The 66,442-nt window shown below is 49.8% G+C and overlaps 1 protein-coding gene across 4 annotated transcripts; it reads left to right on the top strand.

Moving 5' to 3' along the window:
- The first annotated feature begins 13,773 nt into the window (after window positions 1-13,773).
- On the top strand, window positions 13,774-43,682 carry plat (plasminogen activator, tissue). 4 transcript variants are annotated; one of them, XM_063056761.1, is made up of 14 exons: window positions 13,774-13,837; window positions 24,672-24,765; window positions 26,443-26,497; window positions 29,217-29,348; window positions 30,402-30,512; window positions 30,603-30,777; window positions 31,746-31,837; window positions 32,912-33,086; window positions 34,372-34,466; window positions 36,850-37,048; window positions 38,166-38,302; window positions 39,062-39,202; window positions 40,133-40,284; window positions 41,728-43,681. In XM_063056761.1, the coding sequence occupies exons 2-14, from the start codon at window positions 24,706-24,708 to the stop codon at window positions 41,923-41,925; spliced, it is 1,722 nt and encodes a 573-aa protein (XP_062912831.1). In that variant the 5' UTR covers window positions 13,774-13,837; window positions 24,672-24,705; the 3' UTR covers window positions 41,926-43,681. The 4 variants fall into 4 exon arrangements, with proteins under 4 accessions (XP_062912831.1, XP_062912832.1, XP_062912829.1 ...); XM_063056762.1 differs by lacking the exon at window positions 13,774-13,837 and adding an exon at window positions 14,746-14,761; XM_063056759.1 differs by lacking the exon at window positions 13,774-13,837 and adding an exon at window positions 14,826-15,727 and having other exon boundaries at window positions 41,728-43,682.
- The last annotated feature ends 22,760 nt before the right edge of the window (window positions 43,683-66,442 follow it).

The raw sequence follows: 66,442 nt of genomic DNA, 5'->3' as shown, positions 1-66,442 counted from the left end.
TGGATTCTGGTTAACTGGTCCATAGATGAGTACAGCTCAGGAACAGGCCATTCGGCTAATAAGCAAATCGAAAGCTCCCAAACTCCGATACCTCCTACCTACACCATGTCCTTACATCAATGTACCTAACCAAATATCTCTTAAAAGTCTCTAATATACTTGTCTGTACCACCATACCAGACAGCATACTCCAGGCGTCCATGACTCTGAGTAAAAAAACTTACCCTTCATATCTCCCCTGAACCTACCCTCTCTGACCTTCAATGCATGTCCATTGGTATTAGACATTTCAGCCCTGGGACACAGATGCTTCCCGTCGACTCTGTCAATGTCTCTCATATTCTTGTAAACCTCCCCTCAGCCTTCAGCACTCAGGAGAAAACAACCCAGATTTTTCCAACCTCTTATGATAGCACATGCCCTCAAATCCAGGCAGCATCCTGGTGAACCTCTTCTGAACCCTCTCCAAAGTCTCGACATCCTTCCTACGTTGGGGTGACCAGAACTGTATGCAATACTCTGGATGTAGCCTAACCAAAGTTTTATAAAGTTGCAAAGAAACCACCTGATTTTTGAACTCAAGCCCTCGACTAATAAAAAGAAGCATTCCATAAGCCTTCTTAACCGACCTGTGTAGCCAGTTTCATGGAGCTATGAACTTGGACCCCAAGATCTCTCTGCACAGCAACACTGATAAGGATCTTGCCCTTAGCAGCATTCTGTCTCCTTGCATTTGCCCTGCCGAAGTGCAACACTTCACATTTATCTGGATTAAACACTGTCTGCCATTTCCCTGCCCATATCTGCAACTGATCTATATCGCGCTGTATTCTTTGCCAGTCTTCTACACAATCCACAACTCCACCAGTCTTAGTATCATCTGCAAACTTACTAACCCACCCATCTACATTTTCATCGAGGTCATTTATGTACAATACAAACAGCAGAGGTCCCAGCACAGATTCCTGTGGAATGCCACTAATTATAGACCTCCGGCTCGAACAAATCCCTTCAACCACTACACTCTGTCTTATATGCTCAAACCAGTTCTCAATCCGAACAGCCAATTCAATGCGGACCCCATGCGTCTCAATCTTCCCGATCAGCCGCCTACGAGGGACTTTGTCAAATGCCTTTCTAAAAATCCATGTAGATAACATCTATTGCCCCACCCTTATCAATCTCTTTCATCACCTTGTCAAAAAACTCAATCAAGTTGATACAGCACAACCTGCCCCACACAAAGCCACACTGACTCTCTCTAATTAGGCCAAGGATTCCAAATGCTCATCTATCCTATCCCTAAAACACTTCTCCAGCGATTTCCCTACAACTGACGTGAGACCCACTGGTCTATGGTTCCCAGGATTTTCCCTTGTTCCCCTCTTAAATAGAGGTGCAACATTAGCCACTCACCAGTCCTTCGGGACCTCACCTGTAGCTAGAGAGGACAGAACCATACTGGTCAAGGTCCCAGCAATCTTGTCTCTCGACTCCTTCAATAATCCGGGTAAATCTCATTGGGCTCCGGGGACTTATCCACCTTAATCTCCTTAGGAACCCAACATTTCCTCCTCAGGTATTAGACATTTCAACCCTGTGAAACAGATACTCTCTGTCCACTCTATCTATGTTTCTCATAATCTTGTAAACCTCTATCAGATCTCCCCTCAACCTCCGACGCTTCAGAGAAAACAACCCAGGTTTATCCAGCCTCCCATGATAGCACACGTCCTCTACACCAGGCGGCATCCTGGTGAACCTCTTCTGCACCCTCTCCAAAGCCTCGACATTCTTCCAATAGTGGGGTGACTGGAACTGTACACAATACTCCAGATGTGGCCGAACCAGAGTTTCATAAAGTTGCATCATAACCTCTTGACTTTTGAACTCAATGTCCCAACTAATAAAAGCAAGCATTCATAAGCCATCTTATCGACCTGTGTAACCACTTTCAAGGAACGATGAACTTGGACCCCAAGATCTCTCTGCTCAACAACATTGATAAGGACCTTGCCCTAGTACTGTCTCCTTGTATTTACTCTCCAGGGTGCAACGCCTCACATTTATCTGGGTTAAACTCTGTCTGCCATTTCTCTGCCCATATCTGCAGCTGGTCTATATCGCAGAGTATGAGTTTCCAAATGCTCATATATCCTACCCCTAAGAATTTTCTACAGCAATTTCCCTGCAACTGACTGAGACCCACCTGTCTATGGTCCCCAGAATTTTCTCTTCTTCCCTTCTTAAATAGAGATACAATGTTAGTCGTTCGGCAAGCCTCTGGGACCTCACCTGTGGCTAGAGAGAACAGAAACGCACTGGTCAAGGGCCCAGCAATCACGTCTCTTGACTCCTTCAGTAACCTGGGCTAAATCTCAACAGGCCCTGAGGACGTATCCACCTTAATACTCCTTAGGAACCCAACACTTCCTCCTCCTTGACCTCTAAATGCCCCAACATATTTATACACTCAGCACTGATCTCCTGGTCCTCCATATCCTTTTCCTTGGTAAATACTGAAGCAAAGTACTCATTAAGTACGTCACTCACATTCTCATATCCAAGCAAATTTTCCCCCCTTTACCCTTGAGTCCCATCCTCTCCCTAGTTACCCTCTTGCTCTTGATGTATGTATGGAATGTCTTGGCATTCACATAGAACATAGAAATCTGCAGCACATTACAGGCCCTTCAGCCCACAATGTTGTGCCAACCATGTAACCTACTCTAGAAACTGCCTAGAATTTCCCTACCGCATGGCCCTCTATTTTTCTAAGCTCCATGTACCTATCTAAGAGCCTCTTAAAAGACCCTATTGTATCCACCTCCACCACCGTCACGGGCAGTGCATTCCACGCACACACCACTCTCTGTGTGAAAAGCTCACCCCTGACATTCTCTCAATAACTATTTCCAAGCACCTTAAAACTACGCCCCCTCGTGTTAGTGATTTCAGCCCTGGGAAAAAGCCTTTGGCTACCCACACGATCAATGCCCCTCATCATCTTATACACCTCTATCAGGTCACCTCTCATCCTCCGTCGCTCCAAGGAGAAAAGGCCAAGTTCACTCAACCTATTCTCATAAGGTACACCGTCCAATCCAGGCAACATCCTTGTAAATCTCCTCTGCACTCTCTCTGTAGTATCCACATCCTTCCTGTAGTGAGGTGACCAGAACTGAGCACAGTACTCCAAATGAGGTCTAGCCAAGGTCTAACCCCACCTACTTGATCCTACTTGCCAAGGACCTTTCATGGACCCTCCTGGCTTTCCTAATTCCCTTCTTTAGTTCTTTACTTTGTTCCTTTACGGTCCTCATGTGCTTCGTTTGATCCTAACTTCTGAGCCTTTACATACTTTTCCCTTTTCTTCTTCACTAAATGCATCATCTCTCTGAACATCCAAGGTTCTCTTATCTTTCCATCCCTGCCCTTCCTTCCAATAGGAACATATCATTCCTGTGGTCTGTGCAATTCATCTTTAAACACCCTCCACATGTCTGATGTGGGCTTGCCAGAGAAAGGGTGGTCCCAATTAACGCATCTTAGTTCCTGCCTAGTGCTCTCATAATTTGCCCTACTCCAATTTAAAACTCTCCCACAAGGACAATACCTATCATCTATAGCTATCCTGAAACCATCTGTTAATTGGGGCAGCTATTTATTTGGGACAACTCTTCAAGAACAAAAACAAAATTGAGAAAATAGCTGGGGTTCCCCTTATTATTTCAGGTACTAAATAGGAGGAGGAGGAGGAGAAGATGGCGGTGTGACGCAGCTTCCGCGGCCTCTCCAGTGAATGATAACTGCAATCTGTCAAGTAGGGTGCCATGCACAATCCTGATTTGATGAAGACAGACGTGAGAGAACGAAGGAACATCTGGAGAAACTTCTGAAATGCCTTTTTCGCTGCCGCTGTTACTGTGTGATCCTGAATCTCCGGAGGGGAAGGCCCCGAGTCCTCGGCTTTGCTTGTTGCTCGGCGGCCGGGATGGAGTCGAAGCGCTCGGCAGAGGCTGGTGCTCGGTGCTTGGTGTCGAAGGGCTGCTCGGACTTCAAAGTTTTCAGACGGACTCAGTGTCAGCTGTGGTCGGGTGCTTCCAATGCATCGACCGTTGTCGGTGCCTGGAGGTTTATGGCAGAGAGAGTTTCTCCCTTCTGCCGCCTGCTATCAGGGACTATCGGGAGTCGATCGGAAATTTTAGACTTTTTTTTACCATTCCCATGGTCTGCCGTTTATCAAATTATGGTATTGTTTTGCACTGCTGTAAATATATGTTATAATTACGTGTCTTGTCAGTGTTAGTCTTTGGTTTGTCCTTCTTTTTTTGTGTTATCACTCTGGAGGAACATTGTATCATTTTTTAATGCATGCATTTCTAAATGACAATAAATGAGGACAGAGTGTCCTTATAATCGAATCTAATCTAATACTATGCCATCTAATTGGGGTTGGAGACTGTTGCCGATCAATTTCGAACTAGCATCAGTTATGTGTGCTTGTGTTCAAAAAGCAGCGGTTTTTATTAGTGACAGTTGGTGAGAAGTAAGCAGTAAGACTATTCGGAACTGTTTTGATCACTGCAGTTTCAAGCATTCAGGCTTGGAGATGCCAGATATGGCCCAGAGTGGAAATTAAGCAATTTCGCTTCTTTAACAAGTTGGGAACTAGGAAGGTATCGACAATCATTAGACTACAATCATCTTGAATGCTGCAACAAAAATGAAGGTTTGGTGGATGCAAATGTATAAAGCTTTGTATGAAGTCAATCCATTATCTGCACCAGGTGTCTGCACTGACTTTGTTTATTCACAGCCAATCAAAAGAACATGGCAAATCAATTCCTCCATCGATAACGATTCGGAACTAATACTACACAGTTTTATTGGACTGTAGTAGTTTTGATAGTGTTCTAATTTGTTCTGTATTAAATACATAAGTTGTTACCCAGTTAAATTGTAGTCTGTCTTTTTTAACTATTTTAGCTATTTCCATGAAATTTCAGCTAATTGGGGCAGCCGCTTAAATGGACCAAAATGTATTGGTCCTGATGTGTCCCAATGAATTGGAATCCCCTATATTTGTTTTTTTTTGCATTTTCACAGTATATCTTTATTTGCATATTGCCTGTGTATAGTTTTTCATTGATTCTATCGTATTTCTTGGTTTTTATGTGAATGCGCACAAGAAAATGGATCCCAGGGTTGTACTTGGTAACACATATGAACTTTGATAATGAACTTACTTTGAGCTTTGAAGACCTTCCATCCAGGAGAACAGCTGGTTTTGTACCCTCGCATTGAGTGTGTGATTTTAGGCACCTCCTCCCTAATGCTAGCAAGGCTTGTCCTGGGTGATGACGGTCCGTAGTGATGGATGCCGCCTTTCTAAGCCATTGCTTCTTGAAGTTGTCCAGGATACTATGGAGCTAGTGCCCATGATGGAGATGACTAGGTTTACAAGTCTCTGTAGCTTATTTTGACCCTGTGCTGTAGCACACCCCCCACCCACTATACCAGATGGTGATGCAGCTAGTTAGAATGCTCTCCATGGTACATCTGTAGAAGTTTGTGCGTGTCTTTGGTGACATACCAAATCTCCTCAGACTCCTAATGAAATATAGCCACCGTCATGCCTTCTTAGTAGTTGGATTGATATGTTGGGCCCAGGATAGATCTCTTCACCAGTCTCCCATCAGACAGAAGATACAAAAACCTGAAAGCACATACCACCAGCTTCAGGGACAACTTCTGTTCTACTCTTATAAAACTATTGAATGGTTCCCTAGTTAGATAAGTAGGACTCTTGACCTCACAATCTACCTTGCCATGGCCTTGTACCTTACTGCGTACCTGCACTGCACTTTCTCTGTAGCTGTTAAATTTGTTCTGAATTCTGTTACTATTTCCACTCGTACTACCTCGATCCACTGATGTGATGAAATTACTTTTACGGATGGCATGCAAAACAAAGTTTTTCACTGTACCTCAGTACATTTAAACTTCAAAGTTCAAAGTAAATTTATTATCAAAGTACATATAGAGTGAGTCACCATAGGCTACCCCGAGATTTATTTTCTTGCAGGCCTTCACAGTAGAACAAAGAAATACAATAGAATCAATGAAAAACTACACACAAAGACTGACAAACAATCTATGTAGATAAGAAGACAAAGTGTGCACATACGAAATAATAGTAATTATCATCATCATTATCATCAGCAGCATCATCATCATCATCATCAGCAGCACCAGCATCATCATTATCATCATCATAAATAGTTATTAAAAAGAAACCTGAAATCAGGGGTTGTAGAATCCTTAGAAGTGAGCCCATAGCTTTCAGAGTCAGTTGAGTTTTGAAGTGAGTGAAGTTATCCACGCCAGTGCGGGAGCCTGATGGTTGAGGGGCAATAACTGTGGCTACCTCCTTCCTGGTGGCAGCAACGAGAGTAGAGCACGGCCTGGATGGTGGGGGTCCCTGATATTTGCGTAAGGCATCAATAACCCAATTTATCAGTTGACAGTGTGGCTGGAGTATACTTAGTGTCCCAGAGAGAGTGATTAGCAGCCTCAATTGGAATCAGGGAGCCTCACTTCTAAAAGGAGCTAGAAAGGCTTCAGTAGAGGTTTACAATCAAGGGCAGGGACTTTAAAGATTCAAGGATTCAAAGTACATTTATTATCAAAGAATGAATAAATTATACCAACTTGAGATTTGTTTGCTTACAGACAGTCACAAAACAAGGAACCTGACAGAACCCAATTAAAAATAAGTAAGACCAACCCCCAATTCTCACAGAGAAAGAAAAAAAAACAACTCAATAGAAGCGAGCAACAACAGCGCATTCTGAACCATATTGAGTCATTGGATCCAAATCCCTGGAGCAGCCTGGACTAGGCCCAAAGCCTTGGTATTCAGTTAACCATATTAGCGGGGCAAATCACCACAAACTTAGTGGACACAAAGCACAACAGCCATGACATTAAGGCTGTGAGACTGCCCCCTGCTGCCATGCTTCGTGTCTGCATGGATACACCGGGATTGCCCTTCCTGGGACAGAGAGGATTACGAGAGAGCCTGAGGGAGACATTGTAGACAAGGCAAATTAGTGGAAACAGTCTTCACCCATGACAGCCTGTAATTAGGGGACAAAGAGTTAAAATTTCACAACATACGCCAGTGATACTAAACCTGATTCTGATGGGGATAAAAAATCAGAGTGGAGACAAATGAAATTTTATTCTATTCAGTTATTATTATAGAGATCTAAACACACAGTAAAATCACTTTAACAGTGGCATTCAGATGAAGATCTGGGTAGTGTAGCAGTAACTGTGATCACTGCGATCACCAGTCAGAGATCAATTGCCGTAAAGAGACTAGGAGACCACTTTGCTCCATACGCAACAAGGAGGATTTTGTGGTGGCCAACCATTTTAATTTCATCGCCCATTCCCATTCCAACATGGCCTCCTCTACGACCATGATGAGGCCACTCTCAAGTTGGAGGAACAACACCTCATACTCCATCTGGGTAGCCTCCAACCTGACAGCATGAAAATCCATTTCTCCAACTCCTGGAAATTCCTCCTCCCTCTCCTCTCCGTCTTTTTCCATTCTCCACTCTGGCTCCACTCTTACCTCCTCTTCTCCTCCCCTGTCTCTCATCTCCCTCTGGTGCCCCTCCTCCTTCCCTTTTTTCCACAGTTCACTGTCTTCTGCTTTCAGATTCCTTCTTCTTCAGCCCTTTACCTTTTTCCACCTACCACCTCCCAGTTCTCACTTCATCTCCCCTCCACCATGCATTCACCTGCCCCTATCACCTGGTTTCACCTATCACCTGTCAGCTTGTACTCTGTCCCCCCACCCCCAGCCTTACCTTCTTATTCTGGTTCTGTCCCATTCCAGTCCTGGTGAAGGGTCATGGCCTGAAACATCAACTATTTATTCCTCTCCATAGATGCTGCCTGACCTAACGAGTTCCTCCAGCATTTTGCGTGTGTTGCTCTAGAGATTTACGTTCTCCCCGTGACCACGTAAGTTTCCTCCAGGTGCTCCAGTTTCCTCCCACATGTCAAAAGCTCCAAAACCTGGGCTTCTGCAACTAGATCCTCGATCTCCTCACCGGGAAACCACAATCATCTCCTGCTTGCTGACAACTAACACTGGCGCCCACGATTGAGCGGCTGGGCACAGCGCAAAGGCCACCTTACAATACAAATTTGTTGACAATGCAACTACTGTTGCAGAATTTCGGATGGTGACGAGGAGGACAGGATCGAGATAGACCACCCGGTTGAGCGGTGTCACGGCAACAACCTTGTACTCAACAGCAATAAGACCAAGGAACTGGTGGTGGACTTCAGAAAGTATAAGATGAGGGACCACACACCAGTCCTCATCGGGGCATCAGGAGTGGAAAGGGTGAGCAACTTCAAGTTCCTGGGTGTCAGCATCTCTGAGGACCTATCCTGGACGCAACATATTGATGCAGTTACATCATGATAGTGGCTGCATTTCATTTGGAGTTTGAGGAGATTTGGCATGTCACCAAAGACACTCGCAAATTTCTACAGATGGAAGCACTCTATCTGGCTGCGTCACGATCTGGTATGGGAGAGGGGGGTTATGGTACTGCACAGGATTGAAATAAGCTGCAGAAAGTTGTAAACTCATTCAGCTCCATCATGGGCACGAGCTTCCTCAGCACCACCACTAAGCACATCTTTCCCTCTCCACCCCTCTCCGCTTTCCACAGGGATCGATCCCTCTGCGACTCACTTATCCGCACGTCCATCCCCACGGATCTCCCACCCAGCACTTACCCCTGTAAGCATAAGTGCTACACCTGTCCCTACACCTCCTCTCTTGCCACCATTCAGGGCCCCAAACAGTCCTTCCAGGTGAGGCAACACTTCACTTGCAAACCTGTTGGGGTCATGTATTGCATCCGGTGCTCCCGGTGCGGCCTCCTCTACATCGGTAAAACCTGACGCAGATTGGGGGACCGCTTCGTAAAGCACCTCCGCTCCATCTGCCACAACAGACAAGATCTCCTGGTAGCCACCCACTTCAACTCTGCTTCTCATTCCCATTCAGATATGTCCATACATGGCCTCCTCTACTGCCATGACGAGGCTAAACTCAGGTTGGAGAAGCAACACTTCATATACCATCTAGGTAGTCTCCAGCCTCTTGGTATGAACATAGAATTCTCCAACTTCCAGTAATTGCCTCCCCCTCCCTTCCTCTATCCCTATTTCACATCACCTCCCTCATAGTTCTGCCTCCTTCTACTACGGTGCATTGTTCTCCTGCCAATCACCTCCCTGCTTCCCCTCCCCCACACCTTTGTCTTTCAAATTACTGTTTTTTTTTCAACTACCAGCATTCTTCAAACCCTCCCCAAAGTTCTTCCTTCAGTCCTGACAAAGGGTTTTGGCCCGAAACGTTGACTAATCTTTTCAACTGATGCTGACTGACCTGCTGAGTTCCTCCAGAGCATTGTGGGTGTTCCTTTGACAACAGCATCTGCAGATTATTTTGTGAGCCTCCTCAGCATCCAGGATATCTTCAAGGAGTGATGCCTCCATCATTAAGGACCCCATCACCCAGGGCATGTGCTCTTCTCATTGTTACCATCAGGGAGGTGGTACAGAAACCTGAAGACACACACTCAACGATTCAGGAACAGCTCCTTCCCCTCTGTCGTCAGATTTCGGAATGGGCTTTGAACCCATGAACACTACCTCAATGCTTTCTTATTCCATTTGGCACTGTAGTTTAAGTTATCATTGTTATTGTCCTATACTACGATAAAACTAATCTTTAATTCTTTAAGATAATACAAATAGATCAATGATAAAGATTAAGGGACTTTGAGGGGAGTGGGTGAACAGGAAGCTCTTGCACTGAGCTGGCCCAGGGTCAGCAGGCTGAAGGCTCTCAGAGATAGCACAGCTCTGTGTCTCAGTGAATAGAAGCAGCAATGAAGTGCTGTCCACTCTACCGTGAGAATCTTCAACCAAATGGAGGAGATCAAAAACTGGAAGGTGAAACCACAGGTAGAGGAGGACGGCCAAAGGACGGGCAATGCTGCGAGTTTTGCAGAGGCTGCAGCTCAGCTGTGTGGTAAATAGCAGAGGAATGTATGAGCCTGTGGTATTGAGATAAAATCTGTATGGATGTTGTAATGTGAGCTGTGCGTTAGGTTGATAACATGGGCAGTGGATGGCTGAATCATTGACCTGTCATGGATTTCTCATGTATAGAACAGTTTCTTCCAGTTCCAGGGAGAACTTGGCTCCTGGGACGGTCTGTTTTCAGAATGGAACAGGACTGTCATGGCAATAGTATCAATGTGAATCTTTCCAGTGTTATCTTCAGCGGGGGATGTTCATTGTTTGGACTGGAAACTTCTCTTCCCTCAGCTAATGCACACACAATGCTGGAGGAATTCAGCAGGCCAGGCAGCATCTACGGAGGGGAGTAAACAGTCGATGTTTCAGGCCGAGGCACTTCTTTGGGACTGAAGAAGTCTTGATGAAGGATCTCAGCCCAAAACGTCGACTGTTTATTCCCCTCTATAGTTCTGCCTGAGGAGGACGTCTGTTCAGCGGCCTCGTAAGTGTCACTAAGCTCAAGAGGTTCTGCAGATGCTGGAAATCTTAAGCAACACAAAAAATGCTGGGGGAACTCAGCAGGTCAATCAGCTTCCATGGAGGGGAATAAACAGTCAATGTTTCAGGCCAAGACCCTTCATCGGGATTGAAAAGGAAGGGAGAAGAGTCCAGATTAAGACGGTGGGGGGAGGAGGAGGAATACTAGCTGGCAGGTGATAGGTGAGACTAGGTGAGGGGGAAGGGGGATGAAGTGAGAAGCTGGGAGGAGGTAAAGGGCCAGAGAAGTAGGAATCTGACAGGAGAGGAGAGTGGACCATGAAAGAAAGGGAAGAAGGAGGGGCACCAGAGGGAGGTGATGGGTAGGTGAGCAGAGAAGGGTGAGAGGGGAACCAGTATGGGGGATGGAAAAAGAGAGTGGTGAGATAGGACAAGCCAGAGGTGATGGTAGAGGCAGATACATCAGGGACATTTAAGAGACTCTTAGATAGGCAGATGGACGATAGAAAAACGGAGGGCTATGTGGGAGGGGAAGGTGAGATTGATCTTAGAGGATGTCAAACGATTGGCACAACATCGTGGACCCAAGGGTCTGTATTGTGCTCTACCGCTGGATGTCCTATCATCTCTCACAATCGGTCAGACGCGACTCATTTGCTGCAGCAGCCCACGCAGAGTGCCGGAGGAACTCAGCAGGCCAGGCAGCATCTATGGAAAAGAGTAAACAGTCGATACTTGGGGCCGAAACCCTTCGGAAGTTCCTTCGAAGCTTCGACTGCTTACTCATTTCCGCAGGTGCTGCCTGGCCCGCTGAGTTCCTCCGGCATTTTGTGTGCGCTGCTCGGATTCCCAACGCCTGCAGACTTTCTCCTGCTCATTTGCTGCTGCGCTACAGGTCTCTGAGGCACCTGCAGCTTTCGAGTCCCGCTCCAAATGTCCAAGCTGCCGGCCTGTGCAGGACTGAGGGAGTAACTCATGCCCACGGGCCCTAACTGTTTTGCGAAAGATCCCACAGTCCTTTATTGCGACACCATGTTATTCAGCCGCAGTGGGTCAGTTCTGTCTTTGAGATTTACTCTCACACCTCCTTCACTCTTTCAGTCGTGCATTCGTCAGTTCTGAAGATAATGCGATTGAGATTATAGAGTTAACTTAGCCCATGCCGACCAAGGGACCAAACAGAGCTAATTCAATTTGTGCCATATCCTATTCATGCACCTGAACCAAATGACTTCGAAAAATTGCAATTGTAGCCTCCACCACAGCCTCTGGCAGCTCGTTCCACCCCCCACCCCCCCCCCACCCCGTGTGGAAGCATTTGCCCATCACCTTCCTCTTTAATGCGGCATTGCGTTCCAGCTACGAATGATAGGGTAACCGGGGGGGGGGGGGGAGTTATTTTCGCCAGCTGGGGAACGTGGCACTAGAGGGAGTAGTTTAAAAATTATCATCAGGGGTTAGAAAATTATCAGCGCTGAGAGCAGCTGAAGATGGGAATTAGAAACGGTACAGCCGAGGAAGAGATCCTTTGGCCCGTGGTGTTGTGCGAAATTAATTAAATTACCAATGAAATGCTCAACTAAACTGATCCCTTCTGCCCCAGTCCATATCCTTCTACTTCCTGCCCATTCGTGTGCCTGTCAAAGTTGAAAGTAAAATTTATTATCAATGTATATGTTACCGTATACTAAATCGAGATTCATTTTTGCAGGAATCTACAGGCAAATAAATTCAATAGAATTTACGAACACCGAGAAACAAAAGAAGACAAATTGTGCAGATTTTTTTAAAAAAATACTGAGAACATGATTTCCAAAGAGTCCTTGAAAATAAGTTGTGGGATCAGTTCAGTTTTGTGTTGAGTGAAGCTATCCACATGGGGTTCAGGGGGCTGCTAATGGTTGTAGGGTAATAACTGCTCCTGATCCCGGTCTAAGGTTCCCGAACCTCTTGCCTGATGGTTGTAGTGAGAAGAGAGCATGGCTTGGGTGTTGGGGGTCCGTGATAGTGGATGCTGCTTTTCTGTGGCGGTGGCCCTTGTCGATGTGCCCGATGGTGGCGAGGGCTTTGCCCGTGATGGACTGGGCTGTGTCCACCACTTTCTGTAGACAGTTCCATTCCTGGGCATTGGTGTTTCCATACCAGGCTGTGATGCGACCAGTTAGGGTACTCTCCACTGTGCATCTATAGAACAGCCTCTTGAACACCACTGCTATATCGGCCTCCTCCACCCACCCAATCATGACCAGATGATTATCAACTTTAAAAGTGAACACCTTTTGACAAAGTTTTTGCGCAGTAGAGTTGGACCAGTCAGCCGTGGTCTCAGTAGGTGGCAAAACATTTACCTCTCTCCTGGCGCGAATCCTCCTTCCCCCAACCCCAACCCCACAAACTCAGACCCTATTCATGGGGACCCCCATCCATGTACCTACATGCCAATATTACACTGCCCACCCGCTCCAGAGCCGAGTAACTTCTCCCAGAAGTCCCAACCCCACTGCTTGTCCTTCCTAACCGGTATCCCGAGGCCAGTCTCAGTCCTTCCACCGCTGCAAGCTCCCACTTTCCCATGGTTTGACTCCCGTACTGTGTTCCATGTCAGACTCCCCGTCACGCTGGTGATGTGTGGGTTCCCAGTGTGAGTGTCCCACTTGCAGTGGAACCTCTGCGTGCCAGGGCTCCCAATGCCAATGTCTCCATACAGAGTACATAGGAGTGGTTCATAGTGCCAACATCTCCCAGCAAAAGTATCTCCCCATCCCAGTGCTGGATCTCCCAGTGCTAGCGTCCCCTGGTGCCACTGTCCCTGGAACCAGTGTCTTCCAGTGCCGGGGGTTTCCAATGCCAGTGGCGGGTTCTCCCGGTGCTATTTTCCTGTTCTGGCATCTCTCACAGGTCAGTGTGCCAGGATCTCTCCACCTCCCCCCCCCCCCCACCCCAAACCAGGTTCGGTCCCGCGGTGAGACGGAGGGAAGGGCTGCACGGAGAGAGGAGGTCGTGGAGGGAGGGACAAAGGAGAGGGAGGAGAGAGGAAGAGGGGAGGGTGGGTATCAGTGGGACGGAGGGGTGGAGCTTCCCACCCCCATTCTGAGGGCTGTGACCTCACTGCCGTGCCCGCCTCTCTCTGCTACAAAACTCGGCGCCGACGACCGGGAGCGGCGCAGTTTCGGCGATCGCGGCGACAAGAGGATCAGCGGCGTCTCTTTCAGTGAGTCCAGCGCCTGGCGCTCCGTGTTCGGACCGGACTCCCGGCCCCCAACCCCCTAACCCACTCCCAGGATAGCGCGGTGGCCCGGGACTGCCGATACTCGACTCCAGACTCGCAACTTTCCACGAGGTGTCCCGCCAGTTGGAGGGGCTCCCTCCGTCTCTGCCCTGTTGCCCTTCTCTCTGTCCCTTTACCCTGCGCAAGTCTCTTTGCCGCATTTGCCTTTCGAACGATGCCCAGCGCAGCACCCCCGACTCTCCCCGGCCGCTCTCTGCCTCCCCTCGCCTGTCCGCCCTTTCTCTATGTGTGTGAGAGTATATGTGCGCGAAAATGTGTGTGTGAAAGAGAGAGAGAGTGCGTGTGTGTGAAAGAGAGTGGGTGTGTGAGAGAGAGTATGTGTGAAAAAGAGTGTATGTAAAATAGAGTGTTTGTGAAAGAGAGTGTTTGTATGAAAGCGAGTGGGTGTGTGAAAGAGCGTGCATGTGCGCGAGAGGGTGTGTGTGAGAGAGAGAGTGCGTAAGAGAGAGTGTTTGTGAAAGAGAGTGTTTGTGTGAAAGCGAGTGGGTGTGTGAAAGAGCGTGTATGTGTGCGAGAGGGTGTGTGTGTGAAAGAAAGTGTGCGTTTGTGTGAGAGAGTGAGTACGCATGTGTGTGTTATTGCGAGTGTGTAAAGGAGAGAAGCTGAATTGTTGGAATTAGTGAATCTTTCTAGTAAAGTAGTACCAGAAGCAAAGATGCTGAGAGCGGCCCCGAGACGGGCGTCCCGTGTTCTAACAGAGCCTCCGGGAAAGGATGTGCCTGTCGTAGTTACTGTCGCAACGCATTAACCATGCTAGAGGAACTCCGCAGGTCAGGCGGAATAAACAGTCGACGTATCGGACCGAGACCTTTCATCGGGTCCTGCTGAGTTCGTCCAGCGTTTTGCGTGCGTTGCTCTGGTAGGGTCTCGCGTATCGGTGTTACCGCAGTCTGGCAGCACGGGAAGGGTTGACCCCAATGATCGCTGAACCCGGCTTCGGTGGCAGGAGGTTCGGTGCTGTCGGTGGGTCGGTGTGTGTGGTGGGTGCCACGAGCGGCCACTCGGCGCCGACATCGCCGCGGCTCCGGCCGCTCCTCCATCGCGTGAAGTTGGACATTGGCTGCAAATTTAACGCTGCTGGAAGCACTCAGGCAGCATAGAGTTGCTGGGAGGTGGGAACCAGAGCGCCAGGACAGTTAGAGGACAGGCTGTGGAGACAGATGTTGGGAAGACCTCAGATAAAGTCAGGAACCGAAATGTTGAGCACGGTGCCGCTCGTATCCTGAGCTGAGTATCGCAGGAAAGGCGGATCAGCTCAAGGCATGGATCAACACCTGGAATTGTGATATTGTAGCAGTTGTTGAATTTATTTAAATCTCACATCCATCTCACAACGTGAGAGAGTAAAAAAATCTTTGCGTTATGACTCCGCCGCAATGTACAAGACGTGAATTTCTAAGTCTAATGGCCTGTAGAAAGAAGCTGTCCCGTAGCCTGTTGGTCCAGGCTTTAATGCTGTGGTACCGCTTGCCAGGCGGAAGCAGCTGAAGCGGTTTACGGTTGGGTGACCGGTAACCCCGATGATCTTCCGGGCCTTCTTTACGCACCTGCTGCTGTACATGTCCTCAGCGGAGGGAAGTTCACATGCACAGATGCTCTGGGCTGTCCGTACCACTCTCTGCAGTGCCCAGCGATGAAGGTTGGTGCAGTTCCCGTACCAGGCGGTGATACAGCCAGTCTGGATGCTCCCAGTGGTGATCCTGTAGAAGGTCTTGAGGATTTGGGGGCTCATGCCGAACTTCTTCAGTCGCCTGAGGCGGCAGAATGCTGTCGTGCTTTTTTTTTGACACACAGCCGGTGCGTACAGTCCAGGTGAGATCATCGGTGATGTGTATACTGAGGAACTTGAAACTATGACACTGCTCCCCCCTCTCAACATTAGTGAGACTCGGTTGCAGGAGGGGTTGGGCCGGCAGCTCAATATTCCGTTGTTTTAGATGCGACAGAGCGGGAGGGGTTAAAGGAGGAGGATGGGGTTACTAGCCAGGGAAAATTTCACGGCAGAGCTCCCTCGGGACAGACTGGATAACTCCTCTAGTGGGGCTTCATGTGTGGAACTGAGACATAAGATAGGTATGACCACGTTAATAGGGCTTTGTTACAGACCACCCAACAGTCCGAGGGATTTAGAGGAACAAATTTGTAGAGAGGTCACAGGCTGAAACATAAAGTTGAAAGTAAATTTTATTATCAGAGTATATACCTGTCACCAGAGAGGAGGAGGTGTTTGCCACCCTGACAGGGTGTACCCTCGGACCCTGTGCAGAAATTGCCCGGGCCCTAGCAGAGATATATAAATCATCCTTAGCGACAGGTGAGGTACCAGAGGATTGGAGGATAGTCAATGTTGTTCCACTGTTTAAGAAAGGCTCTAGACAGAAACCAGGAAATTATGGGCCAGTGTGCCTGACATCAGTAGTGCAAAAGTTATTGGAAGGTATTCTAAGAGACCGGATATATAAGTATTTGGGTAGACATGGACTGATTAAAGATAAGACATGGCTTCATGCATGATAACCAATCAAAGAAGTTACCAGGAAGGCTGATGAAGGCAAGGCAGTGAACGTTGTCTACATTGTTTCTAGCAAGGCATTTGTCAAGGTTCCGCATGAAAGGTTGGTCAAGAAGGTTCAGTCGCTCAGCGTTCAGGATGAGGTAGTAAATTGGATTAGACATTGGCTTTGTGGGAGAAGCCAGAGAGTGGTAGTAGACAGTTGCATCTCTGAAGGTCTGTGATGAGTGGAGTGCCGCAGGGATCTGTGCTGGGCCCGTTGTTGTTTGTCATCTATATCAATGACCTGGTTGATAATGTGGTTACGTAGTTCAGCAAATTTGCTGATGACACCAAGACTGGGGGTGTAGAGGATGCTGAGGAAGGCTATCATGGCTTGCAGAGGGATCTGCATCAGCTGGAAAAATGGCAGTTGGAATTTAATGCTCAGTGAACAGTTGGGTTCAGTGGACTGCAGCAGAACAAAGGGATCTGGGAATACAGGTCTGCAATTCATTGAAAGTGGCACCACAGGTAGATAGGGTCATAAAGAAACTTCTGGCACATTGGCCTTCATAAATCAAAGTATTGAGTACAGGAGATGGGATGTTATGTTGAAGTTGCATAGGATGTTGGCGAGGCCTAATTTGGAATATTGTGTTATATTGAATATATGTTGAATATATATATGTTGAATTTGTGAATATTGTTTTGGTCACCTACCTACAGGAAAGATGTAAACAAGGTTGAAAGAGTACAGAGAAAATTCACAAGGATTTTGCTAGGTCTGGAGGACCTGAGCTATAAGGAAAGGTTGAATAGGCTAAGACTTTATTCCTTAGAATGTAGGAGATTGAAAGGAGATTTGATAGAGGTATACAAAATTATGGAGGGTATCAATAGGGTAAATGTAACCAGGTTTTTTCCACTGAGGTTGGGTGGGACTACGACCAGAGGGTTAAGGGAGAAAGGGGGAAAGTTTAAAGGGAACATGAGGAGAAACTTCTTCACTTAGAGGGTTGGGAGAGTGTGGAATGAGGCACCAGCACAAGTAGACCATGCGAGCTCAATTTCAACGTTTAAGAAAAGTTTGGATATGTGCATGCTTAAATGGTTTCAGTATGGACTATATGGGCCAAAGGGCCTGTTTCTGTGTTGTACTTCTCGACGGCTCGATGACTCTATGTACTCTTTAACTGTCGGCACTAGAAGCTGCGGGCTGCCCCGTCGAAAGCGATACATTTCCCTGTACGTTTCGATGGACATGTCAGAAATAAAGGTATTGTCTTTTTAATATTCCATGTGAGTCCACCTCATCAAAAGTCCATTATCAGCCCAACCCTCAGAGAACAAAGACCCAGTGTTTGTTCTGGGGGATGAATAAGGTTAGAAAATGAAGAGTCATAGCAGTACTGCATTTTTCATAGATTTCCTTTGTCACCTTGCCAAAGCCTTCGATCACAGCAGCAAGAAATATACACACAGCTGTTATCTGATCGTGATTCAATTATGATTTATCAGAACATCCTTTACTTTCCAATTCAATAAGTTCTAGAACTTGGTTGACTTGACCTCATGCTCGTGATTTTGTAACTTCTGGTAATTTCTCCTCACCCCCCCCCCACCTTTTGTTTTCCATTCCCCTTTCTTGCTCCCTTCTTACTCCTCCTCTTCGCTTCACCTGCCCATCATCGGCGCGGTTCCCCTCCTCCTTCCCTTTCTGCCGTGGTCCACTCTCCTCCCCTATAAGAGTCTGTTGTCTTTGGCCCTTTACCTTTCCCACTCATCCCCTCCCGGTTTCTCACTTCATCTGCCTCCCCTACCTACCCACCTTCCCCCTCACCTGGTCTCACCTATCACCTGCTAGTTTGTACTCACGTCCCTCTCCCCCACTTTCTTAATCTGGCTTCTTCCCCCTTCCTTTCCTGTCCTAATGAAGGATTTCCACCCAATGCGTCGACTGTCCATTCTTCCCCAACAGAAGCTTCTTGCTAAGAGCTGCCACCCCACTGCTGTCTGCACTGAAATCCTTTTGCCAATTATTTGACCGTGCTGCAAATTTATTAATGTCTCTTATGATTTGTTGCAATGACTGCACCTCCAGATTTATAACGTCTGCAAATTTAGCAAGTGTTTTTGACTCTGTGCCAACCGTTAATGCAAAGTGATAAACAGAAGTGATTTCGGTCCTGGCTCCCGTGGAGCATCACCATCGACCATCTACCGCAGCTCAAGGCTGCTCTTCATTCCTGCTCTCCGTCCCGACTGCAACTGGCAACTCATTCTGTAGTTCTTCTTCCTTTGTCTAGTTCAGGGTATCTTATCAAGACCCTTCGATACATGAAACCTCAGTTATTATTGTTATCTAGGTTCTTCGTTATTTTCAATGTTGTTTGTTAGGCAATATTTCCCCCTTCTGAAATTCCCTCACTAAATCTCTTCAGGATCCTTGTGAAATCACCGTCCTTGTTCCTCTACACTATCTCCTTAGTAGCAAATGTTGTTAAATAATGTAAAGAGTCTGGGGAGTACTTTTGCATTTAAAGGCTCAAAATGAGTCCATACCACAGTTGCCACAGGATTGGTTAACGTTGTCTTTGTGCTTTTTCCCCCAAATCATTGCACAGGGTTAATGTGGTTGTGTGTTTCTGAGGGATGGCCAGAGGCCACCATGCCTTGGGAGATAGGAGATATTAGACTGTATAGTACAGAACAGACTGTCCAACCTACTCTAAGGTCAATCTAACCCCTCCCTCCCACGTATCCTTCCATTTTTCTATCATCCCTGTACCTGACTAAGAGTTTCTTAACTATCGCTAATGTATCTGCCCCTGGAAGGACATTCCATGCACCCAGCACTCTGTTAAAAAAACCTACCTCTCACTTCCCCCTGTAATTTCCTCCATTCGCCTTAAAGTTATGCCCCCTCATAGTAACCATTTCCACCCTGGGGAAAAGTCTCTGGCTGCCCACTCACTCTCTGCCTGCTATCAATTTGTACATTTGCATCAAACTTCCAATTTCTTAATGATCAAAGTCTGCGCATTTCACCCAGTACTACATGTGGGCGTCACGGTAGCGTAATAGTTAGCGCGATACCATTACTGCTTGGGGCGTCAGAGTTTAGTCCCGGCCTGCTCTGTAAGGAACCTCTGTACCACCTCCCCAAGAAAGGCGTGCGTTTTCTCTGGGCAGTCCAAAGGCGTACCGAGTAGGTTAATTGCCCCGTGATTAGGTTGGGATTAAAGCAGAGTTATCGGGTGTTGCTGGGCGGTGCAGCTCGAATGGCCTAAAGGGCCAATTCCTTAGCATATCTCTAAGTACATACGCTTTCTTGCAGGCATTCGCAGTAAAACAGAGAAATGCAAGGGGTTACGAGAAATGCAAGGGGTTACGAGACATTAGTTTTGGAACTGGAGCAGCGGGGGTCTGTGCTCAGTGGCATTACTCCAGTAGATGTTTAGACATCAGTAAACTTCAACCTAACACTGACCTCCCAGGAATATTGTCTGGTTTAGTTGTCACTTGAAGCATATAAATCACCAGATTTATTACATCATGGAAAATTGAAACTCGCTGTGAATTAGAATGTATTGGACCAAAGAGGCAGTGACGGCTTGTCGGTGATTCTTTAGAGCAGGAAATTGAAGGTCACAGTTGTTTAAGTTTGGTCGGGTGTGGAGGATCATTAAGTTTGTAAACGAGAAAGTTCTAAACAATAAGGAGGGCAGTGAAAGATGCCAAAGCACGCAGATGGACAGCTGATGGAATCTAGCAGAGTATTTTAGGAAGAAAATTCCGGAAGGTAAGAATGAGAAACGAATGGTGCAGTTCTGAGCAGAGAGACCTACGTTCAAGAATCAAGATTCCAGTTTATTTATTGTGTGTATGTTGAGATGCGTTGTTCTGCATTAACAACCGTCACAACTGAAGGCGTACTGAGGGCTGCCCACAAGCATTGCCATACATTCTGCCCACAGTGCAGAACACAAGAAGCAACAAAACAAACCCCATTCTTCGCTCCCACCCACGCCCAGAAACAGACCTTTAATCACAGAACAGGCCGCCTTCAGTCTCCAGTCGGCTCGGGCTCAGACTCAGGCTCGGATCTCCCCAGCCGACTCATGGAGAGTCACAGGCTCAACTCCAGCCAATAGGCCTCAACTTCCTGACTCTGATTCAACCAATAGGACTTGATCCTCAACACCAATCCCAGAACATGCCCGCATTGGCATTTGAATATGGTGGGGTGGGTTTGAGAGAAAAGTTGTTCTAAAAACTGCACTGGGGATCCTTGGATTGATTGAGAGAGGAATTGTGTATAAGGCAACACTTGAGGAAGGCTGTTTAAATCTCAGATGAAGCATTGTGTTCACTTAATAATGTTGTCAACTCTTCGAGGATGCACAGACGCGAGACAGGATCCAGGGCAGGTCCTGTGGCAGGGCCTGGAGGGTCTCCACAGGACAGACAAGGATTTGGGAGAGATTTTGAACTAACGAAAGATTTTGATAACAGCAAGCAAAGCGATCCGCTGGATAAACTTGGTGAATCGTGGTTGGGGGGTGGGGTGTTTGCGGGAAGGAATTGTCAAGGCTTTGGGCTGAAAACCTGCATCAGGACTGACAATTCCTGAGCCGCTGACTTCCTCCAACAGACTGTGTATTGCCCCAGAGTCCAGCGTCTGCTGTGTCTCGTTCCTAATCTGGACTATTGTGTCAAGTTCTGGTCACCTACCTACAGGAAAGATATCAATAAATTTGAAAGAGTATAGAGAAAGTTTACAAAGGTGTTGCTGGCATTTGAGGAGCTGAATTACAGGGAAAGGTTGAATAGGTTCAGACTTTATTTCCCACAGTGTAGGAGAATGAGGGGAGATTTGATAGAGGTATACAAAATTATGAGGGGTAAAGATAGGGTAAATGCAGGCAGGCTTTTTCCACTGAGGTTGGGTGGGGTGAGACTAGACTAGGTGAAGGTGAAATGAGAAATGTTTAATGTTTCAGTGTGGTGAGAGTGTGGAAAGAGCTGCCAGCAGAAGTGGTGGTTGCAGGTACAATTACATTTTAGAGAAGTTTGGATAAGTCCATTGTTGGGAGGTGTCTGGAGTCCTATAGTCCAGATGCAGGTAGATTGGACTAGGTGGATTAACGGTTTGGCATAGACTAGAAGGGCCGAAGGGCTTCTGTGCTGCCGAGTTCAATGACTCGATCTGACTGAACTGATTGTTTCCATTCTGGTCCAGGAATTGTGCAAAGTTAGTGCTTTTATTTAACACTTTGTCAGCGAATTGTACAAAGTTAGTGCTTTTATTTAATACCCTGTTGTCTTGTGACACTGCAGACCTGAGCAGGGCCCCGCACTCTCTACTGAGAGTAATGCATGTGGTAGTGAACAAAGATCACTCTCTACTGAGAGTAATGCATGTGGTAGTGAACAAAGATCACTCTCTACTGAGAGTAATGCATGTGGTATTGAACAAAGATCTCTTGAGCTCAGATCCTTCATCCAGATATCAGAAAGTCCTGATAAAGAGACTTGGCCTGAAACATCGTCAACTACTCATTCCCCCTCCATAGATGCTGCCTGACCTGCTGAGTTCCTCCAGCATTTTGTGTGTGCTTCTCTTTTCTTTCCCAGTTCTGCTGAAAGGACCAGAAATGTTAACTCTTTCCCTCCACAGATGCTGCCTGACCTGAGTATGCCTCATATTTTTCTTTGAGATTATTACTTGCAGGGGTGCAGTGCTAGCTGGAGCACGTCCGACACCTCTTTAAGAAAAAAGCCAAAATAAACAACCTAATTAATTAGGTGCCGCCCAGGGTGATTAGAGTATCTCAGAAGCTGCTGATCTCCTGGGATTGTTACACACAACAGACTCTGGAGTTTACAAAGAATGGTGCCAAAAACAAAAAACACCCAGCGAATGGATTTAACAAGATGTTTTCGTTCACAGAACAGCCACTCGCTGGATTTTTTTTTTTGTTTTTGGCACCATTCTTAGTAAACTCCAGAGTCTGTTGTGCATAAAAATCCCAGGAGATCAGCAGTTTCTGAGATACTCAAATCACCCTGAGTGGCACCTAATTAATTAGCTTGTTTATTTCATAATTTTTCTTAAAGAGGTGCCAGACGCGCTCCAGCTAGCACTGCACCCCTGATTACTCATCGCCAGCCACCTTCCCCCCTCACCTGGTCTCACCCATCCCCTGCCAGCTAGCACCCCTCCCTCACCCCCACCATCTTATTCTGGCCCCTGCCCCTTCCTTTCTGGTCCTGATGAAGGGTCTTGGTCCAAAATGCTGACCGTTTAGTCCTCTCCATTGATGACGCCTGACCTGCTGAGTTCCTCCAGCATTTTCAGGTTTCAGGACGATTTTATCATCTGTATATCAAAACATACAGTGAAATGTGTTGTTTGCTTTGACCACCAGCAAACCCGAGCAGCTCAAATTTTGTGTGAGTTACTCTCAATGGTATTGTTACCTGTAGTCCGTGTTTTACAGTACCCAGCAGACAGTGTTGCTCCCTGTAGTCTGTGTTTTACGGTACCCTGCAGATTGTGTTGCTCCCTATAGTCTGTGTTTTACGGTACCCTGCAGATTGTGTTGCTCCCTGTAGTCTGTGTTTTACGATACCCTGCAGACTGTGTTGCTCCCTGTAGTCTGTGTTTTACGGTACCCTGCAGATTGTGTTGCTCCCTGTAGTCTGTGTTTTACGGTACCCTGCAGATTGTGTTGCTCCCTGTAGTCTGTGTTTTACGGTACCCTGCAGATTGTGTTGCTCCCTGTAGTCTGTGTTTTACGGTACCCTGCAGATTGTGTTGCTCCCTGTAGTCTGTGTTTTACGGTATCCAGCAAAAAAAAATACAATTAAAGTTCCGTGACCAAGGAGGCTGACAATAATCAGAGGAAATGTCAGAATTAGGACTCAGCTTCCCTCCCCTCTGGAGATCTCCAGCAGATGGAAAATATTGGCGAGAGCCACGCAATCCCTGTAGGGAGGGGTGACTGTGAGCTGCCTGATCAGAGCCAGGGTCCTGTCTTCCCACTGCAGCATTTTGGAGCCAAGCACAGCTGCCCGCAGTGAGTTCTCTCCCTGCTTCTGTGTCGTTAGCCACGCTTGGACTCCTCGTGTTTCTCACGACTGGAACAATGCCGTGCTGACCTTTCAACCTACTCCAAGGTGGACCTAACCCCCCATTTCACTATCACCCAGGAGCCTATCTAAGGGTCCCTTAAATGTCGCTAATGTATCTGCCTCTACCACCAGCCCTGGCAGTGTGCTCCATGTCTTATCTTCGATCTCACACATGCTCAGGGCGGATGCAGTTCAGAGGAAAATCTCTCAGTTATGTTCATTCTTCAGAGCCAGCACAGTTGTTGAATTCTGGCAACTGGTAAAATGCCATGTATTTATTATTTCAATGGGCATTCTGTTCTTGTACCCTTTGTATTTATTTTAAACTTGTTGAATCGGTCGTGGCTAACAGATATACATTCAGTAGCCGCTTTATTATGTTCCCAGTCGTCTGCTGCTGTAGCCCATCCACTTCCAGGTTTGGCATTTTGTCCGTCCAGCGATGCTCTTCCGCCCACCTCGGTCGCACACTAGAGGAGATGTTGAGGCAAGGAATGGGGGTCATGTTCTGTGGAGAAACTGGGCTACAGTCTCCTTAGGGAGAAGGTCATGGGGAGGGGGCCAGGGAGAGCAGAAGTCGGAGGCTGGTATTGAGACTTGGTGGGGCAAATGCAGACAGCTTCTCTCCAGTAAGCGCAGGGAGGCTCGGCTGATGACCTGGGTCCAAGATGACCAGCAGAGAGTTGAGCAATTTTGAGAAAGAATGGTTGAAACAGATAGTCGTGGAAATTGGCCTAAAATGGAATGGGAAAGCTGACGCAGCTGTGGGAAGGAAGATGGGAAGCTTGGGTAGTCCAAGCAACGGACATGATGGGCCAATCTGAGATCTGGCCTGTATAACGTCCTGAAGTTGAAATCCCAGGGTTTTACAGTAAACCATCCATCACACTGGGCTCTACATCTGCAAGTCACCAATCTCACTGAAGACAGCTTCATCACTGTTGTACTAGCTCTTTGATAGGACCAGCCCAAACCTTTCATTCCTCCACTGCGTGAAACTTCCTTCGGTTTTTATCCGCAAGACTCAATGATCTGCTTGCTGGTGTCAGGGCGGTAGGTCAGAGAATCGGTAACCGAGGGCGACTGCTGCCAGCTTTAACGATGTCTTTGTTAATGTCCTTGTAGGAATACAGCCAGAGGATCAGGACAAAGGAAGAACATGCTGTTGAAAATCTCCACCCTCATCGCCCTGCTACTTGGCCTAGCGCTGGCCTCAGAGGTAAGGGCTTCAAAATCCACTTCCCCTCCTCCTTTTACTCACAATCCTCCCTCCTTCTCATTCTCATTCCACATCAGCCTCTCCCTGCTAAACTCCCTCTCCAACTCGCCCCCCTCAACCTCTGCCCCCCATTCTGGCCTCAGAGGTAAGGGCTTCAAACTCCACTCCCCCTCCTCCTTTCACTCACAATCCTCCCTCCTTCTCCCCGCCCACAAATGCATTCTCATTCCATATCAGCCTCTCCCCGCTAAACTCCCTCTCCAACTCGCCCCACTTGACCTCTGCCCCATGCTCCCCACTTGACATCAGCCCCCATTCTCCCCACTTGACCTCTGCTCCCCGATCTCCCCACTTGACCTCTTCTCCCCATTCTCCCCACTCGACCTCAGCCCCCATTTTTCCCCCCTTGATGAAAAAGGGAAGGAGAAGTTTGTGCAAGTGAGGAATGAACATCCTGCACAACATGGTGGGCCAAAGGACCCGTCCTTGTGACGGTCTGTTCTATGTTCCAATTGTCCAAGCCCAGCCTTCCGTGGATGACAGGAGGCAGAGATGGGCTGAGAAATGGCAGACGGAGTTCCACCTGGAAAAGTGTGAAGGGATTCCTTTGGAAGCTGGAACTTGAAGGCAGATGCAGGGTTAATGGCAGGATTCTGAGCAGTGTGGAGGAACAGAGTGGTCACGTCCATGCATACCTCAGAGTTGCTGCGCAAGTGGATAGGATGGTTCAGAAGGTGTATGGTGTGTGGCCTTCATTAGTCGGGAGACTGAGTTCAAGAGCCATCAGGTAATGCTGCACTTGGAGCATTGTGTTCATTTCAGGTCACCTCATCAAAGGGAGAATGGAAGCTTTAGAGAGGGTGCAGAGGAGATTTACTAGGGTGCTGCCTGGATTAGAGAGCATGTCTCATGAGGAAAAGTTGAGCGAGCTAGGGGTGAAGGAGGATGAGAGGCAAATTGATAGAGGTGTGTAAGGTTAGAAGAGATATAGGTCAAGTGGACAGCGAGCATCTTTTTCCTAGGGTAACAATGGCCAATACCAGAAGGCAGGCTTTTCAGGTGAGTGCAGGACAGATTAGTGGGAATGTCAGAGGTTGGTTCTTTATCAGAGAATGGTGGGTGTCTGGAACGCTCTGCCAGGGGTGGTGGTAGAGGCAGATACATTAGGGACATTTTAGAGGCTCTAATATGGACACATGGATGATAGAAATATAGAGGGTTATGTAGGAGGGAAGGCTCAGCAGGTTAAAAGGTCAGCACGATACCGCGGCCAAAAGGCCTGTAGTGTGCTGTAATGTTGTAAGTTCTGTTTGGATAACCCTGCTGAAGGGCGAGAACAAACACGATGGGCTGAAGGGCCATCCTTGTTGCCACGTGATTTAGTGACCTTCAATAGCTAGTTTGCAGGCCTGGCATTGGAGTCTCACCATCAAACTGGGAGCCACTGACCCCACCTCTCCTTCTCGCTCCTCTGCTACACAAATTGTCTGACCCAGGAGCTGGGAACATTGCCCTCCCTGAGAGAGTGAACCAACTCACTGGCAATCCCCCTTAGACAGTTGGGCACCGATGCCTGGCAATGCTCGAAACTTGCTGGGGAGAGGGGAAACGCGTGGGGGGGGGTAGAAATCTTTGATGATCCCCCAGTTCTCACCCCCTGGGTCTCTTCTCTTCCAGCATCAGCTCTCGCGGGTCAGGAGAGGCACAAGGAGACTTAACATCATTTCTCGAAGTAAGTTCACCCCCCAGCTGAGGTTCCAGTGATTGTGTGTGTGCGTGCGTGTGGGTAGTGGAGGAGGTGTAGAGGGAGTAGAGACACAGGCAAAAGAAAACTGTTCAAAATATGACAACTGTGATGGGTACAAATAGGTGAAATCAGCAAAGTGGAAGGTGTGTGGGACTGGGTGTTTTTCTGGGTAGAGGGGAGGTCTGTGTGTGTGTATGAGTGGGTGTTTTTTGAGTAGAGGGTCAGTCTGTGTGTGTGTGTGTATGAGTGGGTGTTTTCTTTGGGTCGAGGGGCGGTTAGTGGGGAATGGGAACGTTTGTCTGTTTCTGTCACTGTTCTGTGCTCCGTGTCCCACTGTGGAATCACAGCTGAAGTCCCCAGGCAACAGAACGTCCTGTCCACACACACATACAGTACACTCACACACATACAGTGCACTCACACACATACAGTGCACTCACACACAAACAGTACACTCACACACATACAGTGCACTCACACACATACAGTACACTCACACACATACAGTGCACTCACACACATACAGTACACTCACACACAAACAGTACACTCACACACATACAGTGCACTCACACACATACAGTGCACTCACACACATACAGTACACTCACACACATACAGTGCACTCACACACATACAGTACACTCACACACAAATACAGACATTCACACACACAAATACAGACACTCACGCACACGTGCATACACACACACACACACACACGCACACGTATCCCTTGTTACCGGGTGCTGTCTCTGGCCATTTGTTTGTTCGTACTTCTTGTCACGTTGGCATAGGAAGATCCCAACAATCCTGCTGTCCAATCAGACGGCTGTTGCCGGTGAGGTGCACCATCAGGGTGCGACTTCCAATGGCAGGGGCTGTTCGAGCGAAGCCTGGGAGCACCAGCTCCAGCGAGGAGTGGAAGGTCAGGAGCAGGGTGTTGGCCGGTGACAACAGGGAGGAATGTTGGTCGGGACCCTAACCCTGACCCTGGGAGATCTCACTGCTGCAGGTTCAAATTCCGAGTTACTTATCACACGTGCATCGAAACACACAGTGCCACATGTCGTCTGCATTGACCACCAACACACCCGACGACGTGCTCGGGGCAGCCCGCGTGTGACAGCATACTTCAGCAGAACAACACAAGAGTAAAACAAGCTTCTTTAACACTCACTCTCTCTCTCTCTCTCTGTCTCTCACACTCACAGACATATGCACACACAGACACACTCACTCAGACTGACAACACACACACACACACACACACACACACACACTCTCTCCCTGCTCTGTTCCCAAAACTGTCCCTACAAAACTATAAGAACCCATTAAATCTGAGCTATGACCTTGACGGATGTGGGAGCACAGCTCCACCTTGACTGGGTCATCCTTTTAAAGTCAGCGGCAGCCGGAATGAGCTCAGTTCCCCCGATGTCGGCCCCTCTGGAAGGGGAACTCCGCCCAGGTTACAAAGCAGCCCCAGTCCCGGTGGACTGAGGGGAGCAGCTCTGGAGCAAGTTTGAGGTGGAGCAGCTGTGACCCAGGGGAACGGCTAGAGGGGCCAAATGGCCCACTGAGGCTTTTCTATCTGATCTGATTGATTTATAATTATTGTCACAGGGTAGCGAGCTGCAGCCTTACACAACATGCATACAGAGCTCAGTGCGGTACATGGCTTAGCGGCTAATGTAACGTGTAACAGCGGCCAGGGTTCGATTCCCACCGCTGTCCGCGAGGCGTTTGTACGTTCTCCCCGTGACCGCGTGGGTTTCCTCCGGGTGCCCTGGTTCCCTCCCCCATTCCAAGGACGTACGGCTAGGGTTAGTGAGTCCTGGCCTAACAGTGTCGGTGGCACTTCGTGCCATCCTGGCCGATTTGACTTGACGCAGATACGACAAATTTCGCTGCACGTTTTGATGTGCATGTGACAAACGAAGCTTTACGATCACCAGGCAGTGCAGTGGGCCAGAACGAGGCGAAACAATGACAATGCAGAATAAAGTGTGACAGCCACTGAGAAGGTTGTGTGCGGGTCAGCGATAAAGTGCAGGGTCTTAACGAGGTAGACGGTGAGGCCCAGGGTCCGTTTTATCGTCCGAGAGGTCTGTTCAAGAGTGATAACAGCAGGGCAGAAGCTGACGATGAGCCTGGTGGTACGTGCTCTCAGGCTTCTGCTGGGAGAGGGGAGAGGGGAGAGTGTCCAGAGTGGGTGGGGGCTGGCTGCTTCAATGGTGCAGTGAGAAGTGTCAGGCCAAGTCCTCGGAGGGGAGGCTGGTTTCTGCGACGCGTTCCCCCGCAAAGTGCCGAGGTGCAGTTTATCACGTTCCCGCAGCAAGCCGGGAGGGTTATATTCCAGTGATCCTGCCCAGTGCTACCTACAGGTTCATTTCAGGCAAAGGAAATCAGACATCTGTCGGTACGACGGACAGCCTGTGCTCCAGATGTGGGTCGCTGGGGTTAGGCTGGATAACAGTTCAGTACAGACTAAACGGGCCAAAGGGCCTCTTTACGTGCTGTAATCCTCTATGATTGTATAAAGCAGTTCAGAGCTTTGCACAAGAAAATGAGAACTCTCTGGCTGTTCTGTTGGTTGTGTCTTTGCCCCCATTGTCTGCCCCCCATGGGAGGGGTCGGCCAGATGACCCTGAGCCTGCCTGGCCAGATGTGGTACTGACTCCAGCTGTCCTGATCGTTCCAGGTAGCTGTCTGGACCACACCAACCTGCACGTGTACCTGGAGGACGAGACGTGGCTTCAGCTGGACGGAAGATGGGCGAAGTACTGCCGATGCAGCCGGTCAGAAATACGGTGTCACAGTGTCCCGGTACAAGGTAGGTGCGGCAGCTTTACGGTACCAGCAGCTGGAAAACCCGGGTTTGATTGGTGGTTGGCGCATAGTGGGGGGAATTAAGGGTTATGGGGAAAAGGCAGGTAGGTGGAGACTAGTACATGGTCAGATCGGCCGTGATCTTATTGAATGGCAGAGCAGGCTCGACGGGCCAGATGGCCGACTCCTGCTCCTGTTTCTCATGTTCTTATGACAAATAAAGCTAGTCTTTAAGTTGTTAGAATTGCTGCCGGCATGAGCAAGGCAGAAGGCGGTAACTGTCCACACAGGGTGGTCCCTGCTCCCTGGGCCAGGACCACTCAGCCAGCATCGGTTCAGCTGCATCCTCACTGCCGAACGCCGCGACAGACGTTGTTCGGCTGCAGCAGGACCGAACCGTGCATGGAAGTTATTACAAGTTTACAAAATAAATGAGTAGTGCAAAGGAATATTGAGGTAGTGTTGACGAGTTCATGGACTGTGAGAAATCTAAAGGGAGAGCGAAGGAAGAAATCTCGGACAAAAAGTGCCGACTGCTTATTTCCCTCCAAAGATGCCTGCCGAGTTCCTCCAGTGCTAATTGTATACGGCTGATTTATATTCCCTCTCAGCCCTATTCTCATGCCTTCTCTGTGTAACCCCTGAAGCCTTTACTAACTAAGAACTTGTCAACCTCCACTTTAAATATACCCAATGACTCGGCCTCCGCAGTCACCTGTGCCAATGAATTCCACAGATATCCCACCCTCTGGCTAAAGAAGTTGCTTCTTGGGATGTCCTTCTATTCTGAGGCTGTGCCCTCTGGTCCCAGATTGCCCCGCTATAGGAGACAACCTCTCTACATCCACTCTATCCATGCCCTTCAATATCAATGAGACCCTCCCTCGTTCTTCTAAACTCCAGCGGGTACAGACCCAGAGCCATCAGACGCTCCTGACCCATTTTGGCCTTGGCAGCCATCTGCGGCAGTGAACTCCAAAGATTCCCGGCCCTGCGGCTGGCGAGTTTCCGGTCTAGTCGAGGTGCCTAACTCTGCCTTGTGTTCCCATTTTGACAGATTGTCCCAAGAACATGTGCTACAATGGTGGGAAGTGTCAACAGGCCTTGTACTCAGCACACCAAGTCTGCAAGTGCCAAAGTGGGTACAAGGGACCACTGTGTGAAATCGGTAAGTCCCACCGCTGTTCTTTTGCACACTCAGCTCGGTCCCCGCGCCTTCTCCGTCTGGCCCTCACTCTCCTCTCCCTCTGCGTCACAGACACCAAGGAGCGCTGTTACAGGGGCCGCGGCACCAGCTACCGTGGGACGTGGAGCAGAACCGTCTCCGGGAAGCAGTGCCTCAACTGGAACATGAGGGCCGTGGCCTTATCGCACTACAATGGCCATGCCACCAACGCCCAGCAGTGGGGTCTGGGGAACCACAATTTCTGCAGGTACGCACCCTCCCAGCTCACCGACTGGAGCCGCTGTTCACCGACCTCCCTTCAGAATCAGAACCCGGACTGCTACATATACAGCACAGTGTAGTACAGGCTATTCAGCCCACAGTGTTGTGCTGACCCTTTATCCTAATACCAATCTAACCCTATCATCCTACCTCATCATCATGTGAGTCTCTTAAATGTCCCTAATGTACCTGCCTCTACCACCACCTCTGGCAGGGTGTTCCTTGTGCAAAACCACTCTCTGCATAAAAAAAATCTTACCTCTGATATCCAGGGGTGCAGTGCTAGCCGGAGCACATCCGGCACATCTTTAAGAGAAAAGCCGAAATAAACAAGCTAGTTAATTAGGTGCCACCCAGGGTGATTAGAATATCTCAGAAACTGATGATCTCCTGGGATTTTTAGGCACAACAGACTCTGGAGTTTACAAAGAATGGTGCCAAAAGCAAAAAAAAAATCCAGCGAGTTGTTAATATTAAACCCTCCACAGAAACGCAGTTTATGTAAATGGTTTAGTGTGGCGTCAGCCTGCCATTAGCTTACCTACTCCTCTCTGGGTGTCTTGTAAACCCATAGCGTCGTACAGCACAGAAACAGGCCCTTCGGCCCAGCTCACTTATGCTGACCAGGACATCCATCCAGGTTGGTCCCATTTGGCCTGTATCCATCCACATCCCTGTCCAAGTCTCTTTTAATTGTTACTCTGCTGGTTCTACCACTTCTTGTGGTGGCTTACCCTCTCTGTGTGAAGAATTTCCCCTCGGCTCCCCTCTCACCGTGAGCCTATCGCCTCTAGTTCTTGGTTTCCTTACCCCGGGGGCAGGCTGGGTGATTCCTCATCTGCATGCACCTCATGGTTTTCTGTGCACTTCCAAGCTCCCCCCGCCCCACCCCGCCGCTTCCCTGCCCGCCAGACCCCTCCCGCTGTTGTGAGTGTGACCTCTGTCTTATTGCAGGAACCCTGACAACGACTCAGTGCCCTGGTGCCACGTCTACAACGGACACGTCATTAGCTGGGAGAAATGCAGCCTCCCTGCCTGCCCTCACAGTAAGTCTCCACAGATTCCCTTGGAGGGGTGGGATTGCTTTTCGCCTCTCGTTATGGTGACTTCCTCCTACTGCTGGACTCCAGACAATTAGGCCACCACTGATCCTCGACGTACTCCATGTCTCCCCATTGCCCCACCGACACCTCTCTCATTGTCTCTATCGCCATCTCTCCCCCTTACCCTGCTAGGGATGTCTTCTCTTCTTCATTCTCTCTCTCACTCCTCCCATTCCCTCTTTTTCATTCTTCTCTCTCTCCACTTCCCTCTCGCTCTTCTTTCTATCTCTCCTGCTCTTATGCTCTCTTTCCTTTCTCACTTTCTCTCTTATCTCTCCTCTTTCCTTTTTTCTTTTTTTTTGTAACTTATATTTTATTGAATTTCATCATCAAACAAACATTTCCACAAGATGTATTTCAGATACTGTACATATATATCATATAATCGTATTTGTCACAAAGTTCCACATAATATTTATCTGAAGTTTACTCTTATAGAAAGGAGAGGAAAGAAAGAACAATCAAAAGCAGAAAACTATGTACAGAGTAGGGAGTGATCTTTTTTTAAACAACATATTCATTGACTTGTGAGAATAAAATCAGGCCTATAAGATGTTATGTAGTTAAACCATTTTTCCAGTATGAATAAAATTGTTCCAACTTATGATTAACAGATGTTGTTATCTTCTCCACCTTGTAAATGTCCATTGTAATTTCCATCCATACATTTAAAGTTGGGCTCTCCTGTGACAACCATTTCCTGGTAAGGGTCTTTTTACCAGTCACCAGCAGTACATTCACTAAAATATTTATATTTATCTCTTTTTAACCATCCTTTTCTCTTTCTATCTCTTTATCTCTTTCTCCACAACATTGCCCCTCTTGGGAATACTATCTCACCCCCCTCCCACCCCTCAAGTGTAGCTCACCCTCTCTCGTCAGCAGCCTTCTGATGCCCTTGGACCTTGTTCCCCACCCCGAGGGAAGCCAGCTGTCCCCTGGGCCCATAGTCCTGGGAGGGCTCGGAGGTGCGCTGAGGACTGACTCTTTCATAACTGAGCTGCTGTCCGTCCGCAGAGTTCAAAGACGAGTGCTATATCTCAAACGGAGCGTCGTACCGGGGAACAAAGGACTATTCACAGTCCGGGCAACCCTGCATCAGCTGGGACTCCGAGCTGCTGCGACACAGGGCGTACAACACCTGGGTGCCCGACGCCCACCGCCTAGGGCTTGGCAGCCACAACTACTGCAGGTACGACTCAGCCCAGAGGCCGGAGAAGCTACAGAACAGGGGCCAAGGGGAAACTTTACTGAGGTGTAGGTGGAATAGTGAAGGCCCCAGGTGGGGGGGGGGCCTCTCTGCCCTGGGGGAAAAAAAAGATTAACTTTATTTTTTGTATGTGCAAAATGCGTCGTTTTTACTTTAAAGTCCAACACAGTCCAAGGGTGAGCTGGGGGGCAGCCCATATGTATACTTCCAGAATCAACAGAGCATGCTCCAATTTACTAAGCTAACCAGTACGTCTTTGGACTGTTGGAGGAAACTGGAGCACCCAGAGGAAACCCACGCGGTCACGGGGAGAACAGGCAGCGGCAGGAATTGAACCCGGTCTCTGGCGCTATACAGTCTCATGTTAACTGTACACTAATCGTTACGCTGCCTCGCTTCCCTTGGCGAGGTAGTTTTAAAGTGAAGGGCGGAGGAATTGGGAGGGGGATGTGTTCACCCAGAGGGGTGGGAGTTGCCACAGAAACCACCCCCACCCCCTGCCCCTGACAGACCGAGACGTGCACAGCTGCAGCCCAGCGCTGGACGGTGGGGGCGGGTGCCTGTCTGCCAGTATGGACGGATGGGCAGAATGGCCAGTGGCGGTGCATGGAGGGGAGGAGGTGGCCGTGCAGGGGGATATGGTCCCTGGCACCAAAAAGTGGAAGGAACACCCATCTGGAGCAAAGTCGTAGGTTCAAACGGCTCAGAAATAGGCCCTTCAGCCCATCTGATCCGTGCTGACCAACTGCAGGGGAGGGAGACCCCTGTGGTCCGCTCAGTGCTTTTTACTGTCTTCGGGCAGTGATTTCCGTGTAGTTTCGTCGTGCCATGACTCAAGTCGTGTAAGATGTTCTCCCAAGGGGCTGTCTATAGGTGGGTCTCGGGTGGCTGTGGGGGCTGATCCGGGATCCACTCGTTCCGGTGCGGTGTGGGTGAGAGTAGATGGTTACCATAGTTACTGCTTGGGTCTTTTGATTGTCCGGTCTCTCCTTTCTCTGCGGCACGACGGGGGTCGCTCTCAATGTACGCACCTCCCTCTTGAACAGATTTCCTCCAATTGCATCTGTTGAGTACGATGTCTTCCCGGTTTTTGATGTAACGTTGAATTTCTTCAGGCTGATTCTGATGTTATCTTTGGTCCGGGTACTTGCCACTGTGTGCAAGAGGTGGGGCTAGTCTAGCAAGCTGTTTTTTTTTCCCCAAGGAGCAGATAGATACACGTTCTAATAAACCTGTTTGCTAACTCTTGCTCAATGTCTCTCTCCAGGAATCCCAATGGAAGTCCAGAACCTTGGTGCCACGTAAAGGGAAGGCGTGGAGTCACCGTGGAATCTTGTGACATTAAACACTGTAACCCAGAAGGTGAGAATCACACCCTCGCTGACACACATCATGAGTGTTCGTACCCCTCACCACTCACACTCCCTCTGACACACATCCAAAGTTCAAAGTTCAAATCCAAAATAAATTTATTCTCAAAGTACACCTATGTCACCATTTATGACCCTGAGAGTCATTCTCTTGTGGGCGTACTCAATAACTATTGTAGAATCAATGAAGGACCACTCCCAACAGGGCTGACAAACAGCATGCAAAAGACAAGGAACTGTGCAAATGCAAAAGAAAAATAAATAATAATAAATAAATAAGCAATAAATATCAAGAACGTGGGATGAAGAGTCCTTGAAAGTGAGTCCATAGGTTGTGGGAACAGTTCAGTGATGGGGTTCAGGAGGCTGATGATTGAGGGGTGGTAACTGTTCCTGAACTTGCTGGTGTGAGTCCTGAGGCCCCTGATGGCTCTGGTGGTGAGGTCCTTGATGATGGATGCTGCTTTCTCATGGAGGTGCTCCTCGTAGACGTGCTCAGCGGTGGGGAGAGCCTTGCCTGTGACGGACTGGGCTGTACCAACCGTTTTCTGTAGAGATACCACACCATCAGGTTCAGGAACAGTTACTACCCTAGAGCTATTAACCTCCTGGACTGGTGTGGATAACTTCACCCACTGGTACTCTGAGATCATTCCTTGACCCACAGACTCACTTTCACACTCTAGGGAGTCTACCACCCATGTTTTCAGCAACAACAATCTATATAATTTGACTTCTTTTGCACATTGGTTGTGTGTCATTATTTGTGAATGGTTTTTCATAAGTTCTATGGTATTTCTTTATTTCCTGCGAGAAGTGAATCTGATGGTGACATATATGTACTTTTGATAATGAACTTACTTTGACTTGAACTTCACCCCACAAGGACTCTGGCGAACATGATGCCATGAGGACTCAATCTCCTCTGCCTGCACATGATCCGTCTCTCTCCCTGCTGATTCACATGTCTAAGAGCTTCTCGATTGTCACCATCTCCCCTGACAGCCCAGTCCTGACACCATTCACTCTCTCTGTGTTTAAAAAAAATTACCCTGCACATCTCCTTTAAGCTCCCCCCCCACCTCACCTTTAATGCATATCCTCTAGTATCTGACATTTCTACCATGGGGGAAAAAAATCGTCTATCTTATGTACAATGTACCTCTCACAAAATTGGCAGCTCTTGTAGGGTCTCCGCTGCCCCAGCAAAAGCAGCCCAAGTTTATCCGACCTTTCCTTATAGAACATACCTTCTAATCCAGGCAGCATCCTGGTGAACCTCTTCGGCATCTTCTCCGGACCTTCTATGTACTTCCTGTAATGGGACAAGGAGGATTGTGCACAATACTCCAAATGCAGCCCAACCAGAGTTTCACAAAGCCGCAATGGGACTTCCTGATTCTTATACTCAATGGCCCAACCACTGAAGGCAAGCATGCTATACGTGTTCTTTATCGACTTGCATTGCCACTTTCAGGGAGACCCTCAGGATCTTTCCATACGTCGCTGCTGTTCAGGATCCTGTCTCTGAAGTACAACCATTCACACTTGCCCAGATTAAATTCCATCTGCCACTCCTCTGCCCATGTCTGCCACTGTGTACCTTAGCACAGCGGTTAGTCTCACCCTTTGCAGTGCCCGTTCTCTCTGTGAACCTGTGGGTTTCCTCCGGGAGCTCCCATTTCCTCCCACATTCCATTCCGAAGGTGCACGGTTCGGGTTAGTAGGTTGTGAGTACGCTACTTTGGGCTGCTGTCAGCACGTCCTCAGACTGCGTTTGTCAGTAACACAAACGCCACATTTCACCATATATCTCAAGGTACATTTGACAAATAAAAATAGAAACACAGAAATCTACAGCACATTACAGGCCTTTCGGCCCACAATGTTGTACTCTAGAAGCTGCCTAGAATTTCCCTACCTCTATTTCTCTAAGCTCCATGTACAAGTCTAAGACTCTCTTACAAGACTCTATTGTTTCCGCCTCTACTACCGTCGCTGGCAGTGCATTCCACGCATCCACCACTCTCTGTGTGAGAAACTTACCTCTGACATCCCCTCTGTACGAACTTCCAAGCACCTTAAAACTGTGCCCTCTCGTGCTAGCCATTTCAGCCCTGGGAAAAAGCCTCTGACTATCCACACAATCAATGCCTCTCATCATCTTATACATCTCTACCAGGTCACCTCTCATCCTCCAACACTGCAAGGAGAGAAGGCCAAGTTCAGTCAACCTATAACGCATGCTCTCCACGTCTTTAGTCTTTAACTGGTCCATATCCTGATGTTACCCTTTGACGACCTTCTTCCCTGTCACCAAACTTTGTCTCGTTAAGTCTGATGGGAAGGGCTGAAACCTTTTTGCCCACTTGCAGAGGAGACCTGTGGCAGGAGAGACCCCATGCTCCAGCAGTTCAGGATCAAGGGCGGGGCGTTCGTCGACATCACGTCCCACCCGTGGCAGGCAGCCGTCATGTACTATGACAAACGGGGCAAAGACCTGCTATTCCAATTCGGAGGGAGCCTGATCGCCTCGTGCTGGGTCCTGACCGCGGCTCACTGCTTTCAGGATAAGTAAGTAGTTGCCGGGCTAGGGGCCTTGGGACTGCGGGTGCTTGGAGGCGAGCAACTAACAGTCATAAAACGTAGAAGCTGATCTTGGAGTAGGTTAAACAGTTGGCACAATGCTGAGGCCCAAAGAGCCTGCCCTCTGCTGTCTACTTTTCCCGTAGCTTCTATTTTAATCTTTCCTTGAATGGGTGCATCGTATTCCCACATCTCTCTCATCTTCAGGAGTTGTCCGTCTCAGAGCGAATGGGCAGGACCCATCATCCTGAAGTGTCAACTGTTCGCTTCCCTCAATAGATGCTGCCTGACCTGCCCACTACAGCACAGTACAGGCCCTTCGGCCCACAATGTTGTGCTGACTGTTTAACCTGCTCCAAAGTCGATCTAACCCTTCCCTCCCACACACCCCTTCATTCTTCTATCATCCATGTGCCCATCTGAGAGTCTCTTAAATGTCCCTGATGCGTCTACCACCACCCCTGGCAGTGCGTTCCACACACCCACCTCTCTCGGTGTCAAAAACCTACCTCTGGCGTCCCTCCCAAACTATCCCTCCAATCACCTGAAAGGCATTTCTGCCCTGGGAAAAAGTTTCTGTCTGTCTGCTCAATCTGTGCCTGTTGTGCACGTCTATCAAGTCAGCTTCTCGTCTTCCTTCACCCCAAAGAGAAAAGCCCTCGCGCCCTCGGTCTCTCCTGGTGAGCAAAGGGCGCTGGGGACTGGATATCAAAGTGGAACAAGCCAGAAGCACTCAGCAGGTCAGTCAGCACCTGTGAAGAGAGAAACAGAGTTAATGTTTCAGGGCGACGGTCTGACTGCATCCTCAGCCCGAAACGTCCACTGTCCACTTCTCTCTTCAGACGCTGCCTGCCTAGCTGAGCTCCCCCAGTATTTCTGGTAGGGAGACCCCACCCAGTGGGAGAGGCCCCAGTATGCGGAGGCTCGGGTGCCGAGGTAGGAGTGTGAAGATCCCAGTCAGAGGGAGCGAACCTTGGATGGGGAGATCCCCAAGTACAGAGATTCTTGGGTACAGAGGAAGGTGAGGCCCTGAGGCAGGGAGGTAGGTGAGACGCCCGAGTTATACGATGAGCCCAGTTACTCAAAGCTTCTTGCTCCCAAACAGACAAAAGCCACAAGAGCTGAGAGTGGTGCTGGGCAGAACGAAGGTGAAGGAGCCAACAGTCGGGGAGCAGATCCTGGAGGTGGAGGAATACTTCGTTCACAAGGGATACTCTGAAGATACTTTCAACAACGACATAGGTACGAGACCATTCCTCTTCCCCTCCTGCAACAGCCTGGCCCATCCAGGTCCTCGTGCCTCCTTCCACCCACCCGTCCCCACGTGCTAAGCACTGCTGCCATTCAGCTGAAGGTCAGAGGCAGCAGAAGAAGCCGAGATGGCCGCAGCAACGTGTGACAAGTAGCGTGAATCTATCTCTCCCTCCTGCACTGCGTGCGTGATCGGGTCGTACCCGGTGTACCGAACTGAGAGGCGGAGTGAGTGGTTCCCCTGATGTCCCACACTGAGTGTGGGGATGGGTCGTTCCCTGTGTACGGAAGCGAGGGTGGGGGTCGTTCCCTGTGTACGGACCAGAGGGTGGGTTGGGGGTCAATCCCTGTGTACGGTCCCCCAGGGGTGGGGTCATTCCCTGTGTACGGCCCCCCAGGGGTGGGGTCGTTCCCTGTGTACAGACCCGAGGGTGGGGGTCGTTCCCTGGGTACAGACCAGAGGGTGGGTTGGGGGTCAATCCCTGTGTACGGCCCCCCCAGAGGTGGGGTTGTTCCCTGTGTACGGACCCCCGGGGGTGGGGTCGTTCCCTGTGTACGGACCAGAGGGTGGGTGGGGTCGTTCCCTGTGTACGGCCCCCGGGGGGGAAGTGGACCGGCCCCCACCACGCCGTGGTTGCAGAGCCTCCCGGCCATCGGCGGGGCAGCAGCCGCCGTAGCAGTGCTGACAGCACCCAAGTAGCTCAGGCCCAACCCGTCTCACGTGTAACCCCCCCCCTCCTTCCCCTCCAGCCCTCATCAAACTGCGCTCCAAGAATGGGAGGTGCGCCAAGATGACGCGGTCTGTGCGCACGGTGTGCCTGCCGCAGAAGGGGCAGCGTCTGGCCGACTGGATGGAGTGTCAGATCTCTGGATACGGCAGGTTGCAGCCATGTAAGTGTATCCACGGGTGGTCAAACCCGAAAGGCGGGGGGGAGCGCAGTGCCGGCGTGGCCAAACCTCAGCAAGAGGAGGCAGCACACATGGGGGGTGGGGGGAGTCGGGGGGTGGGGGGAGTCAGGGTGTGGGGGGAGTCAGGGGGTGTGGGGAGTTGGCGGAATGGGGGGAGTTGGGGGGGAGTCGGGGGGTGGGGGGAGTCGGGGGGTGGGGGGAGTTGGCGGGGTGGGGGGAGTTGGGGGGAGTCAGGGGGTGGGGGGAGTCGACGGGGTGGGGGTACGCCCGCTGAGCTGATTCCAAGTTCCAGGCAAGAGCCCAGTCCATCACAGACAAAGCCCTCCCCACCTTTGAGCACAATTACAAGGAGCACTGTCACAGGAGAGTAGCATCCATCGTCAAACACCCCCACCATGATCTCTTCTCATTACTACCATCGGGCAGGAGGTACAGGAGCCTTAGATCCACACCACCAGGTTCAGGAACAATTATTACCCTTCCACCACCGGGCTCCCAAACCAACGCGGATAACTTCACTCGTCTCATGATCTTATTGAGTGGCGGAGCAGGCAAATGGCTTCTCCTGGTCCTATTTCTTATGGATGGCGAGAGTCCTTAATGATGAATGCTTCCTTTTTGAGGCCTCGCCATTTGAACGTGCTCCACCATCCAATAAGATCATGGCTGGTCTGGCCATGGTTTCAGCTCCACCCACGTCATCCTCAATTCCTCTGGAATGTAATGGAAAGTCATCGTGTCTTCGTGGTGGAGTCCGTCTCTGGGGTCAAAGTGCACTGCCTCGGACGTCAGGGCCCGGCCAAGGCCAGCCGCCAGCCTGTTGGGTGGGGGAGAGGGGTTGAGTGGTCATGCTGTTCCTGTGAGTCTCGTGCTGCCGCTCTGACCTCTGACCTTCTGATCTTCCCTCCTCAGTCGACCATAAGTTCGCCTCGAAACTGAAGGAGGGAAACGTGCGCCTCTACCCGGCGAATAAATGCACACCGGACCAGCTGGACAACCGCAACGTCACTGAAAACATGATCTGTGCCGGCAATACCCAGGGCACCAATGATGACGCCTGCAAGGTTAGTGCTGGGGAAGGGGGGCCTCAAATCTATGCTCGGGTCTTGGGGTCCAAGTCCTCAGCTCCCTGGAAGTGGATTGGGTGCTGGCGGGCACGTATGGTATGGTTGCCTTCGTTGGCCAGGGCATTGAGTATTCACTCACTGGCCACATTACTAGGTACCACCTGGACATAATAAAGTGGCCGCTGAGTGTGGGTTCGTGGTCTTGTACTGCTGTAGCCCTTCGGCCTTGAGGTTTGATGTGCTGTGTGTTGAGAGAGGCTGTCCGGCACACCACAGTTGTCACGCCTGGTTATTTGAGTTACTGCCACCTCGGCTTGAACCTGTCCGGCCATTCTCCTCTGACCTCTCCCGTTAACAAGGTGTTTTTACCCACAGAACTGCCCCTCGCAGGTCGCATTTTATTTTTTGCACCATTCTCTCTAAATTCCAGAGATTCTTGTGTGTGAAGGTCCCAGGAGATCAGCAGTTTCTGAGATACTTAAACCACTCCTTCTGGCACCAAAAAATCATTCCGTGGTCAAAGTCACTTAGATCACATTTCTTCCCCCATTCTGATGTTTGGTCTGAACAACAACTGGACCTCTTGACCGTGCCTGCATGCTTTAATGCATTGAGTTGCTGCCACATGATTGGCCGATTAGCTATTTGCACTAACGAGCTGGTGTACCACCGAGTGTAAGAATCGGGATTCCATGCTAAAGCTTTGGTTGGACTATACTGAGGGTATTGTAGTCGGTTCTGGTCACCAATCATAGAAACGATGTCGACGCTATGGAGAGGATGCTGAAAAGATTCCCCAGGTGAAATTGACAAGTTAGCCTATTCTGGTCACATGTACCAAAGTTCTGTGCAGGCGGACCACTCAAATCAATTCATTACCATGGTGCCTTGAGGCCGTACATGGGAAAACAGTAGCAGAATGCAGAGTAGTGTTATAGATACAGAGGAAGTGATGCGAAGGCAAACTATAACGTGAAAGGTCATAATGAGGTAGATTGTGAGGTCAGGTCTTGTCGTACTAGGGAGGCATTCACGAGTCTTGTAACAGGGAGGCGAAAGTTGTACTTCGGCCTTCAGGCTCTTGGACCATCTCCCCGATGGGGTGGGGGTGGGGGGGAGAAGAGAGAACATCTGGGGGCAGGTGGGGTCTTTGAACTGGCTGCTTACCGAGGCAGCAAGATGGAGACCATGGAGGAGAGCCTGGTTTCCTGCGATGTGTCCACAGCTCCCTGAAAGTGGATTGGATGCTGGGTAACAGTTTCCAGTGGTCAAGGGTAGAGCCGTTGCCTTGCCAAGTGTGGTGCATCTGGATAGGAAGCTTTCTGTGGTGTCTGGGTCCTGGTACAAGGAGGCGATGGGTACACTGGGGTTGTTTCGGTGTACTCCTGAAGATCCCGTTCAGCTCCCTGACCCCAGCTCTGTTTTTTTCCGTCCGCACAGGGGGATTCCGGAGGTCCACTGGTCTGCGAGGCAAAGGGGCAGATGAGTCTGCAAGGCATCATCAGCTGGGGGATTTCCTGTGGGAAAAAGGGAGTTCCTGGCGTCTACACCAAGGTGGTGAACTATCTGGAATGGATTCGTGACCACATGAGCAAGCCTTCACTCCCCTATTTCAAGAACCTCAACCGGCGAGAGTAAATGACACAGGCAGCACCTCTGACCCCGTGCCTGACACCCCCACCCACCACCCCAGTGCTGAGGACATAGTGACAGAGGAAGCCCACCCCTCTCCCCCGGGCTCTGACGGACATTGGGGTCCCTCTGTTGAGCTGCTTTCTGACTAGAGGAGAACTTGCTCTGCCCACGCTGATGGTCACTTGCCGCTTCCTGTAGTATTTCGGCACAACCGCTCCGCTCCGATCCGATCCAGTCCTGTCATTTTGCCTTTACCGGCTGACATCCCAGCACCTCCCCCGGGGAGACTCTGTTCTGTCTGCAGCCTGGCGACTCTAGGTGGGGGAGATTGAGCCTGGGGTCTGAGTCTCACACACACACACACACATACACTCAAAGTCACTCATAGTGCACACACGCACACACACTGACACAGATACACGCACACATACAGCGTGCACAATCACACACATGTACACAAACACACACACACTGCACATAGTAACAAAGACACAGATACATACATATACTCTGTGTGTATATATTATCCACACACACACACACACACACAGGTGCACATAGTCACACAGAGACAGACAGACAGACAGACACACACACACACACACACACACACACACACACACACACACACGATGACTGGGAGATCTCAGTTATTCCAACTGACTAGAGTCAAAAGAATCGTAATGCTGAAATGTTTTTGTCTGGCTTAACCAGCTGTTTTCAATAGTTGCCCACACTGTATGAACACTCAAATTGTACCCGTTTAATAGCTGCAGGGCTGTCCCAGTTGGCACTGGGACAGTGTCCTCACCATAGCAGCCCCTCCCGTAGCCTGCAGATGATACCAAACAGAAACAGCTCCCCGCTCCCTCTGCCCCACTCCGGATACTGCCTTTCCCCCTGCCCCGACGTTACCGATTTCAGTGAGGACTACCGTCTGCCCGTGACTGCAGGCTCGCCGTGTGCGTGGAGGTAGAGTGGAACGCTCTCGGCTACTGCGTGGAATCCAGGAGTGAATGGGTGGGTGGGTAGTGTCACAGCGCGCCCACAACTTTCTCACCGTAACCCGTGCGTAGGAGGAAACTGATGCGGCCAGAGGAAACGGGGAGGAATGGACAAACTGCTTCCGGGCACTGGTGGGAATTGAACCCCGACTGTTGGCACTGTAGGCGCCGTAGTAGCTGGCATGCCGCCGGGCTGCCCGCCACGCTACTGAAGGAAGGCGGCAGGAGTTCAGGGTTTTAATTCAGACGACGCAGAAAATCAAAAAATCTGCAAAAACGCGGCTGTAGCCACAGGCAAATCCAGCATCTGTCCACGGCTGGATGTGGGATGGTGCCTGCATACTGTCTGTGCACGTGGGGTGGTGGGGTGGGGGGCAGAGGACATTGCAGGAAGGAGGTAGACGGCTTGCCCGTCCGTCTGCTCCTGCGAGTACGGGAACCAGCACGATGGCAGAGCCGCCACTGTGCCACTGACAAGGCCTTCCTTGGCGTGCAAACCTTTGCAGGGGTGCGGATGTGTCTGCACAACCCTCCAAGTCTGTGAATTAGTGTGAGCGTGCGGGCGCCTCTTAGTGACAGAACATACAACGTCTCTTCATAGTGCACACTTCATCCCATCCATTAGTATTTAAGCATTCCTTTGTACTAAAATATTTATTGTTCTATATTTTGAATGTTTTACTATTTTTCTGGATTATATTAATGCAATATTTAAAGATTCTTGCATTACATGTTCCTTTTTTTAAAAAAAAATAAATCTTGAAGTATTTGCTTATTTTCACTGGTTCCTGTCTCTCATTTGCAAGGGGTGACTCAGCCATTGGAATTTCCTTCAGCGGTTTTTACTGGTGAGAAGGTCTGTCTGGATCCTTCAGCAGATGCCTGTCCTAAACTATCTTCGATGGACCGGCATCCTTTTGCTGGCTAGGCAGCATGTCGCTGGGCCGTGACTCAAGCAGACAGACCCAGGGGGGAGCTGCACTCTAAGCATTTTAAGGGTCAAGCAGACAGCGCTCAGAATAAAGTCAGACTCTGCAAAGCTCGGAGGAGGGTGGCCACAGCCAAAGACCGTAAGACTGAAGCAGAATTAGGCCGTTCACCACATCCACACGTCCCATTTATTTTCCCTCTCAACTCTATTCTCCTGCCTTCTCCCTGTGACCTTTGACACCCTTACCAATCAAGAACCTATAAACCTCTGGCAATACACATCAAAGTTGCTGGTGAACGCAGCAGGCCAGGCAGCACCTCTAGGAAGAGGTACAGTCGACGTTTCGGGCCCAGACGCTGAGATGCTGCCTGGCCTGCTGTGTTCACCAGCAATGTTGATGTGTGTTGCTTGAAATTCCAGCATCTGCAGAATTCCTCGTGTTTGCACCTATAAACCTCTGCTTTAAATATAACCAGTGACTTGATCTCCACAGCCGTCTGTGGCAAAGGATTGTGCTGGGAGAGTGAGATTCTCAGATTTACCCGGACCGTCTCTCTCGCTCTCTCCTGGAGGTGCGCTGTGTGAATAAAAACTTCTCATTTCCCCTTTACAGCTTCCACGGGGCAGTTTTAATCAGTCACAGCTTTGTCACTCCTTGTTCACAGATTAACGGGGCTGCGCTGTGATGTCAACAGTTGGCAGGAACTTACCAATTTTATTTATTGACAAACCGCGTGCCGCGCTGCCTAGCAACCTCCGATTTAACCCCAGCCTAATCACGGGACAATTTACAACAAACAATTAACCTACTGACCAGTACGTCTTTGGACGGTGAGAGGAAACCCACGCGGTCACGGGGAGAACGTACAGACCCCTTACAGGCAGTGGCGGGAATTGAACCCGAGTCACTGGTACTGTTAAAGCGTTGTGCTAACCACTACACTACAGTACTGCCCAGAGCTGGAGCCATTGACATCTGGGGCCAGCTGGACGGTGACTGTCAAGCGATGGCTTCCCAATGGGACAAATCTGGCCCAGGGTGGGACTGGAGGCAAAGGCTGGCTGGTTTGGAGATGTCTGCGAGTGGCTACCCCGGCCATTCAGGCAGAGATACTGCCCACCCCGCTCTCTGCTCAGCCTGCAGACTGGGATCCCTTCCTCTTCCTGCTGGGATGGATTAGGATGGGGAAGGTTCAGGGTGACCAAAGCTCCATGTCGGTCGGCGTGCAGTGTGTATCCAGGCCTCGGTCCAAGGGGTGTGAGTCATCGCTAACTGGGCTTAACCCTTTCCTGGTAACTTTTGTTTGGATTCCCAGCTGTTTAAGATGCAGTTACCACCCCCCCCACCCCACTTCTCACCCGGTCCTCTCCTCTCACTGCCGCAATAAAACTGTGACTGTTAATCACTCAGGAGATAAGAACAAGCACAGGAAGCTGCCTCACACCTCCAGAGACCCAGGTTCGATCCTGAGGGTGGGCATTGTGGGCAGTTTTCCCCAGGGGTGGGGGGGGGTCTCCGGTTTCTTCCCACATCCCAAAGGTTTGTGAGGCTACTTGTCTGCGGTAAGTTGTCGGTGCCCAAGTGAGTGACATGGGTGTGTGTGTGTGACCGTGAGTGTGGACAATCGAATGTGTGAGTGTGATTCATTTTGCCTCAGCTCAAAGCAAAATTAGCGCATGCACATGTTTGAATAAGTGTGCGAGTGTGGAAAGTGTGATTTCACAGTTGGATAAATGTGCGAGTGAGTGTGTAAAGTGGGTTTTCACAGTTGGATAAGTGTGCGAGAGAGTGTGTAAAGTGGGTTTTCACAGTTGGATAAGTGTGTAAAGTGGGTTTTCACAGTTGGATAAGTGTGTAAAGTGGGTTTTCACAGGGATGTGAAGCAGGGGAGACATGCCAAAGATTCAGTTCCAACTGTGATGCCAGATACAGTGGAATATCTGCCCAGAATCCACGATAGCCTGTGGATGCAATAAAGACACTCGGATGGTACATTGTCTCCCAGGTACCAGGGTCAGGGATGCCTCGGATCAGGCCCACGGCATCCTCAAGGGGGAGGACGAGCAGCCAGAAGACTGGGTACATATCGGCACCAATGACGTAGACAGGAAAAGCGAAGAGGTCTTAAAGAGAAAATTGAGGGATCTAGGTAGAAAGCTGAAGAGAAGGACCTCCAGGGTAGTAATCTCTGGATTGCTGCTTGCGCCCCGCGCCAGTGAGGGTAAGAATAGGATGATTTGGTGAATGCGTGGCTGAGGAACTGGTGCTGGGGACAGGGGTTCAGATTTATGGATCATTGGGATCACTTCTGCAGAAGGTACGACCTATACAAAAGACATGGATGACTCCTGAACCCAAGGGGGACCAATATCCTTGCGGGCATGTTTGCTAGAGCTGTTCGGGGGGAGGGGGCTAAATTAGGGTGATGGGAACCTCAATGATAGGGCAGAGTGGGTTTACAAGCAGAGATAGATAGATGGATCGCAAAGGAAATTACAGTGTCACGGTAACATCACACGTGCACAAATGTACAAATATTAGACGAGAAGTAGGAGTACAAAAAATAAGTTACCTTAAACAGTCTAACAGGAGGTGGGGGGTGTCATCAGTTCCCCGGCTTTAGGATGATTCATTATAGAGCCCAGTGTCCGAGGGTGAGAATGACCTCATATAGTGCTCTTTGGAGCAACGTAGTTGTCTTAGTCTATTACTAAAAGTGCTCCTCTGTTCAGTCAAGGTGGAAAACATTGTCCAGAATTGCTGGGATTTTCCGTAGGGTCCTTTGTTCTACCACAGCCTCCAGTTTGTCCTGTTTGACTCCTGTAACAGAGCCAGCCTTTCTAGTCAGTTTATTGAGCCTGTTGGCATCACCCGTGTTGATGCCATTGCCCCAGCACACCACCGCATAGTAGATTGTACTGGTGACAACAGGCTGGTAGAACATGTGAAGGAGAGGCCTCACACTCCAAAGGAACTCGGTCCCCTCGGGAAGTAGAGGTGACTCTGGCCCTTCTTGTACACAGCCTCTGTGTTGGTGCTCCACTCAGGTCTGTCATCCAGGTGCACCCCCAGGTACTTGTAGATCCTCACCTCATCCACGTCCTCACCATCAATAGTAACGGGGAGCAGTGCAGACTTCGTCTTCCTAAAGTCCATCACCATCTCCTTTGTCTTACTAATGCTGAGCTGCAGATAATTCAGCTTGCACCATTTGACAAAGTCCTCCACCAGGGCCCTGTACTCATCCTCCCGTCCTCCCTTTATACACCCAACTGTTGCTGAGTCATCAGAGAATGTCTGTAGATGATGTGACTCAGTGTTGTGTCTAAAGTTCACAGGGTAAACAGGAAGGGAGCCAATACAGTCCCGTGTGGGGCCCCAGTGTCTGACATGGAGCAGTGAAGCTGCACAAACCGTGGTCTGCCAGTCAGGTAGTCCATTATCCAGGATACAATGGAAGTGCCAACCATTGAACAGAGCTTTTCCCCAGCAGTGAGGACTGTATGGTATTGAAGGCACTTGAGAAATCACAAAACATGATCCTCACAGTGTGGCCCTGCTTATCCAAATGGGAGTAGGCTCTGCTCAGTGGGTAGATGACAGCATCATCGACTCCAATGTGCTCCTGGTAGGCAAACTACACGGGACCAAGGGCTGATCTGACCAGGGGTCAGAGGTGAGCCAAGACCAGCCTCTCTAGGGTCTTCATGATGTGTGAGATCCTTAAGGAAAATCCTTGCCTGACAAATCTGTCATAATTCTTTGAGGAAGTGACAAGCAGAGTAGACAAAAGAGAATCGGTAGATGGATGTTATGTCTTTGGATTTTCAGAAGGCCTTTGACAAGGTGCTGCACATGAGAGCCCATGGTATTACAGGAAAGATACTAGCACGGATAGAGCATTGGATGATTGGCGGGAAGCTAAGAGTAGGAATAAGGAGAGCCTTTTCTGGTTGGCTGCTGATGACTAGTGGTGTTCCACAGGGGTCTGTGTTGGAACCACTGCTTTTTACGTTATATGTCAATGATTTGGATGATGGAATTGATGGCTTTGTGGCCAAGTTTGCAGATAATACAAAGGTAGGTGGAGGGGCAGGTAGTGTTGAAGCAGAGAGATGCAGAAGGACTTGGACAGATGAGGAGAATGGGCAAAGAAGCGGTAGACAGAACACAGTGTCGGGAAGTATATGATCATGCACTTTGGTAGAAGGAGTAAAAACATAAGCTACTCTCAAAATGGAGAAAATTCAGAACTCTGAGGAGCAAAGGGACTTGGGAGTTTTCGTGTGGGATTCCCTGAAGTTTAATTTGCAGATTGAGTCGGTGGTGAGAAGGGCAAATGCAATGGTAGTGTTCATTTCGAGAGGACTAGAATCAGAATCAGAATCAGATTTAATATCACCGACATACATCATGAATTTCATTAACATTATGGCATCAGTACAATGAAATCCAGGATAAGTAAATATAGAGAAGAAAAACTGAGTTACATTAAGTATATGTTCTTCCTTTTCACACATTGTGTGGCAGTTTTGCTGTTTCCGTAGCATTTGACTGTTTTTTTACAAGACCAAGTTGCTAGCTCGTCACTCAACCCAGCACAGATGGAAAGTGCATGAACAGCCGGCCAGATTCAAACTTGGGACCATCCTCCTCGAAATCTGGTGCTGATGCCTCTACCCACCAGCCAGCTGTGAAGTACATATATGTGTGTCAATTAAATAGTTGAGCTAAAATAAGTAATGCTAAAAAAAATGCAGGAATAAAAAGTGAGGTAGTGTTCATGGGTTCAATGTCCATTTAGGAAGCCAATGGCAGAGGGGAAGGAGCTGTTCCTGAATCGCTGAGTGTGTGCCTTCAGGCTTCTGTACCTCCTTCCCGATGGTAACAGTGTGAAGAGAGCATGTCCTGGGTGGTGGGGATCCTTAATGATGGATGCCGCCTTCCTAAGGCACTGCTCCTTGAATACTGGTCCCCATAATGAAGCCTCCCCCATACCAGACGGTGAAGAAGCCAGTCAGAGTGTTCTCCATGGTACATTTGTAGAAGTTTTCGAGTGTTTTAGTTGACAAATCAAATATCCTCAAACTCCAAATGAAATACTGTATAGCCCCTGTCTTGCCTTCTTTGTAGTTGCATCAATATGTTGCGTCCAGGTTAGATCCTCAGAGATCTTGACACCCAGGATCTTGAAATTGCTCACTCTCTCCACTTGCGATGCCTCTATGAGGATTGGTTTGTGTTCCCTCATTTTACCCTTCCTGAAGTCTACAATCAGCTCTTAGGTCTTACTGACGTTGCTGCGACACCACTCAACTAGCTGGTCTATCTCGCTCCTGCACGCCCTCTCATCACCATCTGAGATTCTGCCAACAATGGCTGTATCATCAGCAGATTTATAGACGACACTTGAGCTGTGCCTAGCCTCATAGGTGTAGAAAGATCAGAGCAATGGGCTAAGCACACATCCCTGAGTTGCACCAGTGTTGATTGTCAGCGAGGTGGAGATGTTAGTTCTAATCCGTACAGACTGTGGTCTTCCGGTTAAGAAGTCGAGGATCCAGTTACAGAAGGAGGTACAGATGTCCAGGTTCTGTAGCTTTTCAATCAGGTCTGTAGGAATGATGGTGTTAAACACTGAGCTATAGACAATGAACAGCATCCTGACATGGGTATTTGCACTGTCCTGGTGATCCAAGGTTGCGTGAAGAGCCACTGAGATTACGTCTGCTATAGACCTATTATGGCGATAGGCAAATTGCAGTGGGACCAGGTCCTTCCTGAGACAGGTGTTGATTTTAGCCTTGACCAACCTCTCAAAGCATTTCACCACCGTTAATGTGAGTGCTTCTGGCCAATAGTTGTTGAGGCAGCTCATGCTGCCCTTCTTGGGCACCGGTGTAATTGTTGCCCAGGCATTATAGGGCACTGGTGAGGCCTCAGTGGGGTACTGTGAGCAGTTCTGGGCCCCTTATTTAAGAAGGAACATCCTGACATTGGAGAGGGTTCACTAGACTGATATTGGGAATAAAAGGCTTATCATATGAGGAGTGATTGATGGCTCTGGGTTTTTACTCGCCGGAAGCCTATTGAATGTGAAAGGCCCCGATAGAGTGGATGCGGAGAGGATGGGGCAGTCTAGGACAAGAGGGCACTGCCTCAGAGTCAAGGGACGCCCATTTAGAATGGAGATGAGGAGGAATTGCCTTAGCCAGAGAGTGGTGAAGCTGTGGAATTCATTGCCACAGGCAGTTGTGCAGACCTAGTTATTGGGTTTATTTAAGGTGGAGGTTGATGGGTTCTTGATTAGTCAGGGCATGAAAGTTTACGGGGAGAAGGCAGGAGAATGGGGTTGAGAGGGAAATGGATCAGCCATGATGAAATCGACGAGCAGACTCGATGGGCTGAATGGCCTAATTCTGCTCCTATACCTTATGGGATCTGTATTAAGATGGGGGATTGGGTGGGAGGAGGGGACTCTGAACAGAGATACCAGAGACCGCAGTCGCTGGAATCTGGAGCGACAAACAATCTGGGTGGGTCGAGCAGCGCCTGGGTAGGAAGAGAAGCTTTACCAACGCTCAGGGTCAAAGCCTGCCCCAGGAGATGGGGCGACGGAGGCGGAGGGGTGGTCCGTGAATCCGTCCCACTAGAAAAGAAGCAGAAGGTCGCCAGGAGTAAAACATGGAATCGGAATGGGAAGGGTGGGGCGGGGTGAGCCAGGAATCCCGAGGATCTATCGTGTGTGCTCCCCACCGAGGGGAGCTGTGTGAAAGGAGGAAGTCAGGTCAGAGAGAGAACTCAGCCCAAACGGCCATCATTTTCATTCTCCTCTGCAGGTGCTGCCTGATCTTCTGAGGTCAGTCCTCAGCTTGCGTGTGTTGCCTAACATTTCTGGCATCTGCAGAATCTCTTGTGTTTAGGAGGTCAGGTCAGAGAATGTCTTTGGGTAAAGCAGCTCAACAGGAAGTTAAAGCTGCAACAAAGAGTTTCTTGTTCAAGAGGGAAGAGGTTGGTCTCATCAATTCATATATGGGCTCGGTTTCCGGTGAATGAAAGGAGCCTCATGCCCAGGAGGCACAGGAGCATAGCAACTAACATGGCACTACTCCAGTGCCAGCAATTGGCCCTTGATTCCCGCCGCTCTCTGCAAAGACTGCATATTCTGTCCGTGACCGCGTGGGTTTCCTCCGGGTGCTCCGGTTTCCTCCCACGTTCCAAAGACGCTCAGGCTCGGGTCAGTACGCTGTGGGCATGCCACGTCAGTACCAGAAGCTGCGGGCGTGCCACGTCAGTACCAGCAGCATGACAAGACTTGCCGTCGGTCCCCCGGCCCATGGTCAGACTTTGTTAGCTATTGACACAAGCAAGTGCATTTCACACAAGAGATTCTGCAGGTGCTGGAAAGCCAGAGCAACACCACCACCCCCCCCCCCCCCGCACACCGCATGAAATGCTGGAGGAGATCGATGTACGGGAAGAGGAACAAGCAGCCGATGTTTCAGATGAAGGGCCGCAGCCCAGAACGTGGACTCTTTATTCCTCTCCATAGATGCTGCCCGACCTGCTGAGCTCTCTCCCAGCATTTTGCGTGCGGCGCTCTGAAATTCCAGCCTCTGCTGAACCTTCTTGAGAGAAATAAAGCTAATCTTTAATCCTCAAGCGTGGCGAAGGGAGAGCCTGCTCAGCTGGCAACTAGTTCATCAATCAGTTTTAGACACCACCGTAGCTCGGAGTACAGCAGAAAGCATTGCTGTAATATTGGAACTCAGCCACATGTTAGTCAACTGGTTATTGTAAGTCTGTTTTCATTGGAAAGAAATGATGTGAATTTGCATAGAAAACTATCAGCCTCTCCCACCTCACCCAAAGCTAATTACAACCCAGGTCTTTGGCATACACAAGAGACTCCGCAGATGTGGGAAATCTCGAGCAACACCCACACGCAGAATGCTGGAGGAGTTCAGCAGATCAGGCGGGTTGCTACGGAGGGGAATAAAGAGGTGATGTTTGGGGCCGAGACCCTTCATCAGGACTGGAAAGGAAGGGGGCAGAAGCCAGAGCAAGAAGGTGGAGGGACGGGGAAGGAGTACAGTCTGATCGATGATAGGTGAGGGGGAGGGGGGATGACACTGGGCCAGGGTCAGTGGAAGAGGTACGGGGCTGACAAAAGAAGGAATCTGGTGGGAGAGGAGCGTGGGCCATGGGAGAAAGGGAAGAAGAAGGGAAGCAGGGCCAGGGGAGGAGAAGAAAAGGGTTGAGAGGGTAACCGGACTAGGGAATGGGAAAAGGGAGAAAGAGGGAGGGGGAGGAATTCCCAGAGGTTAGATAAACCGATGCTCATCTCAACAGGTTGGAGGCTACCCATATGGAATATGAGGTGTTCTAATCCAAAATGAGTTTGGCCAACAGTTTTCCAACCTGAGTTTGGAGTTTTTACCAAGTTATGGGGTATATTTAGAGCAGAGATTGATAGATTCTGGATTAACAAGGGTGTCAAAGATTACGGGGAGAAGGCAGGAGGATGGGGTTGAGAAGGAAAATACAGCAGCCATGATCAAATGCCAGAACATCAGAGCATACTCGATGGGCTGAATGGCCTGGCCCAAGGGAAGACAACGCTCTCCTCAAAGTTCAAAGTTCGAAAGTTTGAAGTAAATTTATAATCAAAGTACGTGTGTGACTTACAGTGGGCTGAGAAGTTTGAGCATGTAGGTGTTAAGAAAGAGGATGTGCTGGAGCTTTTGGAAAGCATCAAGTTGGATAAGTCACTGGGACCGGACGAGATGTACCCCAAACTACTGTGGGAAGTGAGGGAGGAGATTGCTGAGCCTCTGGCGATGATCTTTGCATCATCAATAGGGATGGGAGAGGTTCCAGAGGATTGGAGGGTAGTGGATGTTGTTCCATTATTCAAGAAAGGGAGTAGAGATAGCCCAGGAAATTATAGACCAGTGAACCTTACCTCAGTGGTTGGTAAGTTGATGGAGAAGATCCTGAGAGGCAAGATTTACGAACATTTGGAGAGGCATAATATGATTAGGAATGGTCAGTATGGCTTTGTCAAAGGCAGGTCGTGCCTTACAAGCCTGATAGAATTTTTTGAGGATGTGACTAAAGACATTAATGAAGGTAGAGCAGTAGATGTAGTGTATATGGATTTCAGCAAGGCATTTGACAAGGTACCCCATGAAAGGCTTATTGAGAAAGTAAGGAGGCATGGGATCCATGGGGATATTGCTTTGTGGATCCAGAAGTGGCTTGCCCACTGAAGGCAAAGAGTGGTTGTAGGTGGGTCATATTCTGTGTGGAGGTCGGTGACCAGTGGTGTGCCTCAGGGATCTGTTCTGGGACCCTTACTCTTCGTGATTTTTATAAATGACCTGGATGAGGAAGTGGAGGGATGGGTTAGTAAATTTGCTGATGACACAAAGGTTGGAGGTGTTGTGGATAGTGTGGAGGGCTGTCAGAGGCTACAGCGGGACATTGATAGGATGCAAAACTGGGCTAAGAAGTGGCAGATGGAGTTCAACCCAGATAAGTGTGAAGTGGTTCATTTTGGTAGGTCAAATATGATGACAGAATATAGCATTAATGGCAAGACTCTTGGCAGTGTGGAGGATCAGAGGGATCTTGGGGTCCGAGTCCATAGGACACTCAAAGCAGCTGTGCAGGCTGACTCTGTAGTTAAGAAGGCATATGGTGCATTGGCCTTCATCAATCATGGGATTGAGTTTAGGAGCCGAGAGGTAATGTTACAGCTATAAGGGACCCTGGTCAGACCCCACTTGGAGTACTGTGCTCAGTTCTGGTCACCTCACTACAGGAAGGATGTGGAAACCATAGAAAGGGTGCAGAGGAGATTTACAAGGATGTTGCCTGGATTGGAGAGCATGCCTTATGAGAATAGGTTGAGTGAACTCGGCCTTTTTTCCTTGGAGTGTCGGAGGATGAGAGGTGACCTGATAGAGGTGTATAAGATGATGAGAGTCATTGATTGTGCGAACAGTCAGGGGCTTTTTCCCAGGGCTGAAATGACTAGCACGAGAGGGCACAGTTTTAAGGTGCTTGGAAGTAGGTAATGTGCTGTACTATTCTATGTTCTAAATGAATAAGAGTGTACTCTATTGTTAAGCAGAGTTCCAAGATCCCACTTTTAGGTGCTTGGGCTCTCCATGATATCATGTAAATAAAATCCTTTAGTCTGAAAGAACTCCCCGAGTCGGCCTAATCTATTCTGTCTGCTGCTCCTGAGAGTTATCCAGAACAGTCAGTTTCATGCTCTAGGGTTAATATTAGAGGGTTTAAGGTAAGAGAGGGAGGTTTTAAGGGGATCTAGAGTAAATTTTTGCACAGTATCTTGAATGACTTGCCAGAGGAGATGGTGGAGGCAGGAGCAGGAACATTTAGAAGATCTAGACGGGTACTGAATAAACAGGGCACAGAGGAGTATCAGAAATACTTATCAGGAGCTCTGCGTACACAGGGCCCTCCCATCCATCCAACAATCTTGTTGACCCCTTACCATCAGGCAGGAGGTACAGTGGCTTTAGGACTAGGACTGTTAGGATGGGAAACAGCTTCTTCCCCCCGCCCCCCCAGGCTGTGAGACTACTGAACTCCCTTTCACCACCCAAGTTTCATCACGTATGAAGCACCTGTAGCGTTATGTGGTCTGTTTTTAACTTGTGTCATAAATGCACCACATTGTGTGTTAATTTATTTGTGGTAATATTACTTCATGCATTGTGCATAAGTTATATGTACTGTGTTGTGCACCTTGGTCCAGAGGACCGTTATTTCGTTTGGCGGTATACACGTTTATGGTTGAATGACCATAAACTGAACTTGAATTTGAAATGGATTTAATGCAAGCAGAGTAATGATGGTCAACACAGACCAAGTGGGCCGAGGGACCTGTTTCTGTACTGTACAACTTCAGTTCAGCCCGTCCCTCCCCTGCACCGGGCTCTCCAGGGCCCCCTGGAAGCCCGAGGGGGGAGAGGCAGCCCTGAGTGAAGTGGGGGGAGGGTGGGGTGCCACATTTTTGTGGCTGACTTTTTCGATCTGTCTAGCTCTCAGTCATGCTCTCCGCTCTGTCATGTCCCACCAGACACTCCAATGCCAAAGTCTCTGATGTAAATATAACTCAGCTTGTGTTTTGCAATGCGAGGTCAGGGAGTTGGGTCCAAACCTCAGGCCTCACACATGTCTGTAGTTAAGGTCCCTCCAGCAGAGAGCAGCTCCACCCAGGACGGGCTTCTAACCAGAACGCGAATATCAGCCGTTGGCAGGCGAGGACACCACCACAGAGGCTCCTCAAAGGCGTTCCAGATTATGTTCAGGATTGGGGAACTGTGTCACGGGCTCCTTCGATCCTGCAGATCTGTATCAGAGTACCCACTAAACTACAAAGACACACAGAAACATGTAACCATAAACACACACGTATGTACAGACACAAACACATGCACACATACACACACACACACACGTATGCAGAGACACAAACACATGCACACATACACACACACACACACACGTATGCAGAGACACAAACACACACACACACGTATGCACAGACACAAACACATGCACACATACACATACACACACACACGTATGCACAGACACGCATACACAGACGCACAGACATACACACACGCTGTAGTAACGGGTCTCCTGACCTTTGCGGCTGAGACCTCTGAGGATTTGGAACCAGTGTTTGCTTGGGTAAAGCATTTATTACCTCCTCTGAACCGAAGACCACAGTTAATATTCTCAGAGACGGGCATTCAGAAATACAAACCACAAACTATATCATATTCTCTGGGAGAATGCAGTCCAGCTGTTGACGGTTTACGGCTAACTGCAGGATGAACTCAGAGACTTCCCTCTCTGCTGGCTGCTGTCATCAGGAAGATGGTACAGGAGCCTCAGGACCCCCCACCAGGTTCAGCGACAGACCATCAGGCTCCTGAACCAGAGGGGATAACCTCACTCAACTTCGCTCGCTTCCATCACTGAACCGTTCCCCCAACCAAAGACTCACCTCATCTCATGCTCTCCATATTCATTGCTTATTTATTATTTTTTTCTTTCTTTTTGTACTTGCACAGTTTGTTATCATCTACACTGCTGCTGAACGCCCTACTTGGGCGGCCTTTCATTGATTCTAATGAGACAGAGATTGAGAGGCATGCAGAGTGAGGAGGGTATGGGGGGGGAGAGGGAGAGGAGGGAGAGGGGAGAGAGGGGGAGAGGAGGAAGAAAGGAGAGAGGGGGAGAGGGGGAAGAAAGGAAAGAGAGGGAGAGGGGGAGAGAGGAGAGAGAGGGGAGGGGGGAGAGAGAGGGGAGGGTGGAGAGAGAGGAGAGAGAGGGGAGGGGGAGAGAGGGGAGAGAGAGGGGAGGGGGAAGAGAGGAGAGGGGGGAGGGGGGAGAGAGAGGAGAGAGAGGGGAGGGGGAGAGAGGGGAGAGAGAGGGGGAGGGGGAGAGAGGGGAGAGAGAGAGAGGGAGGGGGAGAGGGGAGAGAGGAGAGAGTGGGGAGAGAGGGGGAGAGAGAGAGGAGAGAGTGGGGTAAGGGGGAGAAGGGGAGAAGGGGGGCAGACCAGGGGGGGAGAGGGGAGAGAGGGGAGAGGAGAGGGGGAGAAGGGAGAGGGGAGAGAAGGGGGAGAGGGGGAAAGGGGAGAGTGGGAGAGGGGAGAGGGGGAAGGGAGAGGGGGAGAGGGGGAAAGGGGAGAGGGGGAGAGGGGAAAGGGGAGAGGGGAGAGGGGAGAGGGGGAGAGGGGAAAGAGAAGGGGGAAAGGGGAGAAGGGGAAAGTGGAGAAGGGGAAAGTGGAGAGGGGAAAGGGGAGAGGGATGAGAGGGGAGAGAGGACAGAGAGGGGAGAGGGTAGAGAAGGAAGGGGGAGTGAGGAAAGGAGAGAGGGGAAGGGACGAGGGGAGAGGGGGACAGTTTCAGCATTCACAAGTGAGAGGGAAGTTGATGAATGTGAGGTCAGCTTGGAACAGGTTGTTATGTTGGAACGTGTAGGGCCTGGACAGTTGTATGTTCAATAAGAAAGAAGAATAGAGTGGTGAGAGAGGAGAGGGGAGAGAGAGGGAACGATGGGGAGAGTGGGAGTATGAGTTAAAAAGGGGAAAGAGAGGGAACAGAAGAGAAAGATAAAGTACAGAGAGCAGGGGGAACGAGGATCCCCTAGAAGCCTGTGTAAAGTTAGTGCATGGGTCTGAGGAGGATGTGAACAGGGCTGGTCCAGTACTGCACACTGCCCATCAGGGGGTTGACCTGAGATCTCACCGCTGCGACACCAGGGCTCTGCTGCAGTCTGACGGGACCCCCAAGGGGAGTTAATGTCGCCAAGAGCTGTCAAGCAACAGCGTCCATAACACTGCTGATCATTACCAGTGGGCTGGTTGGATGTCCTGCTTCTTGGAGACAGGACATATGGCAGATATGCACATTCCTAGAAATTTTCCAGCATTCCAGTAACTACATTGGAAGTGCTTGGCTAGAGGCCAGACAAGTTGTACAGAAGTCTCCATCTCCACAGCCGGACCCACATCTAACCGTGCAGCCAAACATTGTTAGTCACCGTTTTACACTGGGTGGCGTGAGTTTGCATTGGCTGCTTGTGCTGGAGGAGGTAAACCATCCAGTCAGCGTTTCTAGCGAAGGAGACCAGCCAAGGTTGAGGCTCCCCAGTGTGCTTTTGTGGAGTCTGTTTGTGCTGATCCACGTCTAACTTGCTGATGAGACAGAGAGAGAGGCCCAAGCACTTCCGAACAACTGTGGTGTGGTCTCCCCCAGCATCCATCCGTCAGACATGATGAAAGTGAGATACGACACCGGGTCAAGACAAGGTCTCCCACACAGACACTGATTCAATGCTTCCCCGATACGGGGTGGTGATGGGGTGGGGAGGGGCAACCCTGACTCCAGATGGAAAAAGTCCAAAGCTTCAAACAACACACAAATCCAGATCCACACCCCAGGGTTGGGGCTCTGCTCACTGTGGGGGGGGGGGATACTGTGGGAGGGTCACACTGAGGGAGGTTCACACTGTGGGAGGGTCACACTGAGGGAGGGGTGGTAGTGGGGGGGGTCACACTGTGGGAGGGGTGGTACTGAGAGAGGGTCACACTGAGGGAGGGGTGGTAGTGGGGGGGTCACACTGAGGGAGGGTCACACTGTGGGAGGGTCACACTGAGGGAGGGGTGGTAGTGGGGGGAGTCACACTGTGGAAGGGGTGGTACTGAGAGATGGTCACACTGTGGGGGGGGAGGTACCGAGGGAGAGTCACACTGTGGGGGGGGAGGTACCGAGGGAGAGTCACACTGTGGGAGGGGTGGTACTGAGGGAGGGTCACACTGCAGGGGCAGGTGGGTACCGAGGGAGGGTTACATAGTGGGAGGGGTGGTGAGGGAGGGTCTCACTGTGGGGGGTGTGGATACCGAGGGGGGGTTCTCACTGTGGGGGGTGGATACCGAGGGAGGGATGATAGTGAGGGTAGGACATACTGAGAGAGCCTCACACTGTTGGAACTCTCTCTCCTAAAGTTGAGCGTTAATCACCAAAGACTGCCAGAAGACTTTGGGAGTGTGGCGTGCGGGTTACCATCTCAGTAGCAGACTGTAGCAGTTTCCTTTCCAGGAAGGATTTAGTCCGAAGAAGTTTTGTCGGTCTGTGTCTCTCGGTGCAGAGCAGTGGCCGCGGCTGGCGGATTGCCAAAGTTTCGAGCCAGGCCTTGCCGGGAGTGGGGAGGGATTTATTCCATTGTAGCAGCGAGAAGCCCCTCCTGTTAGGAGTGCCCAGCCCAGGGCGACTGGGCGAAGAGGAGCTGGGACTTTGGAGTGGCCAATGGAATGTGGGCTGGCCCGTAAAACACCTTCATTGTCCGTGACTGTGTGTAAAGCGCTGGCGTTTTAAACACCGCACGGTCCTCCCTGTCTATCCACTCCTTTTTCCCCTCCCGTCCCATCTCGTCTCTGAACTGTCTCTTCATGGCTCCTTGCTGGCGTCCCGCTGGGTGAAGACTGCGCCGTGTCCCAGCGGCGGTGTTGAACGCTTGAATTCAAACTGCGTCACGGCGGGTTGCAGCCCCAAGATGTCCGCTCCGAAGTTGCACGCGGAGGCTGCAGGGTCAGGGATGAGGACCACGGGCCACCCTTTCAAGTTACTGACCTTAAAGAACGCCATACCGTGTACCGTGCCTTTTTCAGTAGGTTGGAATGCCGCCACAGCGGAGACCGTCGGGGGCCGTGAGGACGTTGTTGGGCCCGCGGTTCTGAACGGGAAGACTATTTTCTATTGGAAGCGTGCTGCTGGCCCTGAGTCAGGGGTTAGGGTGGGGAGGCTGTTTACGCAGGTGGAACCCGTGCAGATGGTAACCCCCTCTGACACCCAGCCCCATATCCCAGGTAAGGCCCTCTTCCCCTCTCTGCGCTCCATCGATGAGAGCAATCGAAGATAACCCCGGTACGGTACGGGGCACCTGCGTGGGGTTATTCTCATCTCAGCGCCGTCTGCTTATGCAGCTGGAGCAAGAGGGGATGCTGAGGGGCGGCTTCAGGTATATTATGAGGGGCAACACTATACCATCCCGTCGGCTACGGGTCGCCCGAGGCGCCATGCCCGTAAGGAGTTTGGGCATATCCGGAGGAATCGCCTGAACCTCTGCTTCGGAGCCTCTGAGACTTACCCCACCGACCCCCCCCACCCCCACTGTTCCTCCCCCTGTCGCCCCCACCCCGTGCCAGTAGCTGTGGAAGCCGGGGATGGGCACGGGTGAGGGGTGGGTTCGAGTGGTGGGCAGGAGGGAGAAAGGGAGGAAAAGGCATCTGAAGGCTCCTCCCCTGGGGAAGGAGAGGGTGATTGTTGTTGACCGTCCTGGGGTCCACCAAGAGCCTGGCGAAGTCAGGGGAGGGAGGGGAGGTGGTGCCAGAGGCTGAGGATGCCTCTGAAATGGAGGGCAGCCTGCCTCAGCGTATCTGCGGCCTGAAACAACAGAGGGACACGTCCCCTAAGGCTGGAGATCGGGGGACATGAGCGGAGGAGGATTTACCCCCAGTAAAGGCCATGTGCACAGAGTATGCCCCCTCAGAGCTGGTGGATCACCCTGTCGTACAGGGGGCCCTCTGCTGGGGTGGCATCTTCTGAACACATGCCCTCTGGGCTGGTGGCAGACTTGCCTCCAGTTGAGGCTGCACTCTCAGAGTGCATTTTCCCTGGGGAGGGGCAAAGCCTGTGGGTACAGGGGTCCCTGTGGGTACAGGGTCACCAGTGGGATGGTTTCCCAGATTGTTGCCTCAGCCGAGGCCATGTGCCCTGCTCGTGCACGAGGGGAACTGGAGCAACCCTGGACCGCCATCAGAGAGAGCGTGTCAAGGAGGGAGGGGATTCTCCTCATGCTGATTCCGGGAACGGTGACAGGGGTGTGGAGAGGGGTACGGCCCAGCAGGTTCATATCCTGGCTGTGGTAGTTACTCTGGATCCAGAGGCAGCAGGAACCACCTTAGACGGATCTGTGAATACTCCACCCGTGAGACTATGTGCCCAACATAGTTGACAGACATCTTGCAGAACTGGCATTTGTCCAGGGACTTGCAGGTACAATAGGGTATTTGAAGAGACTCTTGGATATGTACATGGAGCTTAGAAAAATAGAGGGATATGGGTAACCCAGGGTAATTTCTAAAGTAAGTACATGTTCGGCACAGCATTGAGGGCCGAAGGGGCTGTATTGTGCTGTAGGTTTTCTATGTTTCTATGAAAGCTTTAACCCTTCAGCTTTCAGGCAGCCCAGCACCTTCAGTAGCCTCGTGTCATGTTCCTCCAATGTGGACCCAAACACTATGAGGTCATTCAGGTACACCAATACCTCAAGCAAGTTCATATCCCCCACTGTCTTCTCCATGACTCGCTGGAAGTTTGCAGAGGCTCCCGATATGCCCTGGGGCATCCTTTCCAACTGGAAGAACCCCAGGGGACATATACGTGCCGTCTTCTCTTTGTCAGCCTCACTCATGGGGATCTGGTAATATCCACTCCTCAAATCCAACACACTGAATCACTTCGCACCACTCAGGCAGGCCAGCGTGTCTTCAATCCTCGGGACCGTATACTGGTCAGGGATGGTACGCCTGTTCAGAGTCCTATAGTCCACACACATCCGTACCTTCTCGTTCTTCTTTCAGGCCACTACTATTGGGGACGCATAGGGGCTTCGGGACTCGGTGATGACCCCAGCTTCCTTCAAATTACACAAATGCTGCTAAACGTCCTCCACCTCTGCAGGGGCCAGTCGCCGTGACCTCTCTCTAAACGGGGTGTCCTCGGTCACCCATATAGTGTGACGAGTGCTCTTGGAACAACGCACATCAAACACATCAGCGGAAAAGACACCTTCCAGCTTCAACATCTTCTCTACCAACCTCCTCTTCCAACCCGCAGGAACCGGGCAGTCCCCGAAGTTGAATGACGCAGCAATCAACTTGCCCCATTTTTCCAATAGTTTCTCCCCAGCTTGTCTCACAGGGACACTGGACACTACTATCACCGGGAACATATGCACTAGGGACATCCCCTGCTTGGAGGTGAGCTCCATCTTCCTAGCGTTCCTGACGATCACTGCCACCCTGTTCGCCTGTAGGGAGGGCTTCTGCAGTTTGGGCCTCATCGGTACCCCAGCAGACACGCCTGACTCCTCTTCATGGTCTTCCAGAGCATCCACTAAGAGGGATTCGCCCTCGGGCATTCCGGGAAATTTGGAGTTTTCCATTGCTCTCACTACCCCAGTCTGTAACACGATTGGCTTCGACTGGGTGAAGCATACTCTAAGCTCATTATCTGGCCCAGTGCGGCCACCCACTTCCTCGAAAGCAGCTCGAAACTCCGGGTGAACCGACAATGGCTTCAGGAAGCCCTCTCCAGCTCCTTCCTTGCAGGCGCCCATGAGCTTCCTCATAATAGGAGTACTTGACCCCACAAGAATTGAAAACTCTCATCGGGGTCCAGACAAACCAGCACTAATGTATCAAGGACCTGACCCACACCCACATCGGCCTCCGAAAACTCCAGCTTCGCTGACGAATAACCATCGTGTGGATAATCACCCGCACAAAGACCTCGCTGCAGGTCTCATCTCGTGGGATGTCCACCGTGCCCTTCTGTGACCTTTCCAAAGCGGTTCTCGTGCGGGCTGCCCTCGCACACCTTTCGCTTCCCTGCCGAGCAGACGCGCCTTGGCGGTCCGTGTAACCACCTGGCGGCGGCGGAGGACCCCACTGGGGTTCTTTCTCTGCAGCAGGTCCTTCCCTGTACACTGGGGACCTGGGGTGGGGCAGTACCGTACAACAGGTCCTTCCGCAGTCCACCTCTCCATTCTGTGGCCGGGAGGCGTCAGTGTACCAGGCTTACACGGGAGTGTGAGAGGTTGCAGCCCCTGTTTTAGTTTCTCAGAGAGCTGCTGCTGAGGTTCTGGCTACACTTTACCCCTGTGCTCCTCATCTACGGGCACCCAGTTCGGGAGGAGATGGGGTGCGAGGAGGATCTCCTGGTGGGCTCGGTCCTGGGCTTGGCCAAGATGGCCGTTCACGGGTCTAGGCGACGGAAGCTGGAGGGCACTGCCCGGGCCGGCTGCCTGCCCCTTTTCTGAGGATACGTTCGTGCCGGGCTGTCCTTGGAGAGGGAGCACGCGGTCGCAATGGGTGCAGTGGGGGACTTCCAGGAGCAGTGGGCCCCCCAGGGTATTGACTGCTTTGTAGACTAATAATCATATTTTAGTTTGAATTTAACCAGTACCTTATTGTGCAAATGAACTTTGATAGTTCTGTAAAAAACAGCAGCAGTACTGAGAGAGTAAAGGGCTGAGGGAGGGGCAGCAGGCTGGCAAAGACACAGCTTTCTCTTGTGAATTGAGAAAGTGAATTTTCCTCTCTCTCCTTGGCACAAATAAACGTGCAGATTGCCCGATGACTCATTGCAACGTGGGGGAGTTTTACCCAGCCTACAAACGGAACCAGTCGTGCGTACAATGAAGCGTCTCTGCGAAACAAGCTGAGGAGCTGCAGGAATGGGCAGCCTCCTTCGTCCTGCTTGCTTGGTGCTGGCAGACTCACAATTGGCTGGTTGTTGGGAGATCGATGTCTGACCAGAACTGCGCACAAAGCCAGACAAAGGCTCCAGGAAAGTCAGCACCACGTGCCGTCCAGTGTCGATTTCTTCCCCATTCCCGAGGACAAAGGTGGTCAGGGTGTTACACCCACCACCTCCAAATAAGGAGATGCTGACGTTTCTATGGCGCACTCAATGTCCTTCCAATACACACCCATTTCAATTCCACTCCCCATTCTCATTCCATCACCTCCTCTACTATCACAACCCTTCTTAGCCCACATTTGGATGCATGGGACCCATACACAAACAAAAACACTACTTCCATCGAGCGAGTCCAAGGACAGGCAGCTCGATTTGTCACAAGTACCTATGAGAGAGAAACGAGTGTTACCCAACTTTTAAATTCATTAAAGTGGAACTCTCTCCAAGATAGACGTGGAGCACACCGCCTGACCCATTTTTACAAAATGTTAAATGGTCAGCTCGACATAGACTACCAATCCCACATCAAACCCAACCCTATTACGAACAGACGAGGGCACTCAGCTCAATTTGAAAATACTGACTACTAAGTCAGATGTGTACAGCAATTCATTTCTCCCTCCGCACAATTAAAGCGTGGAATAATCTTTATCGTACCACAGTCACACAACCAAACCCAATTAAATTGCTGGCAGTCTCGTTGCCTGTCAGTCACTCTGAGCTGCTGGAGGCTTCACCCAGTCCGACCTGGATTTCAGTTTCCGACCAGACCTGCAAGCAGTCACCTGGGAAGTGAGATGCAGGGTCGTAGAGCAGTACAGAAACAGGCCCTTTGGCACATCTAGTCCATGCTGACTCCATTTAAACTGCCGACTCCCATCACCCTGCACTGGGACCATAGCCCTCCATATCCCTACCATCCATGTACCTGTCCAAACTTCTCTTAAACATTGAAATCGAGCTCACATGCACCACTTGTGTTGGCAGCTCATTCCACACTCTCATGACCCTCTGAGTGAAGAAGATTCCCCTCATGCTCTCCTTAACCTTCTCACCTTTCACCCTTAACCCATAACCTCAGTTTGTAGACCCACCCAACCTCCGTGAAAAAGGGCTGTTTGTATTTACCCTATCTATACCCCTCATAATTTTGTATACCTCTATCAAATCTCTTTTTAATCTTCTACATTCTAAAGAATACAGTCCTAGCCTACTCCATATTTCCTTATAACTCAGGTCCTCCAAACCCTTGTAAATTCTCTCTGTACTTGTTCAACCTTGTTTACATCTTTCCTGTAGGTAGGTGACCAAAACTACACACAATACTCCAAATTAGGCCTCACCAACATGTTGTACAACTTCAATATAACATCCCATCTCCTGTACTCAATACATTGATTTATGAAGGCCAATGTGCCAAAAGCTTTCTTTACGACTATATCTACCTGTGACACCACTTTCAATGAATGATGTACCTGTATTCCCAGATCCCTTTGTTCTCCCACATTCCTCAGTGCCCTATCATTCATTGTGTAAGACCCACCCTGGATGGTCCTACCAAAGTGCAAAATCTCCCACTTGTCTACATTAGATTCTATCTGCCGCTTTTCAGCCCATTTTTCCAGCGGATGCAGATTCTTCTGCAAGGCATGACAGCCTTCCTCGCTGTCCACAACACCCAAATATTAGTATCATCCACAAATTTACTGATCTAGTTAACCACACTGTCGTGTAGATCGTTGTTATAGATGACAAACAACAATGGACCCAGCACCGATCCCTGCAGCACACTACCAGTCACGGGCCTCCAGTCAGAGAGGCAACCCTCTACTACCACTCCCTGGCTTCTCCCACAAAGCCAATGTCTAATCCAATTTACTAACTCATCCTGAACGCCAAGCAACTGAACTTCCTTGACTAGATTCCCAATGCGGGATCTTGTCAAATGCCTTACTAATGTCCATGTGGACAGCTTCCCTTGCCTTTTCTTCATCCGCTTTCCTGGTAACTTCCTTGAAAAACTCTATAAGATTGGTTAGACATGAACTACCACACAAAAAGCCATGCTGACTATCCCTAATCAATCCCTGTCTATCCAATACTTATATATCCGGTCCCTTTGAATACTTTCCAATAACATTCCCACAACTGATGCCAGACTCACCAGCCTTGAACTCCTGGTTTATGTTTAGAGCCTTTTTTAAACATTGGGACAATATTGGCTCTCCTCCAATCCTCTGGTACCTCTCCTGTTGCTAAAGATGTTTTAAATATCTCTGCTAGGACACCAGCAATTTCTGTTCTTGCCTCCCATAGGGTCCGAGGGAACACCTTGTCAGCCTCTGGGGATTAATCCACCCCGAATTGCCTCAGGGTAGCAAACACCTCCTTCTCTGTAAACTGTACAGGGTCCATGAAGCTGATGCCACTTTGCCTCAGTTCTGTAGACTCTGTGCCCGTCTCCCCAGTAAATACTGAGGCAAAGAATGCATTTAAGATCTGCCCCATCTGTTTTGGCTCTGCACGTGGAGGTTTTCCAGAGGATCAGTTTTGTCTCGTGCAATCCTTTTGCTCTTAACATATCTACAGGAATCCCTTAGGATTCTCCTTCACCTTGTCTGCTGGACAACCTCATGCCTTCTTCTAGCCCTCCTGATTTCTTTCTTAAGTGTTCTCTTGCATTTCTTGTACTCCATTACCACCCCTCTATGCGCCCCCTTTTTTTCTCTTAACCAGGGCCTCAGCATCTCTTGAAAACCAAGGTTCCCCACACATATTATCTTTACCTTTCATTCTGACAAGGCACATGCAAGCTTTGTACTCCTTAGCCCCCTAGATCATGCCCGCCAAGGAATAGAGCATTGCCCTCCAGGGGACAAACGTATACAGTATAGCATTTTACTAAGAGCTTTAGACACAACTGCAATTTCAACTGTAACATTACACTAAATCCTTACGAGCTAGAGGACTAGTTCTGCTTCCTGACTCAGCTACATTCAGGGATTCAGGGAGGCAACTCACACTGTAACACAAACCTCCTTCTTTCCCTATTTGAGACGGGCACGTGGATGATAGGAAAATGGAGGGTTATGTGGGAGGAAAGGGTTAGATTGATTTTAGAGTGGGTTAAAGGTCAGCACTGGCATCCATCGTGAGCCCAAGGGCCGGTACGGTGCTGTACTGTTCTGTTAGGAACAGTTACTGTGTTAGTGTGATGAATGGAGACTGAACATGTGGTCACTGCTGCCATCGTGTGGACATACTTCAAACTGTCGGTAGAAATCTCATTTACCGCTCTCATTCACAATTCAACAGTAACCAGTGCGGGTAACTTCACTCAGAACTGATTCCACACTTTCAACAACCCGACAACTCATGTTCTCAGTATCATTTATTTAGTATTTTTGTATTATTTACATATTATCTTCTTTTGCACATTGTTTGCTTGTCAGTCTTTGTTCATGCAAACAACAGGGATTCTGCAGA

This window comes from Mobula hypostoma, chromosome 8, assembly GCF_963921235.1.
Source record: "Mobula hypostoma chromosome 8, sMobHyp1.1, whole genome shotgun sequence".
In the NCBI taxonomy this organism is placed as follows: domain Eukaryota; kingdom Metazoa; phylum Chordata; class Chondrichthyes; order Myliobatiformes; family Myliobatidae; genus Mobula; species Mobula hypostoma.
Note: the sequence above shows the minus strand (reverse complement) of the source record. Positions and strands in the feature narration are given on the sequence as shown.

Bases quoted from the DNA above. Each gene is read 5' to 3' on its own strand.
- plat (XM_063056759.1), top strand. From the start codon at position 15,549: ATGAAGGTTGGTGCAGTTCCCGTACCAGGCGGTGATACAGCCAGTCTG. The intron at 30,778-31,745 runs GTACGCACCCTC...GTCTTATTGCAG, and splicing joins GGGAACCACAATTTCTGCAG to GAACCCTGACAACGACTCAG. The intron at 39,203-40,132 runs GTAAGTGTATCC...TTCCCTCCTCAG, and splicing joins ATACGGCAGGTTGCAGCCAT to TCGACCATAAGTTCGCCTCG.